This window comes from Pseudophryne corroboree, chromosome 5 (assembly GCF_028390025.1).
Source record: "Pseudophryne corroboree isolate aPseCor3 chromosome 5, aPseCor3.hap2, whole genome shotgun sequence".
NCBI classification, from domain to species: Eukaryota; Metazoa; Chordata; class Amphibia; order Anura; family Myobatrachidae; genus Pseudophryne; species Pseudophryne corroboree.
Window position 1 is genome coordinate 578,913,685 of NC_086448.1, and position 72,089 is coordinate 578,985,773.

Genomic DNA, 72,089 nt, shown 5'->3' on the forward strand with positions numbered 1-72,089 from the left:
CTTGTATACTCAGCACACTTACATATACTTACCTACATCCAACATAGCCATTCATGCCCACTTTTCCATGTACAAATCCATAGGTCACTTGTTAAAAAATATTACATACATCTATATATATATATATATAAACACAGCAGACGCGCCACTCCAAGTGGCTTTCAGGAATAACAACTCTTAAAACAGGCAGATGTATAAAATACGACGTTTCAATGCCGCTTTATTAGGACATTTTTCTCAGGTATAACAAATAACAATAAAGTCTTACCTTATAAAGGCGTTCAATCACCCAGTGTGAGACAACGTGTGCCGGGCACGGCGCCCGCCGCTCCGTTCAGCGCAGCGGAAGTGACGACGCACTATGTCACCTCCTGCTGCTGTGATCCCCATCACCATGACAACATACAACGCTAGGTGCATCGGACACTGAAAACATAACAAACATACGTGGTATTGTCTAAACACAACATAGGCAAGCGATAATAATGAGCAGCATCTACAGTATAACGTGCAAGATGTACATCCACACATTTAACAGATGGAATAACTTATAGGTGGAACGTTGATCGGTGTCAGCACCCGTATAGCAGCAGTAATGTCCTTTTTAGTTTACATAATATGCTATGCTTACTGGTGCAGCTCAGACCTTATGGCTTAATTAACTAGGTTATTCAAAAAAGATAGATATCCGAGTTTGACAACATCTAATACGTTGCTAAATGAGCACTAATAGTGTACAAGGCCACGTTTACATCCCCGCTAGATGAATGCAAAATAATTATACTAGTGGCAGCCATGGATACAGCACCAATCATATGCCTAATTATGCTATTTATCCCAGAGAGAAAAAAGCCGGACTATCAATCCATACTCAATTATAAATTCCTGTACACACACAAGAGCGGATGTGGCTGCAGCCTGCTACAAAAAAATGTTAAACCCATAAGACTCCTTGAGTCCCCGTGGGTGAACCGTATTGAGCCGGTAGATCCTCCGGGCTTCCAATCTCAACAATTTCCCACCGCGATCGCCGCCCCTAATAGAGGCGGGGACATGGTCGATCATGCGGTATTTGAGAGTGGTTAGTGGATGCCGGTACTGGCCAAAATGCCTGGCCACAGGCTGGTCACTAGATCCCTTGTTAAGGGCTGCTTTAATGGCGGACCTGTGGGCTGCCATGTGTTCCTTGAACATACGTTCGGTCTAACCAACGTATGACAGCCCACAGGGACACAACAGTTGGTATACCACATATCGGGAGGCACATGTAAGTGTATGGTAAATAAACATGGTTTTACCCGAGTGTGGGTGCTGAAATGTGTCCCCAGCAATCATATATTGACATGTTGTGCAAGTGCAGCGTATGCAACCCTTCTTACTGAACATGGGAGATGGGGGTGTATAGTTGGTAACATCGGTTTTCACCAAAATATCCCGTAGGTTTTTACTCCGCTTGTAACAAGCGGAGTAAAAACCTACGGGATATTTTGGTTGGCGAAATGTTCACAGAGTCTCATCCTTCTGCTGAATTTATGCAAATCCCAACTCCACTCAAAGGGGGAGTGTTTGTTTGTGGGAACAAATGCCAGCCCCTTGTTAAGGACCGACTGTTCATCTGCAGACAGCACCCTGTTGGACAAGTTGAAGATTACTTGTTCCTCTTCCACGGGGGTCTCCCTACCCCTTTTCTTTTGACCACCTCTTCTTGTGCGGGCACGTTTGTTTTTTGGTTTGTCATGCGTGAACGTGCCCCTAAAGGGTGAGCTTGAGATGTTGTCAAACTCGGATATCTATCTTTTTTGAATAACCTAGTTAATTAAGCCATAAGGTCTGAGCTGCACCAGTAAGCATAGCATATTATGTAAACTAAAAAGGACATTACTGCTGCTATACGGGTGCTGACACCGATCAACGTTCCACCTATAAGTTATTCCATCTGTTAAATGTGTGGATGTACATCTTGCACGTTATACTGTAGATGCTGCTCATTATTATCGCTTGCCTATGTTGTGCTTGTGTTTAGACAATACCACGTATGTTTGTTATGTTTTCAGTGTCCGATGCACCTAGCGTTGTATGTTGTCATGGTGATGGGGAGCACAGCAGCAGGAGGTGACATAGTGCGTTGTCACTTCCGCTGCGCTGAACGGAGCGGCGGGCGCCCTGCCCGGCACACGTTGTCTCACACTGGGTGATTGAACGCCTTTATAAGGTAAGACTTTATTGTTATTTGTTATACCTGAGGAAAATGCCCTAATAAAGCGGCATTGAAACGTCGTATTTTATACATCTGCCTGTTTTAAGAGTTGTAATTCCTGAAAGCCACTTGGAGTGCCGCTTCTGCTGTGTTTATATTTCATCAATTACGGAGGCACCCGGTGCAGTAATGAAACTACAGGAGAGCCGGATCCATGGGACTATGTATATATATATATATATATATATATATATATATATATATATATACAATCACCTATTTCCAGTGCAGATCAGTCCTCTTTGGTACATGTACTTAGCCTCAGGGATGTTTACACATACCCTTTTACTATGCAACTGCTGCTTAATTGGATAAACCACAAGGGACATCCCCAATTGACCTTGTGGCTAGAGGGGGAAACCACATGGTCAATTAGGGATGAGCCTTGTGGTTTATTCAATTAAGCGGTTCCCACCATAGGAATAAATGGAGCCGAGCCTCTCCATTCATTCCTATGGGCAAACAGTGATAGGCTGAGCCCTGGGAGAGCAAAGCCGATCAGGAAGCTGTTGCTATGGCAGTTGCATCTAATTGAGTAACAAAAATAAGACAGCGCTGACTGAGATGGATTGTCAATCAAATTACAATAATATTTATTCCTCCAGCGTTGTTACTACAAGCATTCGGCCCGGGGATTGTGCAACAACCCCAGGATAAGGGACATTCCAATTGTGCGGGTCCCATGGGGACATTGGATCAAGCGGCAAGTGATCAATCTCTATATGTATGGTGACTATAAGCTCATTAGTGCAGTGAGACCTATTTTATTCAATATTTTATTGCAATTTTAATTCATTAAATATTATTGTAATTTGATTGACAATCTATCTCAGTCAGCGCTGTCTTATTTTTGTTATTCTTGTTTGTATGTATGATGTCATAGGTGTGACTAGCCTATCCAGACAGCTGCTAAATATACACTAATTGGAGCCACAGCTTGAGCGCCCCTTCCAACTCGGTTGGTTATTTCTGTTTTTGCGCATCTGATTGAGTGTCTGGTTCCTCTAGTAATATTAGTCACATGAAGGCCCGGCAGTCGTGTAGTACAAGTGTATGTGTAAACTGTGGAATTTCTATGTATTTTATTCATGTGATATTTTTATTGTATTCAAATGTAATAAATAGTACTTCACTATATGTGCATTCTATGTTCTCTACACTGGGTAATTTGAGAGACGACAATACCTGCATGACTACCATATGCAGTAGCGCTGGTTAACTTCTAGTCAATATTTTTGCTTGCATGTGACTATATGGTATGTTTATATCAACAATTGAGTCCTACAGATAAGAAGATCCATCAATCCATTCACCAATCCAAAACAGTGGTGCAATTTATCTATTGTTCACAATCCTGCAGATCATGCTACAAGAGCTGTCTTAGCAAATCTCTTTAAAGGCACTTCATGGCTCAGAGGGCCTGAATTCTTGTATAAAAACAAATAGGAACTTTCCTGAAAGTGTCACATTTCAGCTAGTAGATAAATCCTCAGAAGTCAGGATCCATCCACAAGTGACTACATTCCTTCCCACAATCTCAGCTTTTGTCAATTCCACTCCCTTAACTTCAGTTCTAATGACCCAGAATATTAATTTCTGCGTACTTCTGCCACTTTTCTTACTCAGAAGACCAAGACTATCTTTGTTCTTTCTACAGAGGTAAAGACCTACAAGCAGGGAAACTACTGTAAGATGTTTCTCTGAACTGATTATAGTTTTACTTCCACAGAATTTAAATGATGGTATCAGTGATACCAGACGCGGATATATATTTGTTATATCATCTCATTTCTACACTCACATGCATTCATGTTTCGTTCCCTCTAGTTGTCATCCCAGAATTAAATTCAATTGGAACCCCATTACCAAGCTTATCGGTGCATTCTTGGTAATGGACACTGGAGGCATCCATCTTAAGTCTCCATTTTACTTCCCATATGGTCTCAGCTAGAGAAGGACATGTATACTGTATATCCTCCCTTCATCCCAGCATACATGGTAAGGATTGTCACCTACAGCATATCTGTTCCCATTAGATCTGCTTGTTGTGTGTTATGTTTGCATTGCATTCTGTTTGTTTCACACTGTAATTGCATTCTTCTGTTGTTTGTGTTATAGTTTAAACAATTTCCTCTACTATAAAATAAACACCATTCTACCGATCATCATATCTGATGGGTTATTTCAAAGTTGAAGTGGTTATTCTGTCTAAATTTGATTAATTTTGTGAGGGCAGAACAGAGTCAATTGTTGGAAAGATGCACAGATGCTATACAAGGTGAAGAGATAGGTCTCGCTGTGCATAAGAGAAGACTACAGCCTTATTCCAGCTGTCCAACAGCCTGACAGTGGAAAGAAGAATACTGCTAAGAGTGAGTGCCAGGGTGCTTATAGTAAACCCTGGGATTTTTACAGACCAGCCTGAGGCGTAACACAAGTAATCCTCAAAGACAAACTTACCCTTCCAGAGATAAGATGAGAATTGTGGTGGCATAACCTAGCGAAAGTGTTCCAGTGTGAGCTGTATACACCTTCAGAAGGGGAACCTATACCTCTACCGAGTACTGTTCTTGGTGAGATAAAAACCATATTTTTTCATATTATTCCAAGCTACTGGTTTATACAACAGACTCTGCTGTTTTTGAGAATAGTACTTAACAGTGCTGCAACACACAGTAAAGGCCCCAACTTGTACACAAAATGACCCAAATGCAACCCGGAAAGGTCAACGTTTAATCTCTCCACTTAGAAATGCTCCTTTTAAAGTGTTTGGAACCTTTTAGTTCAGTAGAATAGAAGAGTGTTTAATTGGATAGTTAAGACATATAGTGCTAGATGCGTCATCACTTGGAGAGTGATACAATTGAGGGAGATAAAGTACCAGCCAGTCAGCTCCTAACTTTCGTTTTTCAAACACAGCCTGTAACATGGCAGTTAGGAGCTGATTGGCTGGTACTTTTCCTCTCTCCATGTGATGATGCATCTAGCCTTTAATCTTCTTTAAATGCACAGTGTGATAGGACTGTAGTAAATTTCTGATTTAGATGTCTAATGTGTCATTAGGACTGTAAAATTTACATTTCAATAAGAGTTGAAATCCTAAGCAAATGATTGTAGTTATGTAGGTATGTTGTAAGTATGCTTTATGGGCCTGTAGATACATGTTAATTCAGATGTTAATATCCTTGTTGTACCTATTGGGATTCAGAGAATCATAATTTCCAGCACCCAGCAAATACAGTTAATTTTCATTATTTGTGAAAGGGTGGTCTTCAGGTTGCCGGCTGTCGGAATCCCAGTGCACAGTATACCGGTGCCGGAATCCCGACAGCCGGCATACCGACACTTTTTCTCCCTCGTGGGGGTCCACATCCCCCCTGGAGGGAGAATAGACAGCGTGGTGCACGCAGCGCGCCACCGTGCCCACAAGGGGTTCATTTGCGCTCGCCATGCTGTCGGTATGCCGGCGGTCGGGCTTCCGGAGCCGGTATGCTGGTCGACTAGAGCCCGGCCGCTGGCATGCCATACTACACTCTTGTGAAAGACACATTGAAGTGTTGAGAGTATTTGTAAAAAAAATGGACTGAAAATACTACTCATTGGGGGAATTCAAATGTTTGAAAGATCAGCTGGGTGTTTGTTTTTTCCTATCTAATAGACAGGAAAAACAGAGACCCAACCAACTTTTCAAACATTTGAATTTCCTCCACAGTGTGATGTAAAAAGACAGTAAGATTCTAGATACACTTTTGTTTTTTGTATTTAACAAAAGGTATATGAGTGGGTACGTGTACATGTATATGCTGTGAACACTTACTGTACATGTTTATTTGAATTGCATGAGTAAAATTTATATAAAATGCAAATTGATGAATATTTTTATGGCTACAGAATACTTAGCCTTATTATTTGGATATACAGTGTCAAGAAACCAGTATACATTTTTTATTTGATTTATTCATTTTTGTGTATCCTTTTTATTAGGCTGCAGGATATTGTTATTGATATTGAAGCACTATTATAATTAGAGATGAGCGGGTTCGGTTCCTCGGAATCCGAACCCCCCCGAACTTCAGCCTTTTTTGCACGGGTCCGAGCAGACTCGGATCCTCCCGCCTTGCTCGGTTAACCCGAGCGCGCCCAAACGTCATCATCCCGCTGTCGGATTCTCGCGAGACTCGGATTCTATATAAGGAGCCGCGCGTCGCCGCCATTTTCACACGTGCATTGAGATTGATAGGGAGAGGACGTGGCTGGCGTCCTCTCCGTTTAGATTAGATTAGAGAGTCAGAGACACTTGAGTTGATTTACTAATTTGGGGAGCATTAGGAGGAGTACTCAGTACAGTGCAGCAGAGTTTTGCTGATAGTGTGACCACCAGTTTAATTTTAATCGGTTCTCTGCCTGAAAAAAAACGATACACAGTCACATACCATATCTGTGCTCAGCCTCAGTGTGCTGCATGATAATATGATAATGATAATATATCATCTATGTATGTATTATATCTGACTGTGCTGAGTGCTCACTGCCAGTGCTGCTCACACAGCTTAATTGTGGGGGAGACTGGGGAGCAGTTATAGCAGGAGTACAGTGCACACTTTTGCTGCCAGTGTGACCACTGACCACCAGTATATTGTCTGCCTGAAAAAGTTAAACAAACACTCCTGTAGTGTTTTTTTTTTAATTCTATAAACGCATTCTGCTGACAATGTCCAGCAGGTCCGTCATTCATTATATTATATAAATATTTACCTGCAGTAGTGTTATATTTTTTTTGTTCATCTCTATCATCTTTATCATCTCTATATTAGCAGACGCAGTACGGTAGTCCACGGCTGTAGCTACCTCTGTGTCGTCAGTGCTCGTCCATAATTGTATACCTACCTGTGGTGGGGTTTTTTTTTTCTATCTTCTTCATACTAGTAGTTCAGCAGTCTGCTGACAGCGTCCAGCAGGTCCGTCATTATATATTATATATATATACCTGCAGTAGTGATATCTATATATATTTTTTATATCATTATCATCTCTATACTAGCAGACCCAGTACGGTAGTCCACGGCTGTGGCTACCTCTGTGTCGTCAGTGCTCGTCCATAATTGTATACCTACCTGTGGTGGGGTTTTTTTTTTCTATCTTCTTCATACTAGTAGTTCAGCAGTCTGCTGACAGCGTCCAGCAGGTCCGTCATTATATATTATATATATATACCTGCAGTAGTGATATCTATATATATTTTTTATATCATTATCATCTCTATACTAGCAGACCCAGTACGGTAGTCCACGGCTGTGGCTACCTCTGTGTCGTCAGTGCTCGTCCATAATTGTATACCTACTTGTGGTGGGTTTTTTTTTTCTATCTTCTTCATACTAGTAGTTCAGCAGTCTGCTGACAGCATCCAGCAGGTCCGTCATTATATATTATATATATATACCTGCAGTAGTGATATATATATTTTTTATATCATTATCATCTCTATATAATAGCAGACGCAGTACGGTGGTCCACGGCTGTGGCTATCTCTGTGTCGTCAGTGCTCGTCCATAATTGTATACCTACCTGTGGTGGGGTTTTTTTTTTCTATCTTCTTCATACTAGTAGTTCAGCAGTCTGCTGACAGCGTCCAGCAGGTCCGTCATTATATATTATATATACCTGCAGTAGTGATATATATATATTTTTTATATCATTATCATCTCTATATTAGCAGACGCAGTACGGTAGTCCACGGCTGTGGCTACCTCTGTGTCGTCAGTGCTCATCCATAATTGTATACCTACCTGTGGTGGGGTTTTTTTTTCTATCTTCTTCATACTAGTAGTTCAGCAGTCTGCTGACAGCGTCCAGCAGGTCCGTCATTATATATTATATATACCTGCAGTAGTGATATATATATATTTTTTTTATATCATTATCATCTCTATATTAGCAGACGCAGTACGGTAGTCCACGGCTGTGGCTACCTCTGTGTCGTCAGTGCTCGTCCATAATTGTATACCTACCTGTGGTGGGGTTTTTTTTTTCTATCTTCTTCATACTAGTAGTTCAGCAGTCTGCTGACAGCGTCCAGCAGGTCCGTCATTATATATTATATATACCTGCAGTAGTGATATATATATTTTTTATATCATTATCATCTCTATATTAGCAGACGCAGTACGGTAGTCCACGGCTGTGGCTACCTCTGTGTCGTCAGTGCTCGTCCATAATTGTATACCTACCTGTGGTGGGGTTTTTTTTTTCTATCTTCTTCATACTAGTAGTTCAGCAGTCTGCTGACAGCGTCCAGCAGGTCCGTCATTATATATTATATATATATACCCGCAGTAGTGATATATATATATTTTTTATATCATTATAATCTCTATACTAGCAGACGCAGTACGGTAGTCCACGGCTGTGGCTACCTCTGTGTCGTCAGTGCTCGTCCATAATTGTATACCTACCTGTGGTGGGGTTTTTTTTTTCTATCTTCTTCATACTAGTAGTTCAGCAGTCTGCTGACAGCGTCCAGCAGGTCCGTCATTATATATTATATATACCTGCAGTAGTGATATATATATATTTTTTATATCATTATCATCTCTATATTAGCAGACGCAGTACGGTAGTCCACGGCTGTGGCTACCTCTGTGTCGTCAGTGCTCGTCCATAATTGTATACCTACCTGTGGTGGGTTTTTTTTTCTTCTATCTTCTTCATACTAGTAGTTCAGCAGTCTGCTGACAGCGTCCAGCAGGTCCGTCATTATAAATTATATATATATACCTGCAGTAGTGATATATATATATATTTTATATCATTATCATCTCTATACTAGCAGACGCAGTACGGTAGTCCACGGCTGTAGCTACCTCTGTGTCATCAGTCACTCGTCATCCATAAGTATACTAGTATCCATCCATCTCCATTGTTTACCTGAGGTGCCTTTTAGTTGTGCCTATTAAAATATGGAGAACAAAAATGTTGAGGTTCCAAAAATAGGGAAAGATCAAGATCCACTTCCACCTCGTGCTGAAGCTGCTGCCACTAGTCATGGCTGAGACGATGAAATTCCATCAACGTCGTCTGCCAAGGCCGATGCCCAATGTCATAGTACAGAGCATGTAAAATCCAAAACACAAAATATCAGTAAAAAAAGGACTCAAAAATCTAAAATAAAATCGTCGGAGGAGAAGCGTAAACTTGCCAATATGCCATTTACCACACGGAGTGGCAAGGAACGGCTGAGGCCCTGGCCTATGTTCATGGCTAGTGGTTCAGCTTCACATGAGGATGGAAGCACTCAGCCTCTCGCTAGAAAAATGAAAAGACTTAAGCTGGCAAAAGCACAGCAAAGAACTGTGCGTTCTTCGAAATCACAAATCCACAAGGAGAGTCCAATTGTGTCGGTTGCGATGCCTGACCTTCCCAACACTGGACGTGAAGAGCATGCGCCTTCCACCATTTGCACGCCCCCTGCAAGTGCTGGAAGGAGCACCCGCAGTCCAGTTCCTGATAGTCAGATTGAAGATGTCAGTGTTGAAGTATTCCAGGATGAGGAGGATATGGGTGTTGCTGGCGCTGGGGAGGAAATTGACAAGGAGGATTCTGATGGTGAGGTGGTTTGTTTAAGTCAGGCACCCGGGGAGACACCTGTTGTCCGTGGGAGGAATATGGCCATTGACATGCCTGGTGAAAATACCAAAAAAATCAGCTCTTCGGTGTGGAAGTATTTCAACAGAAATGCGGACAACAGGTGTCAAGCCGTGTGTTGCCTTTGTCAAGCTGTAATAAGTAGGGGTAAGGACGTTAACCACCTCGGAACATCCTCCCTTATACGTCACCTGCAGCGCATTCATCATAAGTCAGTGACAAGTTCAAAAACTTTGGGCGACAGCGGAAGCAGTCCACTGACCAGTAAATCCCTTCCTCTTGTAACCAAGCTCACGCAAACCACCCCACCAACTCCCTCAGTGTCAATTTCCTCCTTCCCCAGGAATGCCAATAGTCCTGCAGGCCATGTCACTGGCAATTCTGACGAGTCCTCTCCTGCCTGGGATTCCTCCGATGCATCCTTGAGTGTAACGCCTACTGCTGCTGGCGCTGCTGTTGTTGCTGCTGGGAGTCGATGGTCATCCCAGAGGGTAAGTCGTAAGACCACTTTTACTACTTCCACCAAGCAATTGACTGTCCAACAGTCCTTTGCGAGGAAGATGAAATATCACAGCAGTCATCCTGCTGCAAAGCGGATAACTGAGGCCTTGGCATCCTGGGCGGTGAGAAACGTGGTTCCGGTATCCATCATTACTGCAGAGCCAACTATAGACTTGTTTGAGGTACTGTGTCCCCGGTACCAAATACCATCTAGGTTCCATTTCTCTAGGCAGGCGATACCGAAAATGTACACAGACCTCAGAAAAAGACTCACCAGTGTCCTAAAAAATGCAGTTGTACCCAATGTCCACTTAACCACGGACATGTGGACAAGTGGAGCAGGGCAGACTCAGGACTATATGACTGTGACAGCCCACTGGGTAGATGTATTGACTCCCGCCGCAAGAACAGCAGCGGCGGCACCAGTAGCAGCATCTCGCAAACGCCAACTCTTTTCTAGGCAGGCTACGCTTTGTATCACCGCTTTCCAGAATACGCACACAGCTGACAACCTCTTACGGCAACTGAGGAAGATCATCGCGGAATGGCTTACCCCAATTGGACTCTCCTGTGGATTTGTGGCATCGGACAACGCCAGCAATATTGTGCGTGCATTATATCTGGGCAAATTCCAGCACGTCCCATGTTTTGCACACACCTTGAATTTGGTGGTGCAGAATTATTTAAAAAACGAGAGGGGCGTGCAAGAGATGCTGTCGGTGGCCAGAAGAATTGCGGGACACTTTCGGAGGACAGGCACCACGTACAGAAGACTGGAGCAACACCAAAAACGCCTGAACCTGCCCTGCCATCATCTGAAGCAAGAAGTGGTAACGAGGTGGAATTCAACCCTCTATATGCTTCAGAGGTTGGAGGAGCAGCAAAAGGCCATTCAAGCCTATACATCTGGCCACGATATAGGCAAAGGAGGTGGAATGCACCTGTCTCAAGCGCAGTGGAGAATGATTTCAACGTTGTGCAAGGTTCTGCAACCTTTTGAACTTGCCACACGTGAAGTCAGTTCAGACACTGCCAGCCTGAGTCAGGTCATTCCCCTCATCAGGCTTTTGCAGAAGAAGCTGGAGACATTGAAGGAGGAGCTAAGAAAGAGCGATTCCGCTAGGCATGTGGGACTTGTGGATGGAGCCCTTCATTCGCTTAACCAGGATTCACGGGTGGTCAATCTGTTGAAATCAGAGCACTACATTTTGGCCACCGTGCTCGATCCTAGATTTAAAACCTACGTTGTATCTCTCTTTCCAGCAGACACAAGTCTGCAGGGGTTCAAAGACCTGCTGGTGAGAAAATTATCAAGTCAAGTGGAACTTGATCGGTCAACAGCTCCTCCTTCACATTCTCCCGCAATTGGGGGTGCGAGGAAAAGGCTCAGAATTCCGAGCCCACCCGCTGGCGGTGATGCAGGGCAGTCTGGAGCGACTGCTGATGCTGACATCTGGTCCGGCCTGAAGGACCTGACAACGATTACGGACATGTCGTCTACTGTCACTGCATATAATTCTCTCACCATTGAAAGAATGGTGGAGGATTATATGAGTGACCGCATCCAAGTAGGCACGTCAGACAGTCCGTACGTATACTGGCAGGAAAAAGAGGCAATTTGGAGGCCCTTGCACAAACTGGCTTTATTCTACCTAAGTTGCCCTCCCACAAGTGTGTATTCCGAAAGAGTGTTTAGTGCCGCCGCTCACCTTGTCAGCAATCGGCGTACGAGGTTACTTCCAGAAAATGTGGAGAAGATGATGTTCATTAAAATGAATTATAATCAATTCCTCCATGGAGACATTGACCAGCAGCAATTGCCTCCACAAAGTACACAGGGAGCTGAGATGGTGGATTCCAGTGGGGACGAATTGATAATCTGTGAGGAGGCGGATGTACACGGTGATGAATCGGAGGATGATGATGAGGTGGACATCTTGCCTCTGTAGAGCCAGTTTGTGCAAGGAGAGATTAATTGCTTCTTTTTTGGTGGGGGTCCAAACCAACCCGTCATTTCAGTCACAGTCGTGTGGCAGACCCTGTCACTGAAATGATGGGTTGGTTAAAGTGTGCATGTCCTGTTTATACAACATAAGGGTGGGTGGGAGGGCCCAAGGACAATTCCATCTTGCACCTCTTTTTTCTTTAATTTTTCTTTGCGTCATGTGCTGTTTGGGGAGTAGTTTTTTGAAGGGCCAGCCTGCGTGACACTGCAGTGCCACTCCTAGATGGGCCAGGTGTTTGTGTCGGCCACTAGGGTCGCTTAGCTTACTCACACAGCTACCTCATTGCGCCTCTTTTTTTCTTTGCGTCATGTGCTGTTTGGGGAGTAGTTTTTTGAAGGGCCATCCTGCGTGACACTGCAGTGCCACTACTAGATGGGCCAGGTGTTTGTGTCGGCCACTAGGGTCGCTTAGCTTACTCACACAGCTACCTCATTGCGCCTCTTTTTTTCTTTGCGTCATGTGCTGTTTGGGGAGTTTTTTTTGGAAGGGCCATCCTGCGTAACACTGCAGTGCCACTCATAGATGGGCCAGGTGTTTGTGTAGGCCACTTGGGTCGCTGAGCTTAGTCATCCAGCGACCTCGGTGCAAATTTTAGGACTAAAAATAATATTGTGAGGTGTGAGGTATTCAGAATAGACTGTAAATAAGTGTAAATTATGGTTATTGAGGTTGATAATACTATGGGATCAAAATGACCCACAAATTCTATGATTTAAGCTGTTTTTTAGGTTTTTTTGAAAAAAACACCCGAATCCAAAACACACCCGAATCCGACAAAAAAAATTCGGTGAGGTTTTGCCAAAACGCGTTCGAACCCAAAACACGGCCGCGGAACCGAATCCAAAACCAAAACACAAAACCCGAAAAATGTCCGGTGCACATCTCTAATTATAATATCATCTATCAAAAAATAAATATCCTGATCAATCCTTGTTAAGGAACTCCAGCACTATTGGTGTGAGACCGATAGAGCCCTCAAGAGGGTCTTCTGCAAATAGCAAGCCCCTGCTGTTCCATTAGTGCTCATTACGCACACTTGTACTTAGGGGTCCCCTGGACTTAAACCTACAGCAGTAGGGGGCTCACACAATAGTCTGGAGACCACAGGAGAATGGACTGGAGAATTACTGAGGGTAGAAAAATATGGGAGCACAGAGGATCAGGTTTGAGCTGGGTCAGAATCTCAGCCAGGCTAGATGAGGCGCTGTGTAGATGGTATACAGGCACTGAGGAGATGGTATGCAGGCATTGAGTAGATGGTATGCAGACACTAAGTTGATGGTATATCTTGCAGGCTGAGTATAAAACACTGGGAGGGCAGATGAAGGGTTAACACACTTGGCTAGAAGTGGGTACAGGCAGGGCAGGAATCAGGAACAGATGAGTAGGAAATCCGTCAGAGTACCACAGAACCAGCAAGGTTTGCAAACAAGGACCAACGGCTACACTTTAGGCACAAGCTATAACTGGCACTGGGATCTGGGCAGGTTGGCTTTTACCAGCCAATGGGTAGAGCGGTGCCCTAATGCAAAATGCTGTGTTGCTTCAGCACTGCACAAATACCTAGAGCATCCAAGTTACCCAGAAACCATATTCCCTGACGCCTAGCAATGACCAGGACCCATCGGAGTGATGAGCCGCAGCCACATATTTTAGTATGAAAGTGGGAAGAAACAAGAGTATTTCTGAAGAGAAGAAATGGAACAAGTCACTTCCTTCTGATACACCATGAAAATGCAAATAAAGGTGACAACAGGGCCTGTGATAATGTTTTTACCACAACTTTATACACAAAATACATTTATTTGAGGTACCACATCTATTTTTTGTGTCTCATCTGTTGACTAAAGGATAGATAGATAGATAGATAGATAGATAGATAGATAGATAGATAGATAGATAGATAGATAGTCTTTGAATAATTTTCATATACAGTAACTGTTTAAAAATGTCTAATTGACAACCTTAAAAACTGCTTAATGAGTATAATAACGAGGCACCCTTTTTAAATTAATAATAAAATGATTACCTTTCCTTTAGTAATTGATATTAACTTGAGCGTGGAAAGGTTATTTGAAATATGAATATGCTACTGTATAATTATATAAATGTGAACTTTTTCTTTACACTTTTTGCTAATGAATACTCATTCATCTTTCAATACCGTGCTCCTAATATATGGTTTATAGAATATTATGCATGATATTATATCTTGAATTTATGATAAGAGTATACTCTTTTTGGTAACTTTGTGAACATGAATTTCTAATTTGTAAATTTGATTCCCTAATGAGCATTTTTTCAGTACTGCGGAAGTTCCCCCCAAAAACATCCTGTTCATTATGAAATGACAGACTAAAATTTACTAGAGAAGAAATGACATTTGATTCACCCTGCTCTCACATACTAAAGTGCAATATGAATTAGTTTGAAATAGATCTATCTTCAATTTCCTCCTTACAAAATGTAATACAGTTAAATGACAGAGATTAATTATTACATTAATGACTGTCACAAAATGAGAGGATGGCTGTACACTGAGTCCTCCTTGACACTTTTACTTAATTCACAGTAAATTATTTTGTGTGGAAAAATCTTTTAGTACAAGGGTAGAAAAGTCTTCTTTATGTTTAATGAGAAATATTTTGGAAAAGTAATTATCTCTTTGTAGATGGTAGCAGAAACATTCTTCTTAGTATGTCTTAAGACGTCGTACAGGTATAGCATATCCAAACTCAGTTCTTTTGGAGTTCAATAACTAGCACCCAGAATACACATAATACTTTATATTTAAGCAACTTGTGGCTCTCATATTTTCAATTATTTACTGCCAGTGGATCTGAAACAACACGAGTTGCAAAATTACATATATGTAAACATGCAATCATTAAAATTTAGTTTTTTTAAAAACAATGGTTGTTCGTAAAGACAGTTACACAATACATTTATTGTCCTTAAGTCATCAGTGGCTGTCATTGATTAATAAATTGCCATAATATTTGTAGATAAAACAATAAAATCCAAATATGATCGTAAGTGCATAGAAAGCAGTGAAGCACTATTTTAACAAAATATATAATATGCAATTTATTTGGGAGAAATTTGAAAAAGTTTAAAGAGTTTAAGAATTTAAACTTCAATGAGTTTCATCAGGTATAGCAAACTGGTTAAAAATGAATTTCAGTGAATTACACTGATTATTATCATACCATAGATTATTAATATATATTAAAATCTGGTTGAACCATTCTAAGATAGTTTCTATAAAACAAAAATGTGTGAAGAAAAGGATAAGATTGGGTTTAATGGCTGATTTATCGTAATGTCAAGGAGGCAATTACATTGGAATGGGGATGAAATACCGGCAGATAGGATGCTGGCCAAGGGCATAGCTACCATAGGTGCAGGTAGTGCAGCTGCTATGGGGCCCAGAGCTGAGAGGGGCCCACCTTCCCTGTCAAAATTAAATGTATTGTACAGTATACATTTTTCACCATTGGTAGATACATAGGGGCACTAACAAACTTTTACCTTAGAGGCTACAATATATCTATTTATATTGGTCCCCTGGACCTGCTCATTGTAATGTCATATAAAATGAACTGGAGGGCATTATACTGTTACATAACATAAACTAAAGCACTGTCATGTGGCACAATATAAAGTGGAGGCACTATAGTGTGCCATAATATGAACAGTATCATGGGGGGTCATTCCGAGTTGTTCGCTTGTTATTTTTTTTCGCAACGGAGCGATTAGTCGCTACTGCGCATGCGCAATGTCCGCAGTGCGACTGCGCCAAGTAAATTTGCTATGCAGTTAGGAATTTTACTCACGGCATTACAAGGTTTTTTCTTCGTTCTGGTGTTCGTAATGTGATTGACAGGAAGTGGGTGTTTCTGGGCGGAAACTGGCCGTTTTATGGGTGTGTGCGAAAAAACGCTACCGTTTCTGGGAAAAACGCGGGAGTGGCTGGAGAAACGGAGGAGTGTCTGGGCGAACGCTGGGTGTGTTTGTGACGTCAAACCAGGAACGACAAGCACTGAACTGATCGCACTGGCAGAGTAAGTCTCGAGCTACTCAGAAACTGCACAGAGAAGTATTTTCGCAATATTGCGAATCTTTCGTTCGCAATTTTGATAAGCTAAGATTCACTCCCAGTAGGTGGCGGCTTAGCGTGTGCAATGCTGCTAAAAGCAGCTTGCGAGCGAACAACTCGGAATGACCCCCATAATGTGAATTGGGGATACTGCGTTGCATAATGTGTACTGGCAGCCCTTCAATGTGACATAATGTGAATTAGAGCACTACTGTGATTCATAAAATATACCAGCACACTACTATGGGACATAACATTAACTAAGGCACTACTGTGGTTCAGAAAATGAACTAGGGCACTATTATGGGGCATTAAATTAACAGGATAGGGGCCCTTCAAAATGTTGCTATGGGGCCCATTAAGTTCTGGCTATGCCCCTGATGCCGGCTGTACTGACAGCGGCATCCCGTCTGCTGGCAGCGAGGCAGCGTGTCCCTTCACGGACTTGCTGAACTCACCATGCTTTGGGCCCAGTGGCAAGCTATGCTCACCACAGGTTCTATTCTCACTCGGTTGGTAGCGTGGACCCAGGCCCAGCGCTAACCGCTCAGCAAAGGGATGCAGTGCAGGGAGGCGCTGGGACGGAGAGGCGCTCCCCCTGCTCCGCTTCCCTGCTGCGCCGTCCTGTCCCCCCTGCTGCTGCTGCTGTGCCTGTATGACAGGCACTGGCAGCGGCGCTTGTAGCATGAAAATCCTCCTCCCTCCCCTCCCCTCACCTGTGTGACAGGACAGCGCTGTGTATGGGACAGAAGTGGGCGGACCTACATGGGATGGAAGGGGGCATGGCTAAACGGGACAGAAGGGGCAGAGCTACACAGACCAGGCTGCTGTAATGTACAGACTCAGAGGGAGACTGGCTTAGGTAAGTGAAGGGTGAGAGGGAAGTGTGTGTGTGTATTGTGTCTGTGTGTGTTTGTGGTATGTCTGTGTGCGTTTATGTGTGCTTTAAGGACGCTACTACTACAGGGGGGCATTACATGTAACGTCCCTACTAATGGGGGGGCCATTACGTGTAACAACGCTACTAATGGGGGGGCCATTGACGCTACTACTAGGGGGGGTCATTATGTATAAGGACGATACTACTACTTGGGGGGGCATTATGTATAGGATGCTACTATTACTGGGGGGCATTACGTATAACAATACTACTACTACTGGGGGGGCCTTACGTATAAGGATGCTACTACTACTGGGGGTGCACTATGTGTAACGATGCTACTACTACTGGGGGGGCATTATGCATAGGGATGCTACTACTACTGGGGTGCATTACATATAAGGATGCTACTACTACGGGTGGGGCATTACGTATAAGATGAATAAAATTGTGCTACATTGTGGCGGAATTTTGAATGGGGGTACTATTGTGCGGCTATGCCCCTTACTTGTGAGACCACACCCCTTTTCCCGGCACGCGCCAAAGGAATATGGGAGGGCACAAATTTATAGTTTGCAGGGGGGCGCCGAACACCCTAGCACCGGCCCTGCTTGGACCCACCAACTGAGTGGGAATTACGGGTGGGTGTTGGCATTCCCACCACCAGTAATGTGTTGGCTGTCAGGCATTGGGCTCTTGAACGTTGGGATCCTGACATCAGCCATTATAACTACATCCAATCACATTATATGCACCATTTAAAACATACAGTGCATTTCAATATATTTATATATAAAATTATACAAACAAGATGGAGAGTGCAATAATTTATTAAAATTTTATTTTTTTGCAAATTGAGTGGCCTATTTATCAATATAATTAACTTGTTGCTTTGTACTCATAGCCTAATGTAGAAGATTTCACAGAAATCTTTTGCATGAGGAAACCAGACTGCAGATTCCAGTCCTCAAACATATCTGACGCATATGTATAGTACCACACTCTGAAACGTAAAGCTTCAGTTCCCTCTCATGTAGCCTCCGACTGGCAGTGGAAACTGACACTGTGCATATACTGTACATAAAAATTCATTACATTCCAGCACAAGTTAGTGCAAATGGCAGGAATTGCAGACAAATGAGAGGCTAAGTGCTTGTCCAGACTCATTGGTGGTATATTTACTAAATGCCAATTTAGATCAATTTCAAATCAATCTTAATCAATGTTGTGTTTCATGGGCTAAAATGCACATACAAGACACTCCCACAATACAGGGATGTTCTGTGTGCTCACATTGTTGCTACCCAGAATCTCCCAATTTCACAGAAAGACAGATCTGACCAAGTTCTGTACAACTCAGTGACGTGCGGTGAGAAAAATGGCTGGGGAGGCACTCCCCCCTTCCACCAGGCCGGATCTATTCATATGTGCCCCAGTCCTACCTCCTGCTCCGAGGCAGCCAGCGGACACTACGACCCATCGGCGGCTGGGGGGTTGAAAGCCGCTGGCGCTGCAGATGAAGACGGCATCCGCAGGGGGAGATAACGGGGTTTACTGGCCGCCGGGGGAGAGAGCCAATGCATGAGGAGAGATAGGGGTTGCCGGCTGCTGCAGGGGAGGAGAGTGCCGCGGTCAGCGGTACATGACGGCACCTCCGCAGTGAGAGGGAGGGGAGGAAGCGCAGCCGCGGCACATGGATGGGTGAGTGGACATAGGCAGCACGGGGACTGGACAATGAGGGGGGGGGGTGCGCCTTACAAATCAATACTTTTTCCGTACCTCAGCAACTGTGTTGCGCCAGATGAGAGGCCAGCAGGATCTGACTGGTGGTGCTGGCGGATGCTGTCCCTTCGTCAGAAGAGGGGTCAGGGGGAATGATGGAAGGGGAGCTTCAGAGTCCCTTCCTTGTCCTGCCGCTGTGTACTTGTGATTGGGCCAGCGGATCCAGGACTGGATCCGCTGTCCAATCACATGTTCCTCGCTGGCAGGGGCGTGCTTTCCCTGCCAGCGAGGCACTTGTAGAAGTGCCGCATTCCCCTCTTGTTTTAACGGGCTTTTACAGCCCAGTGCTTGGCCCCGCCCCCCGCTTTAACCCCGTTTCCACTGTTTACGGGAGGCACTGCTGTCAGTGCCTCCCAAACTGGTTTAATACACTAAAAGTATTAGAATAATATAAAGAAGATACATATGACACAGGATATGTGTCATATGTATCTTCTTTGTATTATGTTAGTAATTAATGACAGGGGAGGCACTGCCTCCCCTGCCTCCCCTGACTGCACGTCCCTGGTACAACTGTATGACTGAATTGATGCCATTTATGTATATAAATATTTGTCTGGCATGCGGTTCAGGTTCCCAGAATTCAGTATACCATCAGCGGGAACCAGACAGAATCCTGATGGAACCCGAAGGTAACTGGCCTTGGGGTTAGGATTAGGCACTAAGACGAGGGTTAGGGTACAGGGGTAGGGGAGGTTACGGTTGGGCTTTGGGGGGGATTGGTGTCAAGCTGTGGAAGGGGACAGTTAGGGTTAGGCTGCAGGAGGGGATGGTTAGGATTAGGCTGCTGGAGGGGAGGGTTAGGTTTATCATTAGGGGTAGGGTAAAAATAACAGTGAGTCATCGGAAGTCTGACCACCATGATCCCACTGTAGGTATTCTGACTGTCGGGATTCCATCTGCCAGGATTTCATACCCAACCAAATACATCTCAAAAAGGCTGCTTCCACTTTGTATGGGCAAATGATGCACTTTGAGAAATATGTAAAACAAAAAGAATTCCTTAACTTGCGCTGTAAAAGGCCATTCTAGCTAAGGAACACCTATACCTACCTTAGCACATTCGCATTCAACAGTGTCCACTCCTATAACCAATCAGGCCATACCCCTGTGGAATCAGGACTGTCCTGTGAAAGTGGAACAGTCGGGAGAAAAGCAACAATGTCTACTTAACTCCAGGAAGTAAAAATATCTAATCACTTTCTATTATATTCTAGCTTTATCTCTGCGAGCAAATCACAAAACCTTCCTGTGCCGCTTGTACAATAATTGTATTCAACAGAGAAACAATGAAAGAGCTTAGAGGATGTATGTGAGGAAAGAAATGAGTGAATGATGCTTCAGGCTCTTGTGCTTTCTTCCAGGTGTCTTCGTCTGCATGATTTCATCTGTGAACCATAATCAGCTTCCTTAATGAAATACATAATTAACATATTATAATTGTGGTAAAGATGATTTTGACAGAAATCATTTTCCATATCTAATACTATGCTAATTTAATCTGTTCCTCATTCCTCAACATGACCTTTAGTGATTAAGTTTCATGGCAAAATTGTTTTCTTTTGATGGATTGATTTATCCATTGCAGTGGGGAATTATTTGTTGTCATTATTTAATTTTTTACCACTTTGTCTATATGGGTAAGTGAGCATCATGTACAATTGCAAAACATTTGTTTTTAGAACAGCAACCTCATTTTCATAGAGTTACAGTTAATGGTGAAAAATAGTAATCATTTATATTTTTCTCACCTAATTCTATAATTAATTATTTTTAATAGCTTTCTGCTTCCAACAATCTACCCTTTAATTTAGAGGTGACTTTCCCATATAAGAGATGCTGGATCTCTTTATTAATAGCTATAAAATCTGATTTTGAAAGGTCTTGAAAACCGGTTCTGAGTTATAACCCCTAAAAACATCCCTGCATTAAAACTTAGATGGATTCTAAGAAAAGTTGTATTAATAACCAATCATATATAATATTAGAATTAGTCGCAATAAATTGTAACAAAACAGGCATAATCACCTCCAATATATGCAAACACACAAAGAGTGGGTTACCAATCAAGTGCAGCAGGTTTGGTGTAATGCAAAATTAAGAGAATTAACGGAAAAAAAACCCTCAAGTTTATGTACTGCAAAAGTGTATATTAGCATGTCTGCATTTTTTGCATTTACAAAAAATATTACATATTTGTTTTTACTTGTATATATTACACGAATATCATTGTTAAAATTGTTTAGTAGTAGTAGTAGAAGTAGTAGAATTTATTTATAAACATTGATCTATAACACAGTGCTGTACATTAAGGGGATCCAGACTGAAACAATTTATAGAATGTACAATCAGTGACAGCTCTTCTACCATGTGTGGCCAGGGGCTCTGTAAATGTGCACATATGTGGGATCATGATACAGTGATCCACACAATCAACAACCAGGCTTTTTTTATTAATATTATTATTCTTTATTTTTATGGTGCCACAAGGGATCCGCAGCGCCCATTACACAGTACATAATAAAATGAGCAAACAAGAAAACAGTCCTTAACAGGCTTTAAAGGACTGCATCAGCTGAAGCCCCTAGAAGCCATGTAGAGTGATTTCCGCTCTGAAAGTATGGACTGGCAGTGCCAGAGGGAAAAACACATAGTGTGTGTGTGTGTGTGTGTGTGTGTGTGTGTGTGTGTGTGTGTGTGTGTGTGTGTGTGTGTGTGTGTGTGTGTGTGTGTTCAGGATAATTTCTCCCCCTAACACATAGATCCCCCCCCCGGCTCAGTCCCCTAACATACATCTTCTATCATGGGCAGCCATGACCTTCCTCTCCTCCTGTGGCTGTGCTCTCAGCCGGCTCCATTTCCCAAGAGCTTTCTTCCTAGGTCAGCCACTTGTAGTCATTGGGAGCGGCAGATTTTACTGCAGGAGCTGCTGCCCTCCAGCCCTAGGCAAAATCCACCACTGCATAAAATGACATGAAAAAAAAAAAGATGAAGATGGATTGCAATACAGGGAATTTTCAGAGAACAACTATTTTGTGAACATGCAGCAAAGAAGTGGGCTTCACCGAACTCATGGTTGCACTCTACCTGTATGCTAAAATCGCACTGTCACTCAACAGATGGATCAGAGAAGGATCATGTTGAAATGGTCTAATGTTTAAGATGTCATTAAAGTACATCCATATGCCCAGCCCCATTTACTGTAGTTTCAGAGCAGAGGCTTGGTGACAGCTGTGGGGAAGCAGAGTAAAAGGTTTCTTGCCTGCTATACACATATTTCTGTTGTTATCTATGGAATATAAATGAATTTTAGTCACCAGTTATTTTTTTCCACCAACCGTGACTAATTATTTTTCTGCCTAATTTCCATGTTATTTTCCTTGTGAATGTCCCATTGATGTCTGCTATGACCTTTCCTTTATTTCATATTTGTTTGTACGCTTCTTTCATGACCTACAGTTTTTTCCTTAGGTGGTTGTCATAGAGATCAATAATGATGCATTTCCATGCTAGGTACAGTTTGCAGGTAGTTTGGCTGCAGTGAATATGCTGCAGTCAATTGTCGCATTTAAATAGGCTTTAATGCAAAATGTCAGGTAAGCTGGGCATCACTATTATTTGCAGCCAGGGAGGTAATACATGGAGCATGATCACTGCTCCATAGCAACATTTGGAGGTGACCTGAAGTTACATTATGTACTCATCTGCTCTTTAGAGCACTATTCTGCTCTTCTAAACATTAAGGGGCCAGAGCAAGTGCATGCAGTGATGTCTCAGAAGGCCTCAGGGTACCATATAAGCCACATTGGCTGCTCAGGTAGTACTTATACTACAGTATGCAGAAATATAAAGTAAGGCATTATGAAAGTGTAGAAAAGACATGTTCTGTACAACTTTTCTAAAACAGAGACTCAGATTTTGGCATTATCACATTATGACATTTGCAATGCTTTATCTTTCAATTACCAATGTTACATAGTAACATAGTATCTAAGGTTGAAAAAAGACAATTTGTCCATCGAGTTCAACCTATTTGTGGTCTCTTAGGCAGGATTATTTTGGTCTATAATTTTGTCTGATGCTGATGTCAGCCGTTGCGTTTTATCCCTCTTTTATAGTAACTATAGTGCGCGACTACGCACCATAAACCTGGATATCCTTATCCATTAGGAATTTATCTAACCCATTCTTAAAGGTGTTGACTGAGTCCGCCATTACAACTCCGTCAGGCAAGGAATTCCAAACACGTATTGTCCTTACCGTGAAAAAGCCTTTACGCCGTATTGTGCGGAATCTCCTCTCCTCTAACCTGAGCAAGTGTCCACGACTCCTCTGTGTTGATTTAACCAAAAACAGTTCCTGCGCAAGCTCTGTGTATTGTCCCCTTATATATTTGTAGATGTTGATCATGTCCCCTCTTAGTCTCCTCTTTTCCAGCGTAAACATGCCTAGACTTGCAAGCCTTTCCTCATATTCCAGCGTCTCCATGCCCTTAATTAGTTTGGTCACCTGCCCCTGAACCTTTTCTAGCTCCAGGATATCCTTTTTGTAGTATGGTGCCCAAAATTGTACACAGTATTCAAGATGTGGCCTCACTAGTGATTTATATAATGGGAGTATAACACCCTCGTCCCTTGCATCAATTCCCCGTTTTATGCATGCTAATATCTTTTTAGCCTTCTTTGCTGCAATCCTACTTTGGGTACTGCTGCTTAGTTTTCTATCTATGAGTACACCTAAGTCCTTTTCCAGTACAGAATCACCTACTTTTACCCCATTTAATATGTAGGTGTTATTTTTGTACTTGCTACCACAGTGCATTGCCTTACACTTGTCTGTATTGAAGTGCATTCTCCATTTGGCTGCCCATGCTTCTAGTTTACCTAAGTCGTTCTGAAGAGACTCAGCATCCTCATCCGTATTGTTGATCATCATATCATTATTCACAATTTTTTGTTTATTAATTCTACATTTATTGTCTATTTATTTCTACACATATGCAGAGCTGTACACATCTCCAGATATATTCTTATCTGCATTAACAGCATATGTGCCTTGTGTTAGACAAGTAATCATCATCAGCCATACTGCAGGTCCAAAATATACTATAAGCATATTTGCTAGTCTCAGTAGGACTCCCTACTGGACATATGTCTATCAGAGAACTTCTTTTCCCTGTCCTGAACCACCTCTCTGATAGTAAGGCTTGATGTGTCCATAATTGTACTGTTCTGCAAGTACATATGTTGTATATTGTATTTACCAAAATGTGCAGGACAGACTTTAAAGTTTAAACCCCCAGGCTAGATATCAACGGAACATTGAATAACCAATAGTATTGTCAAGGTTGAGGTTAGAGGAGTATAGCCTTATAATTTCTGTTTTCACCGGAAATCTTCCTCTTTAAGCGTTTTCAGTTTGATGTGATACATAGCAATTCATGTAAATGTAACTTTCCGGCATAGTGTTGTGAAATTCATGTCTCCCATTATGCAGTCTTCAGCTGCAGTCCTCTCTGAGCTGTCGTGGTCGGAAAGCAGGTCCTGTCTGCGCATACACCATGGAGCTTTGGTTGGGTGCTCAGAGCAGTGGGAAGTTAGCAGCATGACAGAGTGAGGCAGAGGCTGGAGGAAAAGCGATCCAGCAGTGGGGGTAGTGGATAATTAGCAGGCTGAGGTGACCCAGCATATGGGTCACCTCTGTACAGGACAGAGAGTAGTGGTGCAGAACTAATTGGCCATGAGGGCTGCGGGAAGACAGAGGTGACCTGGCATAAGCATGTCACTAGCAGGACCCAGAAGAAGACACTGGGATTGCTGCATCCATCAGGAGATGGATAGAAGCCTAGTTCACTAGGGATGGTTTGTCAACAGTTCATCATGTTGACATATCCACTTAGACATGCTGATGACTATTGACATGATAATACTCACTGACAAAATCTGAGTGGTAGAATGTATTTTTTAGTACATTTAAAGATCATCATAAAAACAACCTACCGTATGTCTAGGAATTTATTACAGGACGTTAAGGAAAATGTATTCAGTAAAACTCGGACAGCAGAGAGAGAATCATCAGGGATTATGGGAGCTAATATATCTGCTTAACTCCATTGTTACTGTGACACCCTGCCCAAGCAAGGTACCATCATTAAAGAGACCCCTGTATTATAAATAGGGGTGGAGTCAGCATGAGCCACTAGCTATAAAAAGGGGAGGAGAGCATTATTAAACGGCTTTTCCACAGAAACCTGCAGCAGAGAAGTCGTCTCTGGCTGGCGCTTATGTGCTTGTGCTGGCCTGGAAGTCCCATGATCTGGACTTGAACCTTAGAGTTAGGGACCCACAAGGTGATGTCACGTGGTCGCGGTTGGAGGGCCCATATTTGTGGTCAAAAATGATGCTAAGCACCTAAATTTTCCTCTATATTAGATTGCAGAGTTTATTATAATTATTCTGATTAATCAGTGCTTAGTGCTATAGAGTGTGCATTCTGCATTTCCTCTTTATTTCTGTGTGGAACTACAAGTCTCAGCATGGTAGCATCTTTTATATTTAGAATTAGGGTGTGCAGTCAATGCCCCCTTATATTCTATATTGTGTACATTTGTACATTTGAAGCAGATACTCTTTAAGCTTGAATTAGCACCCCTCCCACCTGCCCAAGGGTGTTTTTAATCAGCATGGATCTCAGACATTTAAAGTCTGCATATTGGAAAAGGCACTTTGATTGGTAAGTCCTGAATACATTTATACAATTTGTCTGTTTTAGGGATGAGTTCGGGGCACGGGGCCCCTGCTTTGGTGTGGCCTGACTGCTTTGAAGCATCATATTGTAACAATCTAGCACCTTTTTATCAATGTAAGATTTATTAACAATCTAATTATTACATTTCACCTATATAACACTCTTAACACATAGCTGCTGCTTTTTACTTATTTAACACTAAAACCTCTTACTAGTGTGATGCCTTGGGGCAGTTGGTTTGTGTTGGCCTGGAGGGTCCCATGACCTGGACTTGATCCTCAGTGGAAGGGACCCACCAGATGAGGTCACCTGGTTGCTCTTGGCATACCCATATTTGTGGCCAAAAATAATGTTAACTACCTCATTTTTGATGTATGTACAGTGCATCCGGAAATTATTCACAGCGCTTCACTTTTTCCACATTTTGTTATGCTACAGCCTTATTCCAAAATAGAATAAATAAATTTTTCCCTCAAAATTCTACACACAATACCCCATAATTACAACGTGAAAAAAGTTTTTTTGTGATTTTTGCAAATGTATTAAAAATAAACAACTAACAAATCACATGTACATAAGTATTCACAGCCATTGCCATGAAGCTCAAATTTGAGCTCAGGTGCATCTTATTTCTACTGACCATCCTTGAGACGTTCCTATAGCTTAATTGGAGTCCACCTGTGCTAAAGTCAGTTGATTGGACATGATTTGGAAAGGCATGCACCTGTCTATATAAGGTCCCACACTTGACAGTGCATGTCTGAGCACAAACCAAGCATGAAGTTAAAGGAATTGTCTGTAGACCTCCGAGACAGGATTGTCTTGAGGCACAAATCTGGGGAAGGGTACAAAAAAATATCTGCTGCTTTGAAGGTCCCAATAAACACAGTGGCCTCCATCATTCATAAATGGAAGAAGTTCGGAACCTCCAGGACTCTTCCTAGAAATGGCCGACCATCTAAATTGAGCGATTGGGGGAGAAGGGCCCTAGACAGGGAGGTGCCCAAGAACCTGATGGTCACTCTGTTGGAGCTACATCATTCCTCTGTGTAGAGAGGAGAACCTTCCAGAAGGACAACCATCTCTGCAGCAATCCAAGATTGAACTCTTTGGCCTGAATACCAGATGTCATGTTTGGAGGAAACAAGGCACCACTTATCACCAGGCCAATACCATCCCTACAGTGAAGCATGGTGGTGGCAGCATCATGCTGTGGGGATGTTTTTCAGTGGCAGGAACTGGGAGACTAGTCAGGATAAAGGGAAAGATGAATGCAGCAATGTATAGAGACATCCTGGATGAAAACCTGCTCCAGAGTGCTCTTGACCTCAGATTGGGTGGCGATGGTTTATCTTTCAGCAGGACAACAACTCTAAGCACACAGCCTGTATATCAAAGGAGTGGCTTCAGGACAACTCTGTGAATGTCCTTGAGTGGCCCAGCCAGAACCCATACTTGAATCCGATTGAACATCACTGGATAGATCTGAAAATGGCTGTGCATCGACGCTTCCCATCCAACCTGATGGAGCTTGAGAGGTGCTGCAAAGAGGAATGGGCGAAACTGCCCAAAGATAGGTGTGCCAAGCTTGTGGCATCACATTCAAAAAGACTTGAGGCTGTAATTGCTGCCAACAAAGTATTGAGCAAAGGCTGTGAATACTTATGTACTTGTGATTTCTTAGTTTTATTTTTAATAAATTAGCAAAAATCTAAAAAAAAACTTTTTCACATTGTCATTATGGTGTATTGTGTGTAGAATTTTGATGGAAAAATTAATTTATTCCATTTTAGAATAAGGCTGTAACAAAATGTGGGAAAAGTTAAGCGCTGTGAATACTTTCCAGATGCACTATAAGATTGCATAATTTATTATAATTATTCTGATTAGCAGTGATTAGTACTATAGTATGCATCTGCATTTTCACTTCTTTTCTGGTAACATGTTCATGCCATATGTGTTAAAAGTGCTTAAATAGAGAAATTGAGGAAAATATAACTATACAGATAAGTTACCCATGCAAATGGTCTACGTAAACTGTAAATTCTAATACATATATAATTTTTTCGTTGAACTTTATTATTGTATTGCTGTTAGATTGTTTGTCAAATGCACTCACCTGTTTCTTTGTGGTAAAGTGTGCCAGCAGAAACAACTGCTGATTAGTTTATGCAAAATAAAATAGAAAATGCTTACAAACAACTGTATTTATTCCCTGCGATATAGTTGTAATTATTATAATTATTATCATTTATTTATATGGTGCCACAAGGGTTCTACATAATAAACAAATTAGCAAAACAGGGGTGCATATACAGAGGAGGAGGCCCATCTGCAGATTCTGTCTGGACCCCCTCCTCTCTTGCCGGCATCGCAGTATATTCTGGGCACTAGAGTCACTAATGAAAAGATCTCCAGGAAAATGGCACAGCGGCCATTTTCCCAGTGATTTCCATAGTGCACTTGTGCGAAACACTTGGAAAATGGCAGCCACACCCTTTTCCTGGTGATTTCTGCAGCACTACTGCTGCCAATGCGGGACTCTGGAGGGTAAGTATTGAAAAAAAAGGTTCAGGGTGTGCGGTGTGGGCCACCCCTGGACCCTGCACACACTGCACCCATTATAAATATGCCAGTGGAACAAAACAAGAAAACAATAACTTACAGTACAAGACAATATAGATCAAGGGCATGGTATATAAACATTGCTGCATCAGGGAACAGGACATGGGGGCAGCAACCATAAGGTAAGTGCCGTTGTAGGGAGTAGAAAATAGTCTAAGCACATGAGGGGAGGGGAGTTGGTCCTGCTCGTGAGAGCTTACATTCTGAAGGGGAGGGGCAGACCAGACAGCTATGATACAGATTGGATAGAAGTGAGCTACACCTAGAGACAACGGAACAGTGGAGGATCTTGCCTCTCTGAAAGGGGTGGGTACTGTAGTTAAGAAGGAGGTTTCTGGAAACCTTACGTCATACTCACCACATGTCCTGTGAACGATCTGCTAAGATACTAAGGGGCAGATTTATTAAGCCTGGTGCAGTGATAAAGTAAACAGAGATAAAGTTCCAACCAGTCAGCTCCTGTCATTTCTCAAACCCTGCCTGTTACATGGTAGATAGGATCTGATTGGCTGGGACTTTATCACCTTTCACTTTATCACTTCACCAAGCTTAATAAATCTGCCCCTAGATCATTAGAGGGGTTCTGGGTTACCACATAACACCCTGCATTCCTTGTGCAGACCTAAGGGTTTAGACAAGCACTACCAAAACACACAGAGACACCACTGTATTGTTCCATTGCTACTCAGAAAGGATCTGAGAATAAAAAACTGATATTAACTTCTTTGCAGTATATAGAGCCACCGGGCTTGATTCAGAGGGGCATGCAAACCACATGCAATGCTGATGTTCCTGCAGTCTTGTGATTATTTGCTACATAGTTTGTGCTAAATATTCTGGAACCCCCTATGGTGCATGCACTATCCTCAATGTGTGCACAAATGCAGTATTGCATATAGGATAGATGACATCAGAACTCTAGAGGCAAAGCAATAGGCATTCATGGGCAGTACCTAGGTGTTAGCCTGTTATAGAATGTCTCTTCATCAAATGATAGCAGGAAGGAATCTGGATTGACAGGTAGCTTGAATTAAATTAATAAACAGTCATGTGCTATGGGGAGTTTGCTGTGTAATATTCTGGACCAACTAAAATAGGTATATTATATTTTGTAACCTGAATGCAAATAGTTTAGCATGGCTTTTTTTTCTGCTGCAGAAGCTGTTATTATAATTGGGATTTTTTTCCTATAGGAACATCCAGAAAATTTGTGGCTATCCATATGCGTTTCCTGATCACAAATTATATCACATCTCAGAATTAGAGTCTCTTTTAATAACATGGATTTTTGGAAAGGAATATTAAGCGCCATCATATTTGTTGCTTTGATTTTAATAACCCTATTTTAGATTGATCTTTGCGTTACAATGTTTAGCAATGTTCCTAATCAGGGCAGGTGCAAGGTCTCTCTGCACCCTAGGCAACGCTTCAGCCAAGCACCCCCTAACCTACAAACCAAATCACCACCTCTCGGAGGAGAGATGCAGGTGGGCACTAAGTGGACTGGGGTGAACTGCATCATTATACATAGACAGAGAAAAGGGACAGCACTCAAGGACTTTTAAAGTGATAAATATATTGTAAAACGGTTAAAAAATGTTGTGACTTTATTCACAATATACTTTCACTGTAAAAGCCCTTGAGTGCCGTCTATACTTTATATGCTGTATAATACTGAATATTGGGTCTGGTAGGGATATTTAATTGGGGTTGGGTATGGGATGCCGCCGGTCAGAATACCAACAGCGGCAATTCTACCATCATAATACGGACATTCTGAATTAAGTTAATTAACCTTACCTATTATCCTTATCCTAAACCTCCCTGCAGCCTAACCCTAACTCTCCCCGGCATACATTCTGGATCTCGGCTGTCGGGATTCTGGTGTCATATATTTGTTATTGTGTTCCATGCATTCATCTGAAAGTTCATTACTGATCCGCATACAGAGACATGCTTCATTTTTTTGATAGATGAATTCAGTGGTGCCCTTCAGTAACCGGCTCCCCTAAGCAGCCGCCTAAAGCTGCCTAATGGTAGAGCCGACCCTGTTCCTAATTATATATATATATATATATATATATATATATATATATATATATAGCATTATAGCTAGAAACCACGGTCTTTACATTTTACCAAATAGAACAGATGTTTTCTCAAAACACCAGGGATACTACAGTACATGGAAAACCATGAGCATGTAAACTCTAGTAAACCCTATCAACGTGTTGATTTTAGTGTATAGTATAGACCTCTGAAAGCATATATCAAACTGGAAACATTATGATTCCCTTTAAAGTAACCAAAAGTCTAAAACACATCAAGATGTAATATTATATAAGACTAATGAAAGAGGCACAGTAAGCACTTAAGAAATGTTCTAGGTGTAATTATATACTTAGCTCCTTGGACAAATATAGACAGTCGTCCTTAGAAGCTGCTTAAATATCTTAGAGGGATTTCAACAAAATTCCAGCTGGAAAGTAGTTTAAATGCTTCTCCTAGTCAGGATGATTTATATATATATATATATATATATATATATATATATATATATATATATATATATATATATATATATTTCACAATAGTACCCTTATCTTGCGCCAAACTCAAAGCAGCACAACGGGAGAGATCTCTGTTGAAAGATCTCTAAAGAATACAAGATACAAACAAAATTTCCAAGTGCGCTATATAGGAACGTCTTTACGGTAAATCTTCCAATGTTGTTTCCATAGGTGTAAGTTGGATATTGGAGAAAGTTTGTGACCGGGAACCTGTAATGGACACCGCTCACCAAATGGTCACCCAAACAAGAGGCCCAAGGCAAATTAATAAAAGATTATTTTAATAACATTCATTTGAACAAATGCAATTTTTACATAGTTCATCATGTAATGAGTATACAGATAGTAAATATAAATGTCAGTAAAAAAGACAACCACTGCATTTGTTGAATAATTTGAATTCTAGATACTCCCTCACCTTTTTAAGGTGTTTGCTCACAAGGGAGTATCTTCACAAACTAAGTAGGAAACTCCTGACTGACAAACCCAACGTGTTTCGTCTTATCGACTTCATCAGGGGTAACTTGTTTGGGGATGAAAAAGAAAACATAGTTTTAAAATTTATGAAAAAATTATTTTCAAAGGACTGATGTCCAGAATTTATGAAGAATGGTATATAGATGGTATGAGAAATGAACGTTATGGTAAGAACTTACCGTTGATAACGTGATTTCTCTTATGTCCACAGGTATCCACAGGATAACATTGGGATATTGTCGAGCGACAGCGAAAGTGGCACCAACACGGTCACGAGCTTTCTGGCCTCCCAGGATGCATTGGGGCCTCCACTATATAGTCCCGCCCACTGACTCAGTCAGATCAGTTCTTTCCACAGCGATTATAGGCAGGAACATTAGGTAGAGACCTGTACAGGCGATAAGAACACACATGCACACCCTTCCATACAAGAAGGAAGAGGTTTTTAGTGTTTGTCTAGATCCTCAAATCAGATGCGTCCGGGTGGGATCCCTGTGGATACCTGTGGACATAAGAGAAATCACGTTATCAACGGTAAATTCTTACCATAACGTTCATTTCTCTGGCTGGGTCCACAGGATTATCCACAGGATAACATTGGGATTCTCAAAGCCATTTTAGTGGTGGGGACGCTCCTGATTGCACAGGAGGACCTTTCGCCCGAAGTCTGCGTCATGAGAGGCAAAAGTATCCAAGGCATAATGTCTGATGAACGTATTTATGGAAGACCATGTGGCTGCCTTACATATCTGTTCTGCTGATGCACCCTGTTGTGCTGCCCAAGAAGGACCTACCTTACGTGTAGAGTGTGCAGAGACATTAGCCGGAATAGGGAGATCTGCATGAGAATAAGCTTCAGATATTACCATTCGGAGCCATCTCGCCAGCGTCTGTTTACTAGCAGGCCAACCTCTCCTATGGAATCCGTAGAGGATGAAGAGGGAATCTGTTTTCCTGATGGCACTAGTACGATCTATGTAGATTTTTAAAGACCGGACCACGTCCAGTGACGCTTCTCCTGCAGATAGTCCCGATACCTGAAAAGCTGGGACTACAATCTCTTCATTCAGGTGAAACTTTGACACCACCTTTGGAAGATAACTAGATCTCGTTCTGAGAACTGCTCTGTCTGGAAAAAAACTTAGGAAAGCAGACTTACATGATAATGCTCATAAATCTGACACTCTTCTGGCTGACGCCATTGCCAGTAAAAAAAGAACTTTAACCGTTAACCACTTAAGATCTACTCTCTCAAGTGGTTCAAACAAAGGACCCTGGAGAAATTTAAGAACTAAATTCAAATCCCAGGGAGCTGCAGGAGGAACAAATGGAGGTTGAATATGTACTACTCCTTGAAAAAAAAGTACGTACATCCTGTAGATCAGCAATCTTCTGCTGAAACCATACAGTCAACGCTGAGACTTGCACCCTCAAGGAAGCAACCTTCAACCCCTTATCCAATCCTGCCTGCAGAAAATCCAAAATTCTAGCTACTTTAAAGGCTCTTGGATTGTAATTTTTTCCAGAACACCAATGAATATAGGCTTGCCATATTCTATGATATACACGGGCCGAAGAAGGCTTTCTTGCTCTAAGCATGGTTTGGATTACTTGCTTTGAAAATCCTTTAGCCTCTAAGATAGAGGTTTCAACAGCCACACCGTCAAAGACAGGCGATCCAGATGACTGTGACAAGGACCCTGCATTAACAGATCTGGACGTTGAGGGAGCAGTATCGGTGCTTCCATGGACATTCTCCACAGATCTGTATACCAATGCCTTCTTGGCCAAGCTGGAGCTATTAGAATGATTGCTCCTTTTGCCTGTTTTATCTTTCTCACTACTCTGGGTAACAGAGATATTGGAGGGAACAGATATGCCAGCTGAAACCTCCATTCTACTGACAGTGCGTCTACCAGGACTGCTCCTGGGTCCCTTGTTCTTGATCCGTACCTCGGAACTTTGTTGTTTAGACGAGACGCCATAAGGTCTATCTCCGGTAGACCCCATCTGTTCACCAGTGTCTGAAACACTTCTGGGTGTAGTGCCCATTCGGTTTCCTGAATGGTGTGCCGACTGAGAAAATCCACTTCCCAATTTAGTACACCCGGGACAAATACTGCTGACAATGCTGGGAGATGGAGTTCTGCCCACTTTAGAATGGGAGTTACTTCATCCATCAGACTCTTGCTGTGAGTCCCTCCTTGATGATTTAGGTATGCTACTGCCGTCGCATTGTCTGAGCGGATCTGGACTGGTCTTCCTTGTAGATTGTCCTTTGCCTGAACTAGGGCCAAGTAAATGGCTCTTATTTCTAACAGATTTATCGGCAGGCGACTTTCCCTTGCGGTCCATTTTCCCTGGAACCATAGGCTTCCGAGTACCACCCCCCAACCTTGCAGGCTGGCATCTGTCGTCAGGACTTGCCTCTCTTTTATCCAAAAGGGTCTCCCCTTGTTTAAATGGTCTGTCTGTAGCCACCATGCTAGAGACCTTTTTACATTTACTGGAATCTTTATCATCTGCTTCTTTATTGTTTGATGATTTCCGTTCCACTTTGTCAAAATGAGATGCTGCAATGGTCTGGAGTGGAATTGCGCATATTCCACCATGTCGAACGTTGATACCATCAGACCCAACAGTCGCATTGCTGCATGGACTGACATTGTCTGGGCTTGCAACGCTTCCTGAGCCATGACCTGCACCTTGACTATTTTCTTCTCTGGTAAGAGAACTCTCTGTAGGTCTGAATCCAATATGGCTCCCAAATGAACCATCCGCTGTGATGGATTCAGGGATGACTTCTCCCAATTTATGAGCCACCTGTGTCTCTGTAAACAAACTATCGTCTGTTGGAGATGGCTCAACAGTAAATCTTGCGACTGTGCTAAGATTAATAGGTCATCTAGGTATGGGAATATCCTTATCCCTTGTTTGCGCAGACAAGCTGCCATAACCACCATGATCTTGGTAAACACCCTGGGTGCTGTAGCTAGCCCGAAGGGCAGAGCTTGGAACTGGAAGTGTTCCTTGAGGATGGCAAACCTGAGGTAACACTGATGTGATAGTGCTATAGGCACATGTAGGTAAGCATCCCGCACATCCAGAGATACCATATAGTCTCCCGGTTCCATAGCCAACATTATGGAGCGTAACGTCTCCATGTGGAACTTCGGGATCCATATGTAATTGTTCAACATCTTCAGATTTAGAATTGGTCGATATGACCCATTTGGTTTCTTGGTTAGAAACAGATTGGAGTAATACCCCTGTCCCTTTTGTGATGGAGGTACTGGGACAATCACACCTGACTGCAGTAATTTTTGGACTGCTTCTTGCAGGGCATTGGCCTTCGACTCTATACGAGACGGGCTGGTGCAAAAAAATCTTTGAGGAGGCTGCCTCCTGAATGGGAACCCATACCCCTGAGATACTACCTTCTGAACCCAGGCATCTGTTGTTGACTGTTGCCATGTGTGTGCAAATTGCAGGAGTCGGCCCCCAACCCTGGAATCCTCCAGGCGGAGGCCCGTCTCTTCAGGCTGAGGGCTTTTGTTCAGGTTTGGAAGCTGGCTTTTTGCTAGCCCACTGCTTCTTACCCCTGGATTTAAACTGGGGTTGTTTAGGCTCCTCTTTACCTTTCGCTTTGCTTTGCCAGCGAAATGAGCGAAATTTTAAACCCTTGGACTTAGGGTTGTAGGTAGCCGGAAATCTGACCTTCTTCGATTCAGCCTCTAACTCTAGGATATCCGATAAAGGTTTTCCAAATAATATATTACCCATGAAAGGCAATGCTTCCAATTCCTTCTTGGACTCCGCATCTGCCTTCCAGGTCCGTAGCCAGACTGCTCTGCGAGCGACTACTGCCAGGGCTGAAGCTTTAGAAGCAACAGTGCCTACATCAATGGCTGCTTCTTCTAAATACTGGGCAGATTGTCTTAAACGGCAAAGACGATCCTCTTGCTCCCTAGTAGGAGAGGGGATGTCATTCTCTAGTTCCTCTATCCATTCGCCCATTGCCTTTGCTACCCAGGCCGAAGCCATAGCAGGTCTTACCACTGCACCCACAAGAGAAAAAATATTTTTCAATAGGCTCTCTACCCTCCTGTCTGTGACATCATTCAAAGAGGTAGATGACAGTGGCAAAGCAGATTTGTGCACGAGTCGCAGAACATGTGCATCTACTTTTGGAGGAACTTCTCTCTTCGAACAATCTCCAGCAGGAAATGGATAATAAGAATCCCATCTCCTAGGAATCTTATACTTTTTACCGGGCGCTGCCAAAGACTCATCCATCAATTCCGTCAACTCCTCTGACGCTGGAAATTCAGCTTTCACTGACTTTGTTCGTTTGAATACAGGTGCTTTTGCTTTTAACGCTGTCTTGGCTGGTTCTTCCAGAGAAAGCACAGCCTTTACTGCATTAATGAGTTCAGCTACATCATCTGAACTAAAGCTCTGCGACTGATCATCATACGGAGTTGAATCTATTGTTTCCGCATCATCATCCGATGTATCCTCTTGTGTAGTCTGCCATACAGACGTATCTGTCTTAGTCTTACCTACCCCTTGGTTGCTTGTAGAGGCTACTGGAACCAAACCATAGGAAGGGAGCTGCATGTATGGGTTCATAGTGTAACCTAACCCCTGAGGTGGTGCTACTGGAGCTAACCTGTCCGCTATTGAAGACAGAGTCTTTGCGAACATATTCCATGGTGGCTCTACTGGAGGTTGAACTAACTCCTGTTTTTTACTTCGCTGAAAAGCGAAACAGTTTGCACACAAACCCTCATAAGTGACCAATTGAATCATATCAATTACCCCTGACTTACAAGATAAGCATGTTAGGGCTGTAGGAGTGCTTGACAAATTCTCCTCATCACTTTTGCCGCTCACAGACATTTTTTCTGATATTGACTACACAATTTTGTGACTGAACCACACCCTATAATCAGTATATAGAGGTGAAATCAATCTGACCACAGTGCACCTGATTTGAGGGTCAGAACAGGACTGACATTACACAGAAAAGTCAGCACACATACTAGCAGTCAGTCACATGTTAAAGCATTAGACATTGTCATATGAGAATACAACCTCCATAATAACTTATACATAAGTAGGACATTTGTACTTCTGTTTAACTGGTTCTTTTTCAACATAACATGCAGAAAACACAGTAATATATACAGGTCTCATATGCAATAGGTACTAAAAATTAACAGTGCACACTAAGAAGTAGAAGGAATTTTTAGTACTGTATACCCTGCCTCCATGGAGCGGGATACAGGGAGACTCACCACACTTCCATATCCAAGCAAAGACGCTCGAAAGACGCTGAGTGGATTCAGACGCTACTGGTGTACACTGCCGCTCTTGGTAACTGATAACGGACATGGACGCTCACCAACGGATACGGATGCTGAGCGACTCCACGTGCATGCAGACACTAAAGGCCTGCGACTCGGTCTGGGCGGGTTTATATCCAGTGTACACAACCACAGCGTCTAAGCTGCGACCGAGTACCCTCGTGGTAGCGTCTGAGCCGGAAGTGAGGTCATTCAGTTCATGAAACGAGAGACCCGCGGGAACTGGCCATGAACTCGGAGGAGGGACGGCCAGGAGAGCGTCTGAAACCCCCTGTTGACTTAAACTCCCAGGATCGCGGCCTCACCTAGTCCTGGCGCCTATGATCCCCGGAGCGTAGCGCTGTCACACTCGAGATGTTCGGCGCATCAACACGCTGTTTGTAGTCTCCACCAAATCAGCGTAGCTGTGTCCTGACCCCTCTAGTAAGAGGAAGTCCATATACTCACTGTCTCCCCATGCTCCGGCCACAGCCTGGTAACGTCTGCTGGACCTGCTAGAACATCCGACACAGACGCCCGTCGAGACAGCACTGTACCGCGAAGGTAAGCGTTGTTGCGACCCGGTGGGGAGTTGTTGGAGCGACTCTTTCTAATACACGTTTAAGACGCTGTTAAGAGAAGTCGCTCAAACAAAAACAGTAATTCTATAAAAATAAAGTAATAAAAACTTGAGGCTGCTTTCACAGCAGCCCTGTGATCATGCGGCTTCCTGCCGCACCAAGCAAAAAACTGATCTGACTGAGTCAGTGGGCGGGACTATATAGTGGAGGCCCCAATGCATCCTGGGAGGCCAGAAAGCTCGTGACCGTGTTGGTGCCATTTTCGCTGTCGCTCGACAATATCCCAATGTTATCCTGTGGACCCAGCCAGAGAAATTGAAAAAGTAAGGTGAGTACCTACCAAATATAGATGACAGGTTTACTTATCATAAGTGAGTTTAAATGTAGAAAATCACAACCTAAAATTGTGGATAGAGTATATATTTAATAGATGTGTTTAACCTACTTGATTTATTCTTACTTAAGTAGCTATAAAGTGAAGTGATTAATTCTAAAGATATAGGAGCATACCTTAAATATAAGGATAGTAAAATCTTCTATATTAGCTCCTGGAGGGGGCTTATTATAGATGAAAATTTCCACAGGCTGCCTAATGGGGGAAAAAAAAATCTGAAGGGTCTGATGACCATATTGCAGAAATGTATAACGAAATACATAGTGTATTACGTTTTATTATATAGTGAAGACAAAAAAAATGAAAAACATACCTTAAAAATAATTAAAAGAACTCTATTTAGGGAGTTCCTTATAAAAACTATTGATTGAAGTTCTTTTTAAAGATACTGGCAGTTATACATCCATATTTTGGTGGACTGCTTAAAAAAAAAAGGAAAAATTCACATTTGTATCAAAATATCAGAAAAAAGCCCTATGTTATTGATTCTGATCTTTAGCAATGACCAGACATACCTATGGAGAATATCCAGATCTTATAATCAGAATTATTTCAGATTCAGGTGTTTACCCATAAAAATATAATTCTAAAGAATTAAAAATTTTAATGAATGTTAATAAAAGGTGTGTCAGTCAGTCGTTTGTGTGTCACACATAAGTTACAAATAAATATACATACCAAAAAGTATAAAGCTGATTTGACAATCACAATGCAATGCAACTTCCTCAGTAAAGCTCACAGAGCGGATCTTACAAAAAAATAGAAATATTGCCACCAATTAAAGGGAACACAGTTCTAGCAGTACCAACTTCAGTACAATTTCTACTTTTAACAGTAAAAGAGAATTCCAAATAAAGGTCACTTAAAGCTTCCAAGAAGCAGATGCAGATAATATTAAGAAACATTGTCACTGGTTAAAGTGAACACAGTTCTGATGGTATCAATATCATTTATATTTTACTTTCAAAGATCAATATCGCTTATATTTTAAACATCACATTGACAATAAGAATACATCCATAGTGATTAATTGAAGCCTTCAGAAATACAACAGATACAGACAATAAAAAATAGTGTGTGGACTCACCCTAGAGAGTTTTGGCTGTGCATGGAAGTGGTAGAATGAGACAGTGATTGCTGCAGCTGCTATTTAAGCTGCTTTCACACTTGCATCACTTCCTTTAATTAGGGGCAGCTTAGAACTTGACTGTGATTGCTGCAGCTGCTATTTAAGCTGCTTTCACACTTGCATCACTTTCTTTAATTAGGGGCAGCTTAGAACTTAACTAACTTAAAAATAAAAGTCTATATTTCATTTATATCGATATATTTAATTTCTATTTATATCTCCTAATATGTGGCTCGGCCAGAGTTGAAATAAAACTTATGGTAGATGGTTTAAAGGCTTAATAGCATTCGCAGATAACCCACACCTGACTGGAAACGCATACTTCCGGTATGCGTTCCAGCAAGCGTTCCAGCCTGCTATTGGTTGTGTAGCTATTTTAACATTAATTGTGTCAGGGAGGATGGTATCGTTTCACAGAGCGGTATCCATGGTAACTGGGGTCGCACTGGCAACTCGGAACATACTGGCCGTGCCTCCCCTTGTGTGTGTAGCGTATTGCATGCCCGCGTCACAAGCCCGTGACGCGACCCAGGGTCTCCCCCCTTGAAGCGTCACAGACCAGCCTCTCTGACGCGCATCACATCATCCCATATGACCAGCCGCGTCCACCCAACTCCGGTGGGAGGCGCCTCTAGAGCCTCTCTGACGCGTATCGCGTCATCCCACATGACTAGCCGCGTCTATCAAAGCTCCAGTGGGAGGTGCAATTAGATTCATCTCACTTCACTGGCCGGGCGTGGTGAGCCCTTAGTGTGTCACTCCAGGCTTTATCCGCCCAACTCCAAAATGGGGCGTGTTTGGTACATCTTGTCTTATTGACTGGGCACGGTGAGCTATCTATTTGCTCGCCGTGTCCCTGTGCATATTAGTTTAATATTCACCGGCTCCACCTCTATATTAACCTAATGAGCATATACCAAAGTAAAATAAATAAAATAAATAAATAAATAAACAGTAGACATATAGTCAGGAATCCTACTTAAATGTTTTAAAGTGAAATCATTCTTTTAAAGGTGCGTGCTTATAAGGAATAAATGCACAATTATTATTTGACTACCCTAGGTGTGATTATATGGTGTATCTTAGCCTAATTGTGAGTCCCAAAAATAGAACTTTAGGGGACATTACATTATATAAACACTATGTGTCCAATTCGTTGTGGTTGATATTACTTAATACCATAAAGAAGGAATATAGAGGGCATACTAAAGAAAAGTATAGGTCCTTTATTTTGTGATGGAAACTATGCAGAGTATATATATACACTGCTCATATTACCCATAAGTGGGGCTGGAGAATTAATTATAAACCACCTATAGTGGATATGTATGTTGTAACACATGCCTAAAACTATAAAATTGGTTGTGACCCTATATACCATTACATGCTAACGTATGTGTGTCATAGAATTAATCCATGGATAAACAATTGTGAAAATAAGAGTGATATGATGTGCTATGTCCCCTAACTAGGACAATAAGTTTACTAGCTTAAGGTGAATTAATGTGTCCCATAACTAGGCCGGTAAATTGTATATATAATGAACTTCTCATAGGTAGAAAATTATCTATAATATCTCAAATTACTACATATTGGTGTAATATACATCCCTGATAGGGACTATAAAGGTTATCTATTTAGCTGCTTTATTTTTGAGGCTTCAATTTTACAAATCATATCATATCGATACATTTCGGTTGATGGTCCACAAATAACAGATAATATAGAAAAAAAAATTATGTACAATCAGAACTTATACACATATGAAGACCAAACTGTGTATCATTGCATGCTACCATATGTAGATCATAAATGTAATCTGAATATGAATAGACACAGGTTATCAATTAAATGAATGACACAATGTCGATGTTCTCATTGAGACCGTTTGGATGAAGGGTGTTGAGAGTGAAAATCCAGAAGGATTCTCTTCTAGAAAGCATACGTTCTTTATCTCCTCCTCTAGGGCCTAATTGTATTATTTCTAATATGGTAAATTTAAAATCTTTAACATTAGAATTGTGAACTTCTGCAAAGTGACGTGGTAGATTATGGTTGGTAAATTTATTTTTTATAATTCGTAGGTGTTCCTGAATCCTAAGTTTGATGTTACGTTTTGTTTTTCCAACATACGCCAAACTGCAACTGCAGGTTATTCTGTAGATAACAGATTCACTATTGCAGTTGACTCTTTCTTTTAATGTGTAATTGGTTCCATTTTCATGTTTCCAGGAAAAGGTGGACTTTTCCATATATTTGCAGCATATGCATCGGGTGCATGGGAAGCATCCTATGTTTTTTTCAATTAGGAAATTAGTTTTCAACTGAATGGTGGATTTTATTGGTTTCAATGTACTAGGTGCTAGAATATTCTTTATGTTATTGGCCCTCCTAAAGACTATTTGTGGTTTAGGAGGAAGTGAAGGTCCAAGAATCGGATCTTTTAATAAAATTGGCCAGTGTTTATCTAATATTTTAGTTATTAGACGATTTTCGTTATTATATTGGGTTATGAACGGCCTACTCTTCATATCCCTCTTGTTTTTATTTTTTGAAACCAAGTCTGAAGATAAAAGGTTTGCCCGATCTATATTGTATGCTTTCTGTAAGGCTTCTTCAATTTTAATTTGGTCATAACCTCGTGTTAGAAAACTCTCCCTTAATATATTTGCTTGAACCATAAAGTCACTAAGGGTACTACAGTTTCTCCTCAGTCTGAGAAACTGGGAGTAGGGGACTCCTTCAATCCATTTGGGGTGATGACAACTCGATGTTGGAATAAAGTTATTTGCGTCAACTTCCTTAAAGAAACTGGATGTTTGAACTACCTCCCCTATTCTACCTTCCAATTTAAGATCTAAGTAATCTATCACATTAGTACTTGTTTTAAATGTGACTTTCAAATTGAAAGGATTCACTTGGAGATATTCGACATTTTGTTCTATACTGTCTTCATCTCCTTTCCATATTAGGATCAGATCATCAATGTATCGTCGGTATAATTTGATATGAGCTCTCTCAAATTTTGAACCGTAAATGAAGGACTCCTCCCACACCCCCATCAGCAGAGTTGCATACGAGGGGGCAAATTTGGTCCCCATCGCAGTTCCCTGCTGCTGGAGTTAGTGGGAGTCCTCGAATCGAAAATACTTATGTTTAAGTATAAATTCTATACTATTCAAGATGAACTTTGTTTAAACTTCTGGTTTGGTGGAGTCTGCTAATAGAAAGACTGCACTGCTTCAATACCCTTTGTGTGGGGAATAGAGGAATACAATGCTTGTACATCGATTGTGAGCCATCTTTCCTCAATGTCCCATATATACCCATCTAGTACCTGTAACAGGTTCGTAGAGTCCCTCAAATAAGAAGGCAAAGTTTTGACATAGGGCTGTAGCTGAAGATCGATAAAATGAGAAAGATTAGCGGTTAGTGAGTCAATTCCCGAAATAATGGGTCTTCCTGGAGGAAACTGTAAGTTTTTATGGACCTTGGGAAGATGGTAGAAAGTAGCAGTAGTCGGATGTTCTACCCATAAATATACAAGTTCTTTTTGGCATATACATTATTTTTTTGTGCATCATATGAGGACTTTTAGGTCCTCCTTGAAGGCCTCTGTAGGGTCTTCTGTGAGTTTTATATAAGTTGATGCATCATTGATTATATTATATGCTTCTTTGAGGTAGTCAGTTCTGTCCTGTAGGACTACTGCTCCTCCTTTGTCTGCACTTCTAATGATTATTCCTTCCTCCTTTTTGAGTAGATTTAGAGCATTTTTTTCTTCTGTGTTCAACTTGGAGTTAAATTTATTGTTTCTTATTTTTAATTCCCTAAAGTCGTCTTTCACTGACTCGTAGAAAATGTCCACATTGCTTCCCCTTGATTCCACCGGATAAAATTTCGAAGGGGGAGCCACTAGCGGTTTTCTAGATTCTTGTGAAGCTGAAGGTATCGAGGGATGTTTCAAAAAATGTCATTGTAAAGTAAGTGACCTGATGTATTTGTTTAGATCAATAAATAATTCGAACTTATCTGCATGTTAGTCATGTGCAAATTTAAGTCCCTTATTTAGTAGCGCTGTCTGTGCTGTGCATAGTTCTCTACTTGAGAGGTTGGTAAACCCTGTTTTTGACCCCCTTTCAAGTGAAATATTTCTATTTTTGTAAGATCCGTTCTGTGAGCTTTACTGAGGAAGTGCATTGCATTGTGATTGTCAAATCAGCTTTATACTTTTTGGTATGTATACTGACACACCTTTTATTAACATTCATTAAAAATTTTATTTCTTTAGAATTATATTTTTATGGGTAAACACCCGAATCTGAAATAATTCTGATTATAAGATCTGGATATTCTCCATAGGTATGTCTGGTCATTGCTAAAGATCAGAATCAATAACATAGGGCTTTTTTCTGATATTTTGATACAAATGTGAATTTTTCCTTTTTTTAAGCAGTCCACCAAAATATGGATGTATAACTGCCAGTATCTTTAAAAAGTACTTCAATCAATAGTTTTTATAAGGAACTCCCTAAATAGAGTTCTTTTAATTATTTTTAAGGTATGTTTTTCATTTTTTTGTCTTCACTATATAATAAAACGTAATACACTATGTATTTCGTTATACATTTCTGCAATATGGTCATCACGCCTTCTTCAGCACACCTTGCTAAGGTTATCCAGCTCAGCAAGTAGCTCTACAAATTATCACGGGTTTGTTCTCCCCGTAAGCCATCCACACCATTCATAGAGGCCGTAAGAGCAGCCACGGATGTGTTTTTCCCCGCTAGCCGTCTACACTAAATAACGGCTCCACACAGTGAATTGGCGACCCCCTCTCCTCTGCGGCATTCGCACCAGTGGGCACTGCAGGATACACCGCTGAGGACGCTCGGCTCTGGACCAGCCCACACAAGGAGAGGTACCAACGCTGTGTTAATATTGGCTCAACCCACCTTTGGTATTATGGGACATATATCCAACTGACCTCTCATTGCATCTCCAATATTCTGCCTACGGTCATCCTCCTGAGTATACTTGTCACTCATTACTCTGAATACCAGCTGAATTTCATACTATGTGTGGACTTTTATTTAGAGAACCAATATAATTGTTACTCCTTTTAAATGGATACATTTATTTGAGGTGTGCTTTTTTTATAACATTTTATTGTTGCATCTTGATTATTAATCAATTATCTTACATTTATGTTTAATAAATTTATAGTATATACATCGGCTCTCATATCGTTTATTGCTTTTTTCCCTGATATATTGCGCAGCTGATCCTTTTGTCTTAAATAAGGAACTCCCTAAATAGAGTTCTTTTAATTATTTTTAAGGTATGTTTTTCATTTTTTGTCTTCACTATATAATAAAACGTAATACACTATGTATTTCGTTATACATTTCTGCAATATGGTCATCAGACCCTTCATATTTTTTTTTCCCCCATTAGGCAGCCTGTGGAAATTTTCATCTATAATAAGCCCCCTCCAGGAGCTAATATAGAAGATTTTACTATCCTTATATTTAAGGTATGCTCCTATATCTTTAGAATTAATCACTTCACTTTATAGCTACTTAAGTAAGAATAAATCAAGTAGGTTAAACACATCTATTAAATATATACTCTATCCACAATTTTAGGTTGTGATTTTCTACATTTAAACTCACTTATGACAAGTAAACCTGTCATCTATATTTGGTAGGTACTCACCTTACTTTTTCAATTTCTCATACCATCTATATACCATTCTTCATAAATTCTGGACATCAGTCCTTTGAAAATAATTTTTTCATAAATTTTAAAACAATTTTTTCTTATTTTTCATCCCGGTCACAAACTTTCTCCAATATCCAACTTACACCTATGGAAACAACATTGGAAGAATTACCGTAAAGATGTTCCTATATAGCGCACTTGGGAATTTTGTTTTTATATATATATATATATATATATATATATATTCACTCACTCACGGCGGCACTCCAAATAAAGAGACAGTGATGTACTGCTATAAAGCAACGTTTCAGTGCTTTATTGCCTTTTTGGTTGAATGACGTAATTTCCCACAGTCCAGGATGTTTGACCGGAAGTGAGTACTGGCGTCAGCATGGTGATGGGGGAGATTTTGCATAAATATGGTGAGTGTCTTAGTTGTGTTTTATGCTTGACAAAAGCGCAATAAAGCTCTGAAACGTTGCTTTATAGCAGTGCATTACTGTCTCTTTATTTGGAGTGCCGCCGTGAGTGAATTTGTGATTTGTTACCTGAGGGCAGCAATATTGGAACTAAGCGAATGAGTGCCGGTATCCCGTATATACAGGTTGAGTCTCCCTTATCCAAAATGCTTGGGACCAGAGGTATTTTGGATATGGGATTTTTCCGTATTTTGGAATAATTGCCTACCATAATGAGATATCGTGGCAATGGGACCTAAATTTAAGCACAGAATGCATTTATGTTTTATATACACCTTATACACACAGTCTGAAGATAATTTTAGCCAATATTTTTTATAACTTTGTGCATTAAACAAAGTGTGTCTATATTCACACAATTCATTTATGTTTCATATACACCTTACATACACAGTCTGAAGGTCATTTAATACAATATTTTTAATAACTGTGTGTATTAAACAAAGTTTGTGTACATTGAGCCATCAGAAAACAAAAGTTTCACTATCTCACTCTCGCTCAAAAAAGTCCGTATTTCGGAATATTCCGTATTTCGGATATTTGGATATGGGATACTCAACCCTGACGAAGGGGCTGCGTCCCCGAAACGTAGATTGACTGAATAAAAGCACTTGATTTTTTTTTCACATTGCTGTTCACGTCTCCCAGTGCCGCGCTCATTGTTACCGTTATATATATATATATATATATATATACATATATATACACATTGTTCCCCATTTTCATGATAATCTGCTTTACTGGCTACTCCCCAGCATTATGCAATTGCATGAAATTTCAAAGGTTTCAGTGGCAAGCGTGTGTTGTCTGGCTAGGAACTGAGAGGGGTAGAAAACACAGATACACTGTATTTTGAAATCCGAGTGTCTGATGCTTTAGTAAACTTTCTTAAAACTCTCTTACTTGCAATACAAGATAAAATATGTGAATTTTGTCTAATGTTAGATTCACCTTGTTACACCCTGATCCTGACATTTTTCTGGTAACACCAATGCTTCAGATGCACTCATCTATGTGATACATTTTTTATTGATGACCCTCTCATGTGAGAAGTTTGCACAGTTCTCTAATCTGTGGCTCTAACTGGATAGAAACATAGAAACATAGAATTTGACGGCAGATAAGAACCACTTGGCCCATCTAGTCTGCCCCTTTTTTATTTTATCCTTTAGGCAATTTCAACCCTTTTTTAACCTTAATTCTTTGTAAGGATATTCATATGCCTGTCCCAAGCATGTTTAAATTGCCCTACAGTCTTAGCCTCTACCACCTCTGATGGGAGGCTATTCCACTTATCCACTACCCTTTCTGTGAAGTAATTTTTCCTTAAATTTCCCCTGAACCTCCCCCCCTCCAGTCTCAATGTATGCCCTCGAGTTCTAATACTTCTTTTCCTTTGAAGAATGTTTCCCTCCTGAACTTTGTTAAGACCCTTGATATATTTGAAAGTTTATATCATGTCCCCCCTTTCCCTTCTCTCCTCCAAACTATACATGTTAAGATCTTTTAGCCTTTCCGGGTAAGTTTTGTGATGTAGGCCATGCACCATTTTAGTTGCCCTTTTTTGTACACTCTCTAATGTATTTATATCCTTCTGGAGATAGGGTCTCCAAAACTGGACACAGTATTCCAGATGGGGCCGTACCAATGACCTATACAGTGGCATTATCACTTCTTTTTTCCTGCTACTGATTCCTCTCCCTATGCAACCAAGCATCTGACTTGCCTTTCTCATTGCTTTGTTGCATTGCTTTCCTGCCTTCAAGTCACTTGAAATAGTGACTCCTAAATCTCTTTCCTCCTCAGTAGTTTCCATTATAGTACCCTTGATACTATATTATTCAAATCTTATAGCACAACACATTTTTTATTTATGTATTGGAATGATGGTCCATGCTCAAGGTATTCAGGGCATCAATAGGCAGCTAGATATGTCACTATAAAGTAATAGGGTAACAGGAAACACCTCTTAAGTGGTTCTTAACAAGATCTGCCCATACTGGCCAAGTAGTTGGACTTGCAGCAATGGTCATCTTGTGAAATAGTTGTTTTGAGCCAAGATATAGTTCCCTGCAGATACATACATGCTCATTTATGTATTCACATTCCTACAGTACGTGTCCCCCGTTGTGTAACTGTTCCTATCATGCAATTCTTATATTGCCCTGTATTCCCAATTTTATGTAATTCTTATATTGCCCTGTATGCCCAATTTTATGTAATTCTTATATTGCCCTGTATGCCCATTTTTTTTTACTTTTTAGTTTGTACCTCAATGTGAGAGTTGTTAATGTTACATACATTAAAAACATAAAAAGAGTGTGCAATATTTAAACTGGTGTTTTGGATTTTCATAAATTCTTATTCTTTAAGTTAATGCAATCTTTATAGGTTTGAGGCTACAAAGCAGTTCTAAATCATGCTGATCCCACCACAATGCTTCATATTTGTGATAGTAGATAATAATAAGGTTCCTCTCCTCTCAAAAGGCCACAGAAAACAATTTTTAACAGTTTTCTAATGCAAACACAAATGATGGACTCCACTTTCTATGCCAGTCTATACTTAATGTTACAGTTTTCTTCCTCTATTCAGCTCTTGATTTTTTCCTTATTTTCTTTTGTGAATACATTAATTCCATTTAATACTCATAAACATACATTTTGGAATCTTAATTTACTAACTTGGAATCTATTGCCAAGTTACCCTAATTTATTCCTCTTTCCCTAACTTTTTATGTTTTCTTTTGTAGAGTCTACTATATATGTAATCTTATGTAAAACATTATTAGTCAGAAGACTTATACAAAATATTACAGTATTCATAAACAGAATGTAAAAAAAGTTATATTTCCCTGTTGTTGCACATAATATACATCTAAGATAATTTAGGAAAGTGTAAAGTGCTTTTATGTTTGTAACAAAGACATTTTTATTATTTGCTTGCACTGATGATCCATTTAAACCATAATAAAGCTAAAGATGGAAATGTGGCCATAAAGGTAGAAAAAAAATTGGAAATTGGAAACTGTTTGATGAACTTCTATTGCGATCATTAAGATAATTTTCTGAAGTATCCACCAACCTCTAAATGTACAGTAGATGCACACAGGGTTGGTGCTAGGGTGTTCAGCACCCTCCTGCAAATTATACATTTGCGCCCTCCCTTCCATATGTAATAAAGGGGTAGCGCATGCCCGCAAAAGAAGGGGTGTGGTCTCACAAGGATTGGTGTGGGATTATTTGAATTAGGGGTACTATTGTGTGGCATGGCCACACAGTAGTACCCCCAATTCAAATTACGACACACAGTAACACAAGCTTATTCACATTACACTGTATGTAGTGCCCCTGATTCATATTACACCACATAGTAGTCCCCATAGTCACGTTAGCTACACAGTAGTATCCTTTGTACACATTATGCAACACAATAGTAGTCCCCCTTATACACAATGACCACAGTAGTGTCCATTACTGCACATAACATCCACAGTAGTAGTGCCCATTCCACATGATGCCCACAGTAGTAGTGCCCAGGGGTGTAGAGAGCTGTGGCGATCCCAGGTACTTTTTTGAGGGTATGGCACAATTGCGGGAGGTGTGGCCATGCCTCCTTCTAATAATTAATTGTAAAAAAGTATTTTCAGCACTGGGCAATCCAGAGGGGGGTGGCATGATCACTGTGATCACTCCCCTCCTACCCCCTTGCACAGGCAGAAGAGCCTGCTGCTGCTAAGCCCAGCCAGCACACAGCAGCACGTGCTGGCTGGAGAATAAAGCTGCTGTTGCCGACAGGTAAGGGGCGCAGTATGACAACAGAGGACCCAGGCTCCTCCATCAGTACCTGCCCCCCTCTCAGTAACAGTGGTAGTATCCCTTTCACATAACACCCTCAGTAGACGTACCCCTTACACATAGACCACAGCTAAACTTAGCAATAAAGCAGTGCCACACAATGCCCACAGTAGTAGTGCCCCTTATCCATAACACCCAAAGTATTAATGCCACACGTAATGCCCAAAGTAATAGTGCCCCTTACACATAGCCCGCAGTAGTAGTGGCACACATTATGCCCACAGTAGCAGTGTCATTACACATAATATCACATAGTCACAGTACTGCACTTATCTGAAGCCCCGTTCCTGCTGCAGCTGCCATCCGACAGCTCCTCATGCTTGGCACCACACCTAGCAGCAGCCCAGCACATAGAAGACTTTCCCCACAGCAGCCTCTCTCTCTACCCCACCATATCACAGTTGCGGCTATCTCTCTACAATCCCCAATCACAGCTGTGGCTACTTCTCTCCCGTCCCTCCCCAATCACAGCTGTGGCTAGTCTGCCCTCTCCCCCCTGCCCAGTCACAGCTGTGGCTTTATCTCTCCTCTCCCCCCCCCATTACAGCTGTGGCCATATCTCCCCATCCCTCCCCAATCACAGCTGTCCTATTATACACCTATACCCAGTCACAGCTGTGGCTTTTACTCCTTCATGGTCCCCATCACAGCCGTGGCTATTCCTCTCTCTCCCCCTCCCCAATCACAGCCGAGGCTATGTCTCCTCTCTAATCACAGCCATGGGTGTATTTCCCCTCCAATCACCGCCACGGCTATGTTTCCCCCCCAATCACAGCTGAGATTGTGTCTCCCCTCCATCACAGCTGCGTCTCTCTCTCTCCCCCCTCCTGCCTATGGCAAGGAGCGAATAGGTTGCACGGCAAAAGTTGACTAACTGCTCACTGTTCAGGATGGGCACTGCCAGAGCCGCTGCCTGTTACACAGTAAGACAGGTGCAGAGGCATCTGGAAACAATGGACAGCTGCAAGCTATGGAGAGAGGGAGAGCACCTCTCATGCCCAGTGCCTCCCTGTGTTGCATTGCCTCACTGAGCGAGTTATGCCAGGCCTGGATGCACACTCCTTTCATATGTTTGATCCAAAAAGTAGGAAGTGAGCATACTGTACACGTAAGGCATTAGTTAAGTTATAGTCCTTTAGCTACAATATTCAAGTGTATATATTTATACAATATATATATATATATACATATATATATATATATATATATATATAAAGAAACAGAAAAACCCTGGCACTCCAGTATTGCATATATATGGCTCAGGTGCCTTCCTCTCAGGTGTTTAACCTGCATAGATAACTCCTCCAGAACATAGGCGGCACTCAGAGACTCTCAAAGCGGTAATTTAGTGCATAAAGCCCCGCAGGGTGTGCTTTTTATTAGGTGGTTTTTCGGGGTAACAATCCCCTTCCTCAGACTGACCAAGCACATTAGCCACAGGGACTTTTGTGGTTTGGGGTGCTTGGTTTGTTTGGGACCCCACAAAACAGTTTTTTGAAAGGACTACCTCCGATCATTAAAGAGGAGGTTGATGATGAATGTGTCAATTACATTGTAATTATGTAAAATAAATTTCATGAACTCATTGCAAATTACGTAACATAGAGGAGGTGACTAGATGGTTAACGTCCCTACCTCTACTAACTTTGCCTTCATAAATGGAGCAGATGCCTCCACAAATGTTGTCAAGATTTGGGTAAAAATAACCCCACACCCAAGAGGTGACTTTTTTGGTCTTATGCCAAGGCATCACAATGGCTTTATTTTTATCATGGGCAAGAACTGCTGCCACTTGTAGCTGACTTACACAAACAACATCATCAACATCTTCCTCCTCCTTATTAATATTAGATAGCAGTAGTACACAAATATCACCCTTATCCTGTTCCACCTCCACACTAGCATCGACGAAGCTTTCAGACAACTACTCGATACTCAATTTTACTCAGTTTTGAATACTAATCCCACTCAGTCCTATACTAATGAACTTCGTTCTATATTGGACTCTGCTGTTGCACTGGTGGTCATCTCCAGAGAAGAACGTCATTTCTTACTCCCCACTTTTCCTGTCACCCCCACGTTTTACTTTCTCCCTAAGATTCACAAATCCCTCACTTCACCCCCAGGGAGACCTATTATTTCAGGAATTAATTCACTCACTTCTAACCTATCATATTACATAGATCACTTCCTTCAACCACGGGTTTCCACACTGAGGTCACATCTGAGGGACACAACGGATTTTCTTAAAAAGATTCAAAAGATATCATGGAAACAAAATTATGCCTTTTTGACACTGGATGTCAAAGCTCTTTATACACATATACCACACTCTAAAGGTATTGAAACCGTCTGTCAATTTCTATCCTCAGATGAAGACCTCAGTGTGGAACATAAACACTTTCTAAGAGATTGTATCTCTTTCATTCTTCATCACAATTATTTTTTGTTTCAGGACACTTATTATTTACAGACTATGGGAACGGCCATGGGGACCAGGTTCGCGCCCAGTTACGCAAATCTCTACATGGGCGCCTTTGAAGATCACCATTTGTGGAATGGCGGCTGGGGCGCGAGCCTGGTATTCTATGGCCGTTACATAGATGATCTTTTTATTATTTGGGATGGGGATTTATCTTCAGCACAAGATTTAGTTTCTTCACTCAATTCCAACTCATATAATTTATCCTTCACTTTCACATATAGTCAGGAACACGTTGATTTTCTGGATGTGACCCTCAGAGCAATGGGGGACAAAATAATTACTTCAAATTACGTTAAATCAGTTAATACTAATTCCTATCTACATTACAAAAGTGCCCATTATGCTCCCTGGAAAAAGAATGTACCCAAAGGACAACTAATGAGGTTGCGACGTAACTGCACAGAGATAGAGACCTTCCGTGCACAGGCAACTGACATGATTGACTCTTTTAGATCCAGAGAATATCCTGATAATATTTTAGAACAAGCTTTAGAGGAAGTAATTAACATGGATAGAGAAGATTTATTAAAAGACAAAAAGATATACCCTAAAGCCTCTCAAATCTCTGCGCAAAAATCAGAAGAGAGACAATGTGCTTTCATCAGCAAATATAATAGATGTTCTGGTCAAATTAAAACTATTATTTCTCGTAACTATAAAGTGTTGAAACAAGATACAATTCTTGGAAAGCTTCTACCAGATAAAATACAAGTTATCTATAAGAAAAATAAAACTCTCAAAACCATTCTTGCCCCCAGCGATCTTAGAACAGACAATATAAATACCAAATCTACCAACCAGGGTTGGTTAGTACAAAGACCATGTGGTTTCTTTAGATGTGGAAAGACGAGGTGCACAATGTGTTCATACATACCCAGAAAAATGAACTCAATACAACTACCACAAAATAATGAAGTGTACACTCTGAAATCCTTTATGAATTGTGACTCCAAATTCGTTATATATCTGTTGAGCTGTGGGTGTGGCTTACGATATGTTGGTAGAACCACAAGATCCCTCCACACTCGTTTTATGGAACATCGACGAAATATTATGAAAAACTGCACCACACATAGTGTACCACGTCATTTTAATGAAAAACATTCTAATGATCCAAGCAGTTTAACTATAGTTGCACTGGAATTGATTGCCCCCACAGCTAGGGGTGGTGACCGCTATAACAAATTATGTACAAGAGAGGTATACTGGATGCTAAAATGTAATTCACTATACCCTGATGGCCTCAATGAGGCGATTGAATTGAATTCAGTGATTTAGATGCTAAATCTTTTTCTTATACCTCTTGTGTTACTGTTCATATTTCGTCTTTTTCCTGCTCCTAATACTAATCCGAGATTCGGACCTATCTCCACTTAGGTGGAGGTTCTTTCTATTTTGACATATATATATATATATACATAGAAAAATCATAGTTACATGTATATCAATACTATGTTCTCTCTTTTTTTCTAATTTTCTCTCAATTGTGATTTCTATGTTAATTAGTTTTTAATATGTTTATGTATATATGTATGTATGCAATTTTATGTATATATATATATATATATATATATATATTGCTTGTTGTTCCTGATGCATAATACATCTTTAATACACAGAAGAATGGAAATATACTATTACAACAAAGAGTTTCTCCAAGAGTTTCATATTCATATTTGCATATTGATCCCAACTGGTATATATAAACTGTATTGTCACTGTTGAATGTATTAGACCACCTAGGTGATCATTTACCCTATGGCCAATCAGGATGGGGATGCGGATACGGGCCGGAACCTGGCGGCGCTGTTGCTATGCCCCGGGCCGCGTTGCTAAGGTATGACGTCTGTGGGCCGATCATGTGATACACATGTATCGACCACACGGACGACGGGGCACGTCATGACGTTACGTCGATCATGCGCTCAGACGCAGATTGACCCCGTGACCATCTGCCGGGTGACGCGTCTGCGGGACGTGGTGGATGGCGCCGTCATGACCTGGCCTGATGCCTGCACTTCCGCCCCACCTTCCCAGAATCCAATTCGAATGAGTCACCTGATCATCTTGACCCAATGGGATGTCTGTATACGATCATGTGATGGTTAATGATCACATGACCGGACAAAAGACGATTTCTTTTCATATTAAACATAATAATTTCACTCTTTAAGACCTCATTTTTAATTGAAATTGTAAACATCCATATGTGAGACCAGTACAAATATTTACTTGATAAATTTTTTTCAGTTTTTTAAGGACGGTTAGGCAGTTGAATTAATCAATACACAGGTGTCTGTAATTTTATCAATTGCACAGGGTATAAAAAGAGCCCTGGGTCATGCTCTATCATTCACTCCTGAGGAAGCTGGTAGTTAACATCAGCGAAACGCGTAGAGACGATACTGCTGGACAGATTTCACTGATTATCCCCTGCTAAATTGGAGAACTTTCTACTTTCGACTGACCCGGACGGCACGAATTGGTCTCTCCACCTTGGACCCAACTTGTTATGGTGAGATGGGAAAAAAATCCCTACCTGCATGAAAAAGCTTGCACATTGTGCTTAAAAGAGGGACTTTCAAAAGTTGTCACTCACCAAATATCCATACTGTGGACCATAATCTGGAGAGAATCCTAGCCTGGGGTACCATTTAATTCTCCTAGGGGAATAGTGAATGTCCTTGACCCACGAACTGAGCTTTTTAAGCTGATGACCCATGAACTGAGTCTTTTTTAGCCAAATATAGATGTCATAAGTTCTATATGTTTTCAAATATTTTAATAAATTATTTTATTAATTCAACATAAAACCTACCGTCCTTTTTGAATTGTATTTTCTCTATCATTAATTATGTCATTTTGATTTTCTGAGAGATTAGAGGGATTAACCCACTGGTACAACATAGCGCAGGTGTCTTTTCTTTCGTTTTTTGTGACTATATTGGGGATTACCACCCCCCACACCAGCTGCTATTGACAGCGCACCCCATCCATATTTCTCCTTACTTGTTTGTTTTTTCTGGTATTTTGGAGGTGCTGCAGTCATGAGTTGTTTTACGAATATTAATGAACGCAATGATAGAAGACAAGCCTACTGGTCTCACATGGATGTACCCAAAATTGAGAAATTGGGGTCAGATAGATCTGATATGATACAGGATTTCTACAAACTGGAGGACCTCTTGAAAGCCGAGTCTAGGAACTGGCTTGATAGTACAAACTTACAACAGTACATAGACAAAAAAATGGTACCAAGAGGCCTCAGGTTGTTCAAAACCTCTATATTTCAAGATGATCAAGAATTTCAAACTGAATGGGATAGACTTTTGGATGATTGTTCTATTTCAATGATGAAACTGATTGTTAAATATAGATCATATAAGGTCATGTGTATTGAAAAAGAGATAGATAGTTTGAAAAAATCAATGGAGAGATTTAATAGAGAGGAAGGTTTCAATGAGAGAGACAGATTAGTTAATGACAAAGTTATAAGGTATGAACAAAACATTATGGAACAGAAACAGAAAAAATTCAGGAGAGATCTTTATGATTATGAAAATAATTCTGTTAGGTCTTATAGAAAAAATACAGAAAAATGGGCCCACTCTAGAGAACAAATAGCTCAAAATAGAGGGAGAGATTGGTCTAATTTACGATCAAGACCACCCTTTAGAAATCAATCTAGAGACCCTTCCAATTCTAATAAATATGAGAATCAGGGCTATAGAAAAATAGAGAGACGTGAACGACGTAATCATGTAGAAAGGTATACCTCTCCTTCCCACACTAAAAGGAATCATCATGCAGATGATGCTATAGGAGGAACACAGGAACATCGCTTTGAGGATAGGGATTTTTTAGGGGCACGCCCAAAAACAAAACCCAATTATTCATATTACAAAGAAACTCCCAAAAGAGGCAGAGACATAAGCCCAGAGGCAAGAGAGGAGGAAAGCATGAACAGAAAATATCCAAGAAAAATATAGTAAGATCCCAGATGAATGGGAAACCTAAAAAAAGCATTTTCAACTTGTCTAAACGAATTCTGAGTCAAGCCGAAATATCTTCATTAGAAAAAGGCTTAAAATTCTCACCAACAGATGAACCAAATATTTTTGATCTCTATGTTGAATTAAACCGTTATGTCAGATCTCTGTGCCGGAAAAGATTTTTTGCTAAAAGAGATCTTGAATGGCGCGGAGATCAGTCGATACCGATAATACTGGATTCTAATGATGATGTCATGCTTTCCATCCTCAAAGAACTGTGGGAACAAAATAGTACAGAAGGACCCGAATCTGGGGAATACTGTAAGATCTATGATTCCCAGAAATCTGATAATCCCTTTAAACTGAAGTCGGAATTTTTTCCCATTTCAGCCAAAAGTAGCTGTATTGAGTCCTTTTATAAAATCACCCTGGAATATTTTAAAGACCTTGTTGTGAAACAACAAAAAAACACTCATCATCACTCTAACCTCTCTAGGCAGGAAAAAAGTGCTCTTAAACATCTCACTAAAGATACCAATATAATCATAAAAGAGGCAGATAAGGGAGGCGGTTTAGTTATTATGAACAGAGAAGATTACATCGACGAAGCTTTCAGACAACTACTCGATACTCAATTTTACTCAGTTTTGAATACTAATCCCACTCAGTCCTATACTAATGAACTTCGTTCTATATTGGACTCTGCTGTTGCACTGGGGGTCATCTCCAGAGAAGAACGTCATTTCTTACTCCCCACTTTTCCTGTCACGCCCACGTTTTACTTTCTCCCTAAGATTCACAAATCCCTCACTTCACCCCCAGGGAGACCTATTATTTCAGGAATTAATTCACTCACTTCTAACCTATCATATTACATAGATCACTTCCTTCAACCACGGGTTTCCACACTGAGGTCACATCTGAGGGACACAACGGATTTTCTTAAAAAGATTCAAAAGATATCATGGAAACAAAATTATGCCTTTTTGACACTGGATGTCAAAGCTCTTTATACACATATACCACACTCTAAAGGTATTGAAACCGTCTGTCAATTTCTATCCTCAGATGAAGACCTCAGTGTGGAACATAAACACTTTCTAAGAGATTGTATCTCTTTCATTCTTCATCACAATTATTTTTTGTTTCAGGACACTTATTATTTACAGACTATGGGAGCGGCCATGGGGACCAGGTTCGCGCCCAGTTACGCAAATCTCTACATGGGCGCCTTTGAAGATCACCATTTGTGGAATGGCGGCTGGGGCGCGAGCCTGGTATTCTATGGCCGTTACATAGATGATCTTTTTATTATTTGGGATGGGGATTTATCTTCAGCACAAGATTTAGTTTCTTCACTCAATTCCAACTCATATAATTTATCCTTCACTTTCACATATAGTCAGGAACACGTTGATTTTCTGGATGTGACCCTCAGAGCAATGGGGGACAAAATAATTACTTCAAATTACGTTAAATCAGTTAATACTAATTCCTATCTACATTACAAAAGTGCCCATTATTCTCCCTGGAAAAAGAATGTACCCAAAGGACAACTAATGAGGTTGCGACGTAACTGCACAGAGATAGAGACCTTCCGTGCACAGGCAACTGACATGATTGACTCTTTTAGATCCAGAGAATATCCTGATAATATTTTAGAACAAGCTTTAGAGGAAGTAATTAACATGGATAGAGAAGATTTATTAAAAGACAAAAAGATATACCCTAAAGCCTCTCAAATCTCTGCGCAAAAATCAGAAGAGAGACAATGTGCTTTCATCAGCAAATATAATAGATGTTCTGGTCAAATTAAAACTATTATTTCTCGTAACTATAAAGTGTTGAAACAAGAAACAATTCTTGGAAAGCTTCTACCAGATAAAATACAAGTTATCTATAAGAAAAATAAAACTCTCAAAACCATTCTTGCCCCCAGCCATCTTAGAACAGACAATATAAATACCAAATCTACCAACCAGGGTTGGTTAGTACAAAGACCATGTGGTTTCTTTAGATGTGGAAAGACGAGGTGCACAATGTGTTCATACATACCCAGAAAAATGAACTCAATACAACTACCACAAAATAATGAAGTGTACACTCTGAAATCCTTTATGAATTGTGACTCCAAATTCGTTATATATCTGTTGAGCTGTGGGTGTGGCTTACGATATGTTGGTAGAACCACAAGATCCCTCCACACTCGTTTTATGGAACATCGACGAAATATTATGAAAAACTGCACCACACATAGTGTACCACGTCATTTTAATGAAAAACATTCTAATGATCCAAGCAGTTTAACTATAGTTGCACTGGAATTGATTGCCCCCACAGCTAGGGGTGGTGACCGCTATAACAAATTATGTACAAGAGAGGTATACTGGATGCTAAAATGTAATTCACTATACCCTGATGGCCTCAATGAGGCGATTGAATTGAATTCAGTGATTTAGATGCTAAATCTTTTTCTTATACCTCTTGTGTTACTGTTCATATTTCGTCTTTTTCCTGCTCCTAATACTAATCCGAGATTCGGACCTATCTCCACTTAGGTGGAGGTTCTTTCTATTTTGACATATATATATATATACATAGAAAAATCATAGTTACATGTATATCAATACTATGTTCTCTCTTTTTTTCTTTTTTTTTTTTTTTTTCTAATTTTCTCTCAATTGTGATTTCTATGTTAATTAGTTTTTAATATGTTTATGTATATATGTATGTATGCAATTTTATGTATATATATATATATATATTGCTTGTTGTTCCTGATGCATAATACATCTTTAATACACAGAAGAATGGAAATATACTATTACAACAAAGAGTTTCTCCAAGAGTTTCATATTCATATTTGCATATTGATCCCAACTGGTATATATAAACTGTATTGTCACTGTTGAATGTATTAGACCACCTAGGTGATCATTTACCCTATGGCCAATCAGGATGGGGATGCGGATACGGGCCGGAACCTGGCGGCGCTGTTGCTATGCCCCGGGCCGCGTTGCTAAGGTATGACGTCTGTGGGCCGATCATGTGATACACATGTATCGACCACACGGACGACGGGGCACGTCATGACGTTACGTCGATCATGCGCTCAGACGCAGATTGACCCCGTGACCATCTGCCGGGTGACGCGTCAGCGGGACGTGGTGGATGGCGCCGTCATGACCTGGCCTGATGCCTGCACTTCCGCCCCACCTTCCCAGAATCCAATTCGAATGAGTCACCTGATCATCTTGACCCAATGGGATGTCTGTATACGATCATGTGATGGTTAATGATCACATGACCGGACAAAAGACGATTTCTTTTCATATTAAACATAATAATTTCACTCTTTAAGACCTCGTTTTTAATTGAAATTGTAAACATCCATATGTGAGACCAGTACAAATATTTACTTGATAAATTTTTTTCAGTTTTTTAAGGACGGTTAGGCAGTTGAATTAATCAATACACAGGTGTCTGTAATTTTATCAATTGCACAGGGTATATAAAGAGCCCTTGGTCATGCTCTATCATTCACTCCTGAGGAAGCTGGTAGTTAACATCAGCGAAACGCGTAGAGACGATACTGCTGGACAGATTTCACTGATTATCCCCTGCTAAATTGGAGAACTTTCTACTTTCGACTGACCCGGACGGCACGAATTGGTCTCTCCACCTTGGACCCAACTTGTTATGGTGAGATGGGAAAAAAATCCCTACCTGCATGAAAAAGCTTGCACATTGTGCTTAAAAGAGGGACTTTCAAAAGTTGTCACTCACCAAATATCCATACTGTGGACCATAATCTGGAGAGAATCCTAGCCTGGGGTACCATTTAATTCTCCTAGGGGAATAGTGAATGTCCTTGACCCACGAACTGAGCTTTTTAAGCTGATGACCCATGAACTGAGTCTTTTTTAGCCAAATATAGATGTCATAAGTTCTATATGTTTTCAAATATTTTAATAAATTATTTTATTAATTCAACATAAAACCTACCGTCCTTTTTGAATTGTATTTTCTCTATCATTAATTATGTCATTTTGATTTTCTGAGAGATTAGAGGGATTAACCCACTGGTACAACATAGCGCAGGTGTCTTTTCTTTCGTTTCAAGGAGCGAATAGGTTGCACGGCAAAAGTTGACTAACTGCTCACTGTTCAGGATGGGCACTGCCAGAGCCGCTGCCTGTTACACAGTAAGACAGGTGCAGAGGCATCTGGAAACAATGGACAGCTGCAAGCTATGGAGAGAGGGAGAGCACCTCTCATGCCCAGTGCCTCCCTGTGTTGCATTGCCTCACTGAGCGAGTTATGCCAGGCCTGGATGCACACTCCTTTCATATGTTTGATCCAAAAAGTAGGAAGTGAGCATACTGTACACGTAAGGCATTAGTTAAGTTATAGTCCTTTAGCTACAATATTCAAGTGTATATATTTATACAATATATATATACATATATATATATATATATATATATAAAGAAACAGAAAAACCCTGGCACTCCAGTATTGCATATATATGGCTCAGGTGCCTTCCTCTCAGGTGTTTAACCTGCATAGATAACTCCTCCAGAACATAGGCGGCACTCAGAGACTCTCAAAGCGGTAATTTAGTGCATAAAGCCCCGCAGGGTGTGCTTTTTATTAGGTGGTTTTTCGGGGTAACAATCCCCTTCCTCAGACTGACCAAGCACATTAGCCACAGGGACTTTTGTGGTTTGGGGTGCTTGGTTTGTTTGGGACCCCACAAAACAGTTTTTTGAAAGGACTACCTCCGATCATTAAAGAGGAGGTTGATGATGAATGTGTCAATTACATTGTAATTATGTAAAATAAATTTCATGAACTCATTGCAAATTACGTAACATAGAGGAGGTGACTAGATGGTTAACGTCCCTACCTCTACTAACTTTGCCTTCATAAATGGAGCAGATGCCTCCACAAATGTTGTCAAGATTTGGGTAAAAATAACCCCACACCCAAGAGGTGACTTTTTTGGTCTTATGCCAAGGCATCACAATGGCTTTATTTTTATCATGGGCAAGAACTGCTGCCACTTGTAGCTGACTTACACAAACAACATCATCAACATCTTCCTCCTCCTTATTAATATTAGATAGCAGTAGTACACAAATATCACCCTTATCCTGTTCCACCTCCACACTAGCATCCTAAATTTCTATTACAGTATGTCCTCATCACCATCTTTACTTATACTGCTCCCCACATGTGCAGATTCTGCAGAAATGGTGAAAGGAAGCAAAAGAGGCTTTGCTATGAGAAAAGAGTGAGAAATGTCAGACTCACACATAGCTAATGTGACACCCCTAGAATCTACTTAGGGATTTGTAAACACACAGTTTGAGCCTTAGTGTTTTTACTTGGGGCACTGATTTGTTGCTGTTTAAGGTAAACCCTTTTTTAACAGTGTAAAAGACTTTGATTTCTGATGCACCTTCCCAAACTTTCTACACTGAAACACCTTTAGTAGATGTTGTACTATCATGACTGACAGCAGCTGCAGCTACTGATCTTCTCTCGAATGAACATTGATCTTAGCAATGAACACACACAAGTTGTACAAAAAAAGAATCCATCTTATTCATGTCACAGTAGTGCAGTTTATTCACGTCACGTCACAGTACTGCCCTTGATTTACATTGTGTCATACAGTAGAGCACCTTTTTCACGTTACTGTACATCACAGTAGTGCAGCAGTATATTCACACTACGTCACAAATTAGAGATCTGCCACAGTCATGGACCTTATAACACATTATGCAAGAGTAATGCACCTCATAACACATTAGGTCACAGTAATGTCCCTTAGAATAATTTCTGCCACAGTAACGTGCCTTAGAATAAATTCTGCCTCAGTAATTCCCTTAGAATACTATCTGAAACAAAAATCTCTCTTACAATACACTCTGCCACAGTAATGCCCTTAGATAACAATCTACTGTACCACAGTAATGCCCTTAGAATACTACAGTATCTGAAACACCAATGTCCCTTAGAACACAATCTGCAAGATGAATGCCCCTTAGAACCTCACCATACCTGACTGTCATTTACAGTACATTAAGGCAAACAGTAATGCTGCTATGATTGTAATACAGAAGGTACTGTAGACCAGTGGTTTCCAAACTTTTTTGAATCACGGCGCCCTAGAATATCAGAATTTTTTTCACGGCACCCCTACGCCAAAAATTTCTTATTGAGAAATTTAGAAAGAAATATTACATTAAGTGCATCACGTTTATATGTCATCCTTAGGGTCAGTTGTGTGGTGAGGGACAAGATTTGCTTCTGTTTGGCCACATATTTTATGACTGGCAGCCACCAGCATTGGTTTTGCCTATTTTATTGACCATGAATAATTGGAATTGGTCCTGGACCACCAACCCAGGATACCCCTGCAAGTGTCCCGAGACACCCCAGGGAGCCACGGCACACAGTTTGGGAATCTCTGCTGTAGACATTAAACAGATAGACAGTAATTTGGTCGACAGTAAAAGGTCGACAGTCAGAAGGGAGACACAATGTTTGAAAAAAATGTTTTAACCCTTATTTGTGGAAAGGCGTGAAGGTCGACATGGAAAAAGGTCAATATGAGTATTTTATGTTTTTTTGGGTGTTGTTTTCTTTGTAAAAAGTGAACAGGAACCCCAATAAGTGCCCCCTGTCCCTCACCATGCTTCTGACAAGGTGCCTCGCTTTGGTCGGCACAGGTTACTATTCACAATTTGAGCCCACGTGGATCGTAAAGAACTGTATAAACAAGTTAAAAAAAAAGTTAAAAAACTCATGTCGACATTTTGCTATGTCGACCTAACGGCCATGTCAACCTATAACTGGTGTCGACTTACTGTAGTAACTGTCGACCACCTGGTGTCGACCTAAGGTGTGTTGACCTAGGCGGTGTCATTTTTGACATGGATAGTAAATGCAAAAAAAGTTGGAAAAATTTATAAAAAAAACCCTTGACCTTTTGACCCTGGTTAACTTTTGCACCATATTTAACCATTTGTTTTTCACAGGTACTGTATAGACCGGATACCTGCTTCTACAGCAGACCCTGTTTTATATAGTACTGATGGGTCCTTTGTAATCTTGACTGATTCTGCACCTAGACGAACGTTTAGTCACGCTAAGGTGATAGCTTAGCTTGCTGAGTTTAATCACGGGCAGGCGCGTTGAGGCGATACTAGATACTCAGCATGCATTACACATCTCCACCACTGGGTGGCTAATGCTCTACTAATCCAGTACTTTCGATTGTATAGCGGCGGACTTAGCTATAGATCTGGCAAATGGTCAGTGATGTCTGTAATGTTAATAGATGGTGACCAATGGTCAGACGGTGAGAGTTCTCAATATAAATAGTTTATACAGACACAAACGAACATGTTAAAACACTTGTGTATGCAGACGCAATATTGTGTATGGAGACGCAACTAATTGTGTAAAAGGAAGTATGTACAATGCATAAACACCGTGCTTTTGAAATACATGTACAGTATGAGCGTCCGAGTTCTCTAAGGCATAATGGGGAGGGGTCGCTATTTAAGTACTTTTACACAGGCGGTGGAAAATGCTGTGCTTTTGAAATACAAGTATGAGCATCCGAGTCCCCTAAGGCATAAACCAACAACAATGGGAAGGAAGTGCCAACCTATTTTTTAATGTGTTCCCGTGACATTCACTTTAATATTATTTTTTTCTCTCTAATACATTCAATGGAAAGGTGCACACAGGTTTCACATAAATCAGAGTAAATCTGCAGGAGCGATTCTTTACGCTAAATGCAAATACACAGCGGTAATGAGTATAAATTAGTGTATTCTGATGCAACTAACTGAGCAACACAGTAGTGTAGATCTTCGGCGTTTGTGTATTGCACATGACCTGAACTCCCTCCTTGTCTATTGCATGACCTGTGTAGGCTCCCGGGGGAAAGGGCGATGGGGTAGCGGGAGGCGGTGGAAAATACTGTGCTTTTGAAATGCAAGTATGAGCATACGAGTCCCCTAAGTCATAAACCAACACCAATGGGGAGGGGTCACTCTTTGCAGTACTTTTACACATGAAATTGTGAATCTCTCATGAGGCGCCGTGGGCTACTGATGAATGCTCCCACCTCCCACGCTGAGGTTCCAGGGTTCGAGTCCTAAAGTGCCATTTTTTTAAATGTGTTCCCGTGACATTCACTTACATTTTATTTTTTTTCTGTGTAAGACAGTCAATGGAAGGGTGCATACAGGTTTCACATAAATCAGAGTAAATCTGCAGGAGTGATTCTTTACGCTAAATAAAAATACACAGTGGTTATGAGTATAAATTAGTGCATTCTGACGCAACTAATTGAGCAACACAGTAGTGTAGATCTTCGGCGTTTGTGTATTTCACATGACCTGAACTCCCTCCCTGACTACTGCATGACCTGTGCAGGCTCCTGGGGGGAAGGGCCATGGGGGTAGGGGGAGGCGGTGGAAAATACTGTGCTTTTGAAATACAAGTATGAGCGTCCGAGTCCCCTAAGGCATAAACCAACACCAATGGGGAGAAACTGCCAACCTTTTTTTTAATGCGTTCCCGTAACAGTATAGCCCCTTATTCACATTACACCACACCACATTGATCTTTATTCACATTAGACCATGCAGTAGTGCCCTTTCTTTATGTTACGCCAGAAAATATTGTAGTACACCTTATACACATAATGCCGCACATTAGTAATGCATTTCATATTTCAATTTTCATATTTAATTTCATAGAGCCGCAGTCACACACAGAATATAGGCATGCTGCATTTCATTTTATTCAGCAGAAGCTGATTGTGCCCCATTTGGCTAGTTTACCTATGCCTAGGGCCAGCTCTGTATATTACAATAGAAAAAAATAATAGTGTCAGTGAAAAAAACACCTCATGACAGATACTGTACACAAGCTCATGTCTAAATGTACAGTGAGCAGTGATCCCTTGCCATTGGTTTTATATTAAGCCCTAATGGCTAGGGGACTTGGCCGCTGACTTACTGTACTCTACTGTATCCCTGACTTTAATAGACCACACTGTTGCTTAAACTCCTTGCTTTGGGTCTGTATACTGTACATTACACAGTATTTATTAATTGATCATTGTACGGGACCTCATTGCCTCTGTGTACTGTTATTTTAGCTAGGGGATTGTGACGCTCCTTCAGCATTGCTCCGTGGCCTGCAAAACTTATGCCATCTCTCACTCCATATCCGAGCGCTGCCACATGGTGGGGGTTCATGGGCGGTGGCCATTTTGTCAGTTTTCTATGTGATTGAGTCCGGTGTACCATATTGTGCATAGACCTCCCTTATCCCTATCGCCCCTGTGTATTTTAGCTAGGGGATTCTGATGCTCCTTCAGCATTTCCCCATGACCTACAAAACTTATGCCATCTCTCACTCCATATCCGAGCACTGCCACGTGGTGGGGGTTCACGGGTGGTGGCCATTTTGTCAGTTTGCTACGCGATTGAGTCCAGTGTACCATAATATGCATAGACCTCGCTTATCCCTATCGCCCCTGCGTATTTTAGCTAGGGGATTCTGACGCTCCTTCAGCATTGGCCCATAGCCTGCAAAATCTGTGCTGTTACTTGCTCTGTAGCCAAAGGGCCTCCATGGGGCAAGGAGTCACAGGTGGTAGCTATTTCAATTGAGTCTGCCCTGCTACAGAATTGTATGTGTACCATATGGTGCATAGAACCTTAACAGTAGAACCGCTCCTGCAGCTTTGCCCTGGTTTATATGAAAAAAAAAAGTGTCTGGAAAAAACTAACATGCATTCGTACTTTAGGAATCGAACCTGGGACTCTGAGTATAGGAAGTGGAACACTTCACCACTTCGCCGCAGACAGATGAATAAATCCATTGGATTTTATTATGCCGTAATGGCTACGGGATTAGGACGCTAACATACTGTACAATATTCCTAATATCAATAGGTAATACTGAACTTCTAACACGTCCATTTGCGTCAGTGTACACTACTGGTTTTATGTTGCTTTGTCTACGGGACTTGGACGCTCACATATTCCTAAAGTACTGTAAATGGATCATATATGCTGTACTATTTGCGTCTGTACTGTATATACTGTATTAAATAATGCAGTGTAATGAGACACTGTATTTGCTGTATGCAGCGTAATGAGACGCATCAGTAAAGTAGTCCTTACTATATATTTCAGTATTGTATTTTATGGGACACCACACGCATGCGCAGTGGTGATTGTAAAAAGCGACATCTTGTGGATGATCGCAGGTATTACACGTAATGGTAACGCCAAATGCTCTGTCTGCCTCCGTGCGATTGGGCATGCCTCTCTGTGTCTAGCCGCGCCTCCCTGCGCCCTGGTACGCTGCGTATGCCCGATCAGGACTAACGCCCTAGCCAGTCAAGATAATGGAGGCTCCATCTGTACCTGTAATTACAGTAACTTAAAGTACAGCATATCTACTGTACTGTACTTACAGTCATGAATGGCCTGCAGGTGCATTGTGGTCCTCTGGACAAGGTCACTCCATCGCCTTTGGAGTGACTTCACCCTCCGACTCTGGTTGTATTTCCGGAGGATCGCCCTTCGTGCCCTCCGGTACGCTTTCACCTTTTCCTCGTTGCTGGCGAGAGCTTGGTCCCGCCAGCAAACGAGGAGTCAGAGCACACCTAGTGAGTAAGGACGGTCCCTGGCAGCCATCATACAATAACAATGACGTTGTGCGTCTCAGACGGCGTGTGTCCCAGGTTGTTCATCTTGCAACCAGGACATCAGTTCCCCTTGGTTTTGATTATGCCTTGTCTTTGAACACGATTTTTAGCCAATCCATACCCCTACCCCCATCCCACTTCCCCCTTCCCCCCTGTGAACACAGTGAGTTATGGCACATACACCACACACCAGTTGTACAAAAACAAACAATTATAGCATGTAAGAAGATCAGGGTAGGTGTGTCCTCTCCAGGAGTAGATGGGCACCTCCAAACACACAGCAGCTTGGAAAATAGCACGGCTAGTTTTATTGTGCAGTATAAAACAAAACATAAATATAAATCCTAGCCCATCTGGGAACTAACTGAACATAATAGATTCTCTTTCTCAGAATGGTAGGACATAATGCCCCTGCCACAAACATACAGTAGGCATATGTACAGTACGTACAGTCAGTAAATCACAATGTCTAACAACAAGCTTGCTGCCTGTTTCCTCAGGTAGTGAGCTCTGAGCCAAGCCCTGAAAAATCTTATATTAACTTCCTACAGGTGCAGGCCCTAATTAGCCTGCTCTCAGACTGAAGGCTTAAAGACCCCAAATGGGCCTTGTGGATGGAGCACTCCCTTTCATCTCACATCCACACACCCCAGGACCCATATCTGGCTTTTACTAAAAGCTCAAACTCTCATCAAGAAGCAGATGTATTAAGCCTGGAGGCGGCATAAAGAAGTGATAAGTGCAAGGTGATAATGTACCAGCCAATCAGATCCTAACTGTTCATTTACATATTGGAGCTGATTGGCTGGTGTGTTTATCACCTTGCACTTATCACTGGTTTATCACTTCCTTATGTCTTCTCCAGGTTAATACATCTGCCTCAATGTTTGTTAAGCAACGCAGCCATTCCCTGGGGGTTTAAAACACATAGGTCAGAAATGTGGGACAAACATATCTCCCATTTATCACTTTACCAGTGTTTCTATCACAATTATTTCTTTATTAAACTTTTTTTTGCAAATTACATTTCACACTGCATACTGACAGCACTTCTGTTTATGTTAATGAAGTGGGCTACAGCACACACAAGAAGATGTAAACAAAAAAAACTATTTTGTAAACTTTGTTAACTATTTTACTTTTTTAAACTTTTTTCGCAAATAGCAACTCATACTGCAGTTAAAGTGTTTATATTTATGTGAATACAGTGAGTTATGGGCTGCAGCGTCACAGTGCTTATATTATTTATGTGAACACAGTGGGGTAGGGCCTGCCAGTGCAGCACCAGTGTGACACACTTAGACAATAGATGTAACTAAGTCCTTTCGCTATAAAAATAATAAACAATGACTTGCTAACTGCCTGTACTGTAATTTAGCTCAGCCAATGTTAACAACACTAAGGAGTGGACAGATACATCAGCAGCACTGGAGTGGATGGGCACTGGACAGATGCTGTACATCAGCAGTACTGGAGTGGATGGACACTGGACAGATATGTGAACAGCTCTGGAGTGGATGTGCAAGGTACAGATAGGTCAGCTTAGCACTGGAGTACAGTTGGTGGACACAGTGGACATATAGGTCAGTTCAGCTCAGCCACTGGAGTGGATGCACACAGCACAGCAGCCACTGGAGTGGATGGACAAAGCATAGCACAGCAGCCACTGGAATGAATGAAGTGAATGGACACAGCATAGCACAGCACAACAGCCACTGAAGTGAATGGACACAGCACAGCAGCAGCCACTGGAGTGGATGGACACAGCACAGCACCGACTGGAGTGGATGGGCGGGATGGACACAGCACAGCAGCCACTGGAGTGGATGGACACAGCACAGCAGCCACTGGAGTGGATGGACATAGCACAGCACAGCAGCCACTGGAATGGATGGACACTACACAGCAGCAGCCACTGGAGTGGATGGGCACAGCACAAAACAGCAGCCACTGGACACAGCACAGCAGCGTTGACTAGAGTCAGCACAGTGTGAAATGGTGCACAAATCACCACCGCAGGGTCTTATATAGAATCCAAAACTTGTGAGAATACGATGCCAGATGATTACGTATTACCTCATTTTTGAAGTCTGAAATTGGCAGGGGGATCTGAGCTGTGGGTCCCGATTCCCCAGGATTGAGTAAGTTCGGGTGGGCTCAGTTCTCAGAGAACTGAGCCCACTCATTTCTACATATAAGTATGTGTTAGTTTGCTGGATGTGATGCATTAGCTCATACGGGTGATATAGTGTCCTGCATCACTTCCTTTATGACTTGTGCTTTCATGAATCAGTGCTCTGCACTGACATTGGTCCTGGTTCATGTTTGTAAGTAAAGCAAAAAAAAAATTGGGTAAAACCATGTTTCACTGCAGGTGGGGCAGATGTAACATGTGCAGAGAGATTTAGATTTGGGTGGGGTGTGTTCAAATTGAAATTTAAACTGCAGTGTAAAAATAAAGCTAACATTTGTGGGCTACATGCAAAATAAGTCAGTATTTACTCTGCACAGAAAAAAATATACATGTATTTGCTCTCATTGCATGGCAACATGGTTTGTTTTAGACACAAAGTTACTTGCTTGTTTTGCATTACTTACACACATGCATCAGGCCCATAGTGCCAAAACACTTTCCAAAATGACTAACATATAAAAGTACTACTAGTAAAAGAATTGACTGAATGTTGCAATAACTATCATAAATAATCATATTAATAATACAACTTTAGAATTATGGCATTATAAATAAGGTAATGAAATAATACCAATGGCTACAACTTGAACAAACAAAGCTGAAAATGTGGATCATATAGTGTATAACATAGTTCCAAAGGTATGACATACAGTAGTGTACAAACATGATTAAATGGACTTTGGTTTGGTATATATTTTCTAATGTTGGTTAATCATTGTTATACATGGTGCATTATAAAAAATGTGTTAACTGAGCTTAATAAAAGGAGAAACAGCACAATATCAGGCATATGGCTCCGAGATTTGTTTCCATCAAAGTGAGGATTGGATAACTGAATGTGTCTCTTCTGACATTACAACCTTCCATGTATACAGCAATATATAACTAACAGATAGGGGTCAGGAGCATTTTTTTATAGTGTGTACAGGAAAGCTAATAATATTCGAAAACGTTTCAATTTTATAACCTCTATATGTTCTGCCACTGAATTGGAAACTATACTATAAATCCTGTCTACAGTCTTCATTCACTATGTCATGTATGTACCTGGAATTCCTTTCTACTACACTCTTCATGCTTTTGTGATGAAAGTTTGAAAGTTTATTCTGGTATTGTCACAAATTGGGGTCTTAGTCTGTCTATTCTGATTTGGCACTGCCATATTCAGGTGGACTGCGCTGTTCCTGGGCTGGAACCCGGTTTCTGGCCTTGAAAAAATTATCAAGAATGCTGTAACAGGATACAGCATTCCTGATCTTTTGTAGTACGGCTCCATGGGAGCAGCCATGTTGTTTCCAAGTCAGGTGAACATAACTTCCAGTCAGATCCTGGCAATCGCATGATTTCTGCCTCGAACAGCAGTTAAGAGTGTACTATTTAAACCTGCATCTCTGGCTCAGCCATTGTCGGAACTACTCAGCCTGTGCTAGAGCTCCTGTTGTCCGCCTGTGTCAGATCTCCTGTTGTCAGCCTGATTCCAGTATTTCTGCCACTTGCCTGTATTCAGTGTCCTGTTACCAGTCTGAGCCAGCACTCTTATTAACAGCCTGAATCCAATACCTCTATCACTTGTCTGTGCACTGCTCTTTGTTGTCATTATGAATCTAGAACATCTGGTATATGCCAATATGCAATGCTCCAGTTATCAGCCTGTGCTGATCCCTGTCATCATCCTGTATTCTCAATCCTGCTCTCAGGTATAGTCCCATCTATAGCTATCACTACTCCAACCTACTCAATAACCATTAACCAAGTGACCTGCCAAGTTCTCAGCAGAGAGCACCGTGTCTATTAGCACTTATAGTTTTGTCATCTCAGCTGCTCATTGCAGGTTCCCACAAGTTGCCTTACTATTTGCTCTACCAGTGCTCAGCTTCTGCTTTACCTCTCAGCAAGTACACATTGGAATTATTAAAAGCTCTGAAACAGACGCAATCCATCGGACCATCGGTGGTATCATTGATGGGGGCGGGTCTTACTAGTGGTTCCATTGATTTGAAAATGCTTATGCCACTGTAGCTTGATGCCCACAACAATCATTCTCCTCATACTCTAAATAGATGAACAGAAGGCTATGTAAGCCTGGTGTGATTTAACCACAAGGCTGAGAGTGGTTTGGGTGTGTGTCAATGGCTTAGGGATGGGCCATCATGCTTCAGGGGAGTGTTCTTATGTAGGTTATATAAGTTAATCTCTGTCAGACTTAGGCCTTTTTCTTCTGTAGAATGAGCCACATGGGTAGTTAGATTAAATTGTATATCAAAACCAGGGACGTGCAGTGAGCTAAATGGCTCAGCAGGCACTGGCTAACCCCAGAGCCAGATTTACATGCAATATATGAGCCAAAGGGTATCTGGGCATTATACACAGGTGCAGCATTATAAACTCCTAGAAATCTGGTGAGTTTTGATTAGAGATGTGTGGAAAGGAAACACAGGTGAGGCACTATCTCACCTGACATAGACTTTTTACTCCAGAGTTTGGACTATAAAAATTATTAGAATAATGCAAAGAAGATATTTCAAACAAATTATCAGTATTTTTCATATATTTTATTCAGTCAAAACTCTGGTTTAAACTTAAGTATGACAGGAAAGCCTCTGCCTCTCCTGCCTCACCCCACCGCACATCACTAATCAATACCAATGTTTCATACTAGCATATAGAAATATGATTCAAAAACTGAAATATAGAATTTTTGCCAAAAAAATTATAAATTTAAAAAAATCTACAATAAGAATAATTACATATTATTATTGATTCACCAAAAATCACCCTATTGTCTTATTATGGTAATTTATTTTGTGAATGGAACTGCTTGAGATTTTCTCATCTCTATTGGCAATCAGTCAAATACTCTATGGGGGTAATTCCAAGTTAATCGCAGCAGGATTTTTGTTAGCAGTTGGGCAAAACCATGTGCACTGCAGGGGGGACAGATATAACATGTGTAGAGAGAGTTAGATTTGGCTGTGGTGTGTTCAATCTGCAATCTAATTTGCAGTGTAAAAATAAAGCAGCCAGTATTTACCCTGCACAGAAACAAAATAACCCACCCTATCTAACTCTCTCTGCAAATGTTATATCTGCCTCCCCTCCAATGCACATGGTTTTGCCCAACTGCTAACAAAAATCCTGCTGCGATCAACTCAGAATTACCCCCTATGTCAATAGAATTATTTTATTATGGTAAAGGTGTTATCCAAGCTGATAACTGTTATGTTGTTTCATGATATGCAATATTTATAATCTGTTTAAAATATTTCGAAATAAACTTGCTGTTAACATTTACAGAGGAAAACTTTTGCCTCTATAATCACATCAAACTTTATTTAGTAAGTTTCAAATGAAATATAATGATAAACATTTAGATAAAATGTAAAGATAAATAGAAAATGATATAGTAAGAATTAATTGTCTCAGCCATATATGAGTGTTTTGTGAGTTTGATACACCTGAATTGCCTAGATTGCGTCATTTCCGTCACGTGCATATCCTTCACTTCATAAAAATTTTTTTTTTAAAAAGATGCCATGTTTAAACATTTTCTGATTACACTTATTTTCAT

General features: G+C 41.0%; 2 long non-coding RNA genes across 2 annotated transcripts; both read right to left on the reverse strand.

The window, feature by feature from the left end:
* Positions 1 to 15,018: 15,018 nt before the first annotated feature.
* LOC134929231 (uncharacterized) lies at positions 15,019 to 19,564 on the reverse strand. Its single transcript, XR_010178401.1, has 2 exons — positions 19,164 to 19,564; positions 15,019 to 15,244 (listed from the first exon to the last, which is right to left on the reverse strand). It is a non-coding gene; the product is annotated as an uncharacterized LOC134929231 (long non-coding RNA).
* Positions 19,565 to 31,453: 11,889 nt separating this feature from the next.
* LOC134929232 (uncharacterized) lies at positions 31,454 to 39,017 on the reverse strand. Its single transcript, XR_010178402.1, has 3 exons — positions 38,996 to 39,017; positions 38,587 to 38,656; positions 31,454 to 31,631 (listed from the first exon to the last, which is right to left on the reverse strand). It is a non-coding gene; the product is annotated as an uncharacterized LOC134929232 (long non-coding RNA).
* Between the last annotated feature and the right edge of the window lie 33,072 nt (positions 39,018 to 72,089).